General features: G+C 35.6%; 2 protein-coding genes across 3 annotated transcripts; both read left to right on the top strand.

The window, feature by feature from the left end:
- The first annotated feature begins 22,180 nt into the window (after positions 1 to 22,180).
- On the top strand, positions 22,181 to 36,772 carry LOC122006988 (protein FAM32A-like). Of its 2 annotated transcripts, XM_042562709.1 has the most exons (5): positions 22,181 to 22,437; positions 30,110 to 30,155; positions 33,410 to 33,476; positions 35,758 to 35,906; positions 36,090 to 36,772. In XM_042562709.1, exons 2-5 carry the CDS (start codon positions 30,116 to 30,118, stop codon positions 36,347 to 36,349), a joined length of 516 nt encoding a protein of 171 aa, XP_042418643.1. In that variant the 5' UTR covers positions 22,181 to 22,437; positions 30,110 to 30,115; the 3' UTR covers positions 36,350 to 36,772. The 2 variants fall into 2 exon arrangements, with proteins under 2 accessions (XP_042418643.1, XP_042418644.1); XM_042562710.1 differs by lacking the exons at positions 22,181 to 22,437; positions 30,110 to 30,155; positions 33,410 to 33,476 and adding an exon at positions 33,574 to 33,681.
- An 8,303-nt stretch (positions 36,773 to 45,075) lies between these two features.
- On the top strand, positions 45,076 to 64,135 carry LOC122006987 (dicarboxylate transporter 2.1, chloroplastic-like). The gene is made up of 4 exons (XM_042562708.1): positions 45,076 to 46,001; positions 57,272 to 57,585; positions 61,296 to 61,744; positions 63,749 to 64,135. Exons 1-4 carry the CDS (start codon positions 45,207 to 45,209, stop codon positions 63,862 to 63,864), a joined length of 1,674 nt encoding a protein of 557 aa, XP_042418642.1. The 5' UTR covers positions 45,076 to 45,206; the 3' UTR covers positions 63,865 to 64,135.
- Positions 64,136 to 72,089: the final 7,954 nt, after the last annotated feature.

Below are 72,089 nucleotides of genomic sequence, written 5' to 3'. Positions count from 1 at the left end.
AGGGAGAGTAGATCCAGACCCTAGATCAAGATCAGTTCATTGGGATCGGATTTTAGGCGAACTTTCACCGTTGATCAAGCTCTAAATCAATTTCAGTCGTCCGTTCAGATCTGGATCAGATTTAAAACAGAGAAGCTACAGTAGCACTTCTCTTCGTCGATCTCCTCGCGCTGAGCTTCGTCCCGCGACGAGCTTCTCCGGGATTTCCGACCCCATCTCAACTTCTAGACCCATTTTTCGGCTAACTTCATCGGTGACGATGCTCTCAGACGCTTGCAACCAGCTTCCGGTGATCTGACCTCGCTCCAAGGCATTCCTACGGTGAGAATTCTGCTCTGCGATTCTCTGTTCTGTCGCGCCCGATTTGGAGGTGTTCCTCCGATTGTTGGTTCCGCTACCCATGAGTGAGCTTTGGCGGTGTTCCTCCACTACTACTAGACCATTCCCGACGACATTCCATCATTCATCTTCTCCACATCAGATCTGAGGTTGCAGCTCACAGATTGTCAGATTTCTTGAAGTTGGCAGCTCCGATCTTCGTCAGCTTCGCTTGGAGAGGTGTCCGGTGAATCTGGTAAAGGTTGAGCTGAGTGTAGCTACTGAGATTTTCTTCCCCGATTGCTTAAGTGAAGTTTCATGGATGTTTCCTTGTGTGACGGCAAGGAGAAGTTGTCATGTGAAGATTGGTTTGGTGTTGAGATGGTTTAGGGTTTTAATTTTGCATTTTCTTTACTGTTGATAGATTTAGATTTTAGTTACGCTATCTTGATTCAGTAATCATAATTTTTAGCTTAATTGTTTTAATTCAAGTGTTTTGGATAATTAGTTTCAATTGAGTTTGAAATTGTTCTTAATTTTGCTTAGCTTAATTTGTAGCACTGTTGAGAAGTTTAGTTTCTGTAGTTAGGATTTAAATTTTGCTTTAGATCGTATTCATTTATGTCTTGTTGTTCATTCTTAGTTTAAGTGAGTGTTGATGGTTTAATCACAACGTAAGGTGACAATGCGTTATGGTTTGATTATTGGCACCTAGTTAGGTTTTCTTTATGCATTAGAATAATTTCTTAATTGCTGTGCTTTCATTTGTTAGATTTAAATTCAAAGTTAAAACCCCCATTTTCATATTAAAAACCCTAAAAAACGAGAATAACTGACAATCCTAGATTACATCCTACCGTTGGTTCCTCAAGGTTCGATCCTGGGCTCGTTATTACAACATCATTGTGTAGTCAAGGGGTTCAGTGAATATTAATTGTTAATTTGATAAGCCCATTCGTGACACAGTAATTTTTGGCTTTATCAATGCTTTCAGATTTGGTGGTGGCAGTATACCACCAGTGTTGACTTGTTATTGTTGTTGAAGAAACTTCTGCGCTCTGACGTTGATGAGAAACTTCAAATCTTCTTGCATTAAGGTGGCGGTATTGAGTTTTCCAAGCTCTTCCATCGCAAAGCTTCAGATTCAGGCGAAAAATCCCACAGATGACACCAAACTTGATCCTATCTGAAGGCTATGAGATGGTGCGCTGGCTCTGATGGGTGGTGGGTTGAAGGATAATGAGCTTCTCAAGATCTGAAGAAACTCCTCAATAATCCTGTGCTAAATCAGATGGGCCAATAAAGCGCTAGTGACCTAAGACCGAGGTGGAAATCCCTAGCTAGGCCCTTCAACTCTCAAGTCAGTCTCCTCTCTTGAAAGTCGAAGAAGAAAAATAACGAAAGTGCAGGAAAGTAGAACTTCAGATGAAAATGTTTGCGTACCTTGCCAGTGGAGAGGATTCTCCTTTTTATACCACCTCACATAACCTCCACGATCTTAAGGTGGTCCACGGTTTGTTAGAGTTTGTTAGGTGATATAAGAAAGTACAACCTGGATGTTACATGATAGTTTTGAGGAATTTTTTTCTACCCACAGATGTACTTCTTTTGTCGTTTATGCTCCGTATCTTTATTGAAGTTGTTAAAGGAGAATGTTGTTGTAACTAACTTATTAATGGGAAACCAATTAGTTTTCAAAGGAGATTTCAAGGGAATATTCCCCGACAATTATGACAGACTGTCAAAATATTGTCTACTATTTGCCTGCTGAACACATCTTAACCACTCTACTCGGCCACCATCTTACTTGTTATTGTATTAATCTACTCAACCATTCATTAAATACTATAAAAACTTGCTCAGAAACTAATATAAAACCCTTATTATGTCATAAGTTCATAAAGTACGTATGTTAGAATTATATTTTAGGAGTACTACACCTTCAGATAATTTAAACTCGTCCAACCTTTGATAGGTCAGGCATATACAGAGAGTCATATGTTCAATCTATCCTCATCCGAATGCTAGTGTATGTATAAAGAGTTTTATGAGACGAAATGTTATTAAGTTCGTCCGAGCCTTACCCGGCCAGGTGTTCACAGAGAACCTTATATCCGTTCAACCTTTACCCGGCTGAACACATATCGAGAGTTATATATATAAAGTTAAGTACCTCTAGGTCCGCCTGAGCCTTGCCTGGCCAGGTGTTCACATAGAACCTTATATCCGTTCAACCTTTACCTTGTTGAACGCATATGGAGAGCTATATATATAAGGTTAATATCTCTGGGTCCGCTCGGGCCTTGCCCAGGCGGGTGTTCACAGAGAACTTTATGTTCATTCAGCCTTTACCCAGCCGAATGCATATCGAGAGCTATATATATATATATATATATAAGGTTAAGTACCTCTGGTTCGCCCAAGCCTTGTCCGGCTGGGTGTTTACAGAGAACCTTATGTCCGTTCAGCCTTTATCCAGCTGAACGCGTATCAAAAGTTATATATATAAAGTTAAGTATATCTGGGGTCCGCCCGGACCTTGCTTGGCCGGGTGTTCACAGAATCTTATGTCCATTCAACATTTACCTAGCCAAACGTGTATCGAGAGCTATATATAAGATTAAGTATCTCTAGGTCCGTCCGAGCCTTGCCCGACCAGGTGTTCACAGAGAACCTTATGCTCATTCAGCCTTTACTTGGCCTAACATGTATCGAGAGCTATATATATAAGGTTAAGTATCTCTAGGTCCGCCCGGGCCTTACCCGGCTGGGTATTCACAGAGAATCTTATGTTCATTCAGCCTTTACCCGGTTGAACGCATATCAAGAGCTATATATATAAAGTTAAGTACCTCTGGGTCCGCCCAGGCCTTGCCCGACCGGGTGTTCACAGAGAACCTTATGTCTGTTTAGCCTTTACACTACCGAATGCATATCGAGAGCTATATATATAAGGTTAAGTATCTCTGGGTCTGCCCGGGCCTTGCCCGAATGAGTGTTCATAGAGAATCTTATATTCGTTCAGCCTTTATCCGACCGAACGCATATCGAGAGTTATATATATATAAGGTTAAGTACCTCTGGCGCCCAGGCCTTATTCAGCCAGGTGTTTATAGAGAACCTTATGTTCATTTAGCCTTTACCCAGGCGAATGCATATCGAGAGCTATATATATAAGGTTAAGCATCTTTAGGTCCGCTCGGGCCTTGCTCTGTCGGGTGCCCACAGAGAACCTTATGTTTGATCTATCTTTGCCCAGCCGATTATATGTTAAGAGTTTTATAGGGCTAATTACCTTTAGGCCAGCCTGATCACAGAGAATCTTATGTTTGCCTTTACCTGACCGAACGCATATCGAGAACTATATATATATATAAGGTTAAGTACCTCTAGTTCCGCCTGGGCCTTGCCTGGCCTGGTATTCACAGAGGACCTTATGTTTATTCAGCCTTTACCTAGCCGAATGCATATCTAGAGCTATATATATATAAGGTTAAGTATCTTTAGGTTTGTCCAGGCCTTGCTCGGCCGGGTGTCCACAGAGAACCTTATGTTTGATCTGTCTTTGTCCAGTCAATCATATGTTAAGAGTTGTATAGGTTTAATTACCTTTAGGCCAGCCTGGGCTTTGCTTGGTCAAGCGCCCATAGAAAGCCTTGCGTTCGATTGACCTTCGCCTGACCGATCACATGTTAAGAGCTTCATATAAGGTTTAAATACATAGAACCTGAACGACCTTTCGTTCGACCGACCATTAACTGACCCAGTGCCCTATTTCTTATTTTCATCATAGGGCCTTAAAGTTCTTGTATCTTACCAGATTTGAAACCGGTCGGCCCTATATGAGCATTCTGGTTTAGATCTACTCATACAAGATTTAAGGATTCCGAGTCCAAGTAATCAACAGAACCAAATAATGAATACCACCCTATCTCCATTTTGACCGCCACCTCATCTTGATTTGGCCTCCACGTCATCTCCTAAACTCACTCGTCATAACCCGTATTACTAGCCTTCCCTTTAAGTCTAGTCGAAGGAGATGCAGGTGACTAACTAGACCCAAGTCTTATTTTCTTCCGCTCGCCCTCTTACTATGGTTATTCCACCATTCGTACTTAGATTCATAAATACTTAAATTTATTTTATTTTTAATTTTTCTTTTTACTAAATACTATAACCTAATTAGAAAATTTGAACCCTAGAGGTAAAATCTTTAAAAAAAAAATAGCTTACAAATTATAACCCAATTGGGAAGCATGAATCCTAGAAATATTTTTTTTAAAAAAAAATTAATTATTTTTTTAATTCAAAATTTAAAAAAAAAATAAAAAAGAAAAAGAAAGTGCTGATATCCTGCGCGACGCGCACAGTCGCGCACTGTGCGCGTCGCGCAGGATATATAAATATATATATATAAGTAAGCTTTTTGATGAACTTCCGAATGAAATAATAAGCTGGACGAGAATATAACATCGAGCGAAACAACCTATCTGAATATATATATGGGTGAGCTTCTTGATAAACTTTTGGATGAAATAATAAGCTGGGCGAGAATATAACACCGAGCGAAACAACCCGTCTGAATATGCATATAAGTGAGCTTCTTGATGAACTTCCGGACGAAATAATAAGCTGGGGGAGAATATAATGTCTAACGAAACAACTTATCCGAGTATATATATGAGTGAGCTCCTGATGAACTTCTGGACGAAATAATAAGCTAGGCGAGAATATAAAGTCGAGCGAAACAACCCGTACGAGTATATATATGAGTGAGCTTCATAATAAAGTTGGGCGAGAATATTTCCCGATAATTATGATAGACTATCAAAATATTGTCTACTGATTGCCTACTGAACACATCTTAGTCGCTCCACCAGGCCAGCTACCTTGTTATTGTATTAATCTGCTCAACCATTCATTAAATACTACAAAAACTTGTTTAGAAACTAATATAATACCCTTATTATGCCATAACTTCACTTGAGGAGTTTAAGCATGTATGTATTGGACCGATACGCACATGAGAGGGGGGTGAATCACGTGGTTTTTAGAAACTGATCTTCTCATCTTTTTAAAATTTAAAGTATATGAACACAGCAGAAAAGAAACAAACAATACCAAAAAAAAAACATGAGCGATTTATTTGGTTCGAAGCCTTCGGCGACTCCTACTCCAAGACCCAGGTCCCGTGGACCTACTGATGGGTAATTCACTATAAGACTCTTCCGGTACCTCCGGAAGAGGAAATCGAGTACAATAATAGGGACAGTGTAACAACCAACATTTCCCTTTTAAAACAGTAGAATTAAAAAATACAACACTAATAACAGGTTACCAACAAGTTGGAGAGTTTGGTATGTTATTGTTGGTCTACTAGAGATGATCAAACATCCCAAAAGCATAGCTCGAAGGTAGACAGACTTTCTAGAGTTATAGCAGGAAGTAGGAGCAGTTGGAGACCCAATCGAATGCGCAGTAGCTCGTATATGTATTCTGTTTTGAAGCCTTCTCGAGACCCACTTATATAAGGCATGGAAGGCGTCTTCCATAGGTGTGGAAGGCGCCTTCTATGAACAATACAAAGGCGTCTTTACTGCTTGAAGGTGCCTTTGGACACTGTTCATCCGAAGGTAATTTTGTGCCCCTTTTCTTTCTTAAAACAACGTTAGTCCAAACAATCTACAACACAAGTATTAGGACAATAATAATTAATAATAAAGAGTAGTAATTAGTTTCTGTCCTCCCATGACCAGGAACTAGTCAAAGTCTTAGTTTAGGGATCCCAAATGGACCTAAACTAAACCAATGCTTAATGTACCCTCAACCGGGATGTGTCCTCACTTTGTCACTCTCTTCCAGTGACTTACCTTAACTTACCAATTTGTCAGACATCCGGTCAGCCCGTCGACTTGTCTGGACTTCATGCTAGTTATTTGATCGACCCGTTGACCTAGCTAGACTTCTCACTAGATATCCAGTCAGCCCGTCGACCTATCTGGACTTCGTACTTACCGGTCGACCCATTGACCTAGTTTGATTTCCTGCCAGATATCTGGTCAGCCCGTCAACCTATCTGGACTTCTCCTGCACATTTAATTAAGTGGTTAAATCACAACAAAATCTAACTTAACTTACTTGTCATTCATCAAAATCTGAGTTAAACCGTTAGTGTAAACTGCACCAACAATCTCCCTCTTTTTTATGTAATGACAATCTGGGTTAAGTTAGGAAAAAATATGCAAAATAAGCATAAGAAATATGACTAATTTATCTTTGTTGTTTTGATTATCTGTGGGGTTTAAGATTTTCTTATTTTTCTTTTGTTTGCTAACTTAATTCCCCTAACTCTCCCCCTTTGACATTCATCAAAAAGACATGAGTTAATAAGTAAGACACTGAAACTAAGACTTGTTCAAATAAAAATAGTGAAATTTTGGTAACAAAAATAAGGTTCAGAGTTATGGGGAAAGTAATTAGCTCGAAAGACGAAGTTTTGCAAAATACTTGTCTGTTCACTGGAAGAAAATGGATCGAAGGCCCCTTCAAGCCTTTCTCTCCCACGATTTCTCAAATCTTTCGTCTCCAAACTTAAAAAATGCCTCCTAGGTATATCGTAACTCAATTTATCTTGTCAATACTTAGTTTATATGTATTTTATTTGTCAATTTGTACTTATATGCTTGTATAAAATAGGAGAAGATGACATATTTCCCCTAGGCCTAGCAATACTCCATCTACTGATGCCTGATTCCCTATTGAGTAACTTAGGTTGTCCTTTTTACAGCATACATATATTGCCCTGAAATCTAGGTACTTAAGTAGAACCTTTTTTACTCAATATTGCGCCCTTATCACATAGATTATTGAGAACTACCAGTTAGATAAACTGGTTTACTGTAGTCATACAATAAATTTTGATTTGTGTGCTTAATTCTACAATAACTTAGAAAAGATGCATGACCTGAGCTACTCCACCAGAGTTGGTGAAAGGATTTTCACTTTTCCCCACCTTATTATATGATAGCTTAGGATTTAGGAGATCTATATGCACATTTTTGTGCTATCCTGATAGGGATATGTCATTTAGCGAGCCCTACTCCCATATTACATTAGATACTATCTATATGTATTTTTTGGGGGAGGAGAGACTGCCTACAGTGACTCACTTTAGGTCACTCTCCCTTAGGGTCCAGGACTATATCCTATATCGAGTCTTGACCACATACATTTTGCCGATCACATCTCACGACATTGCGATGATACAACCCTCCCACTCTTTCTTTTTGTATGCTCTTTGTCAAGGTCTAGACATTGACATTGCATTACATAAGTTTCATAATGTCATACATGAATTGTTGGTTGGTCCTAGGAAGATCGTACCGGTTCCACTGTATAAAAATTTTGTACAAGTATCGAACCTTTCCTAAACAACCTATTGTGTTCTTTAAAAATTAAATTAGGAATCGCAAATGGAACTTAACATTATTGATTCCAAATTTAACTTATCTGTTCTTAATGGTTTAGACTTGGATCGCAAGCGGAACTTAATACTATTGATCCAAATCCACCTATGTTATAAATTCAATTAAATATTAATTTCCAAAATTGGCTTCCAGGTTAAACATAGCGAGGCACAAGGCTTTCTTGGATATGGGAGCAACCACCACTTCCTAGACAAAGCCTTTTAAGGAAAGCTAATATTTAATTTCCTAAAATAACATTAGGTTTAACCAAAAAGAACAATCGAATCACAAGATCGAAAATAAAACAAAAGAAACACAAATTCAAAACAAATCCGAAAACTCTATAATCATATGCCTCTTGTGTTTGGTATTTCCAAAAATAACTATACAAAGAAAACTAGTATGATACGGAAAACAATTACTAGTTATACCTTTCTTTGTAAGCAAATAACCTCTTGATCTTCTACCGTATTCCTCTTCTTATCCCGGACGTTGTGTGGGCAACGATCTACCGAGATGAGAACCACCCAAGCCTTCACCTTTCTTCCAAGTTTCGGCCAACTTCTTTTCTTCAAGGGATGAAGAACTTAGACCTCCAACCAATCTCCAAGGGATGCTAGGAAACAAAACCTCCTTCTTCTTCTTCTTCCTCAAGTAAAATCCGGCCACCAACCAACCTCCTAGAGAAGTTATCGCCGGCCACAAAAAGAAGAGAAGAGGGAGAAGCTAGAGCCGGCCACCAAAGAGGAAAAGAGAGGAAGAATAGAATAGAGTCGTTACCCATGAAGGCACCTCTACCCCCTCTTTTATAATCCTTGGTCTTGGCAAATAAGGAAATTTAAATAAAAACTTTTTGAATTCTTTTTCCATGAAAAGGAAAATTTTAATTAATTAAAATCAAATTCCTTTTCTCAATTACAATGGCCGACCACCTATTAAGCTATAAACAAGGAGAGTTTTAATTAACACAAGAATTAAAACTTCCTAATTTGTTTTCGAAAATTTATAAAAATTTCTCAAATAATTTTTCCCTTCAGGGTGGTTTGTAAAAAGGAAATTTATAAATTAAAATATTTCTTTTAAACATGTGGATGATTTCCAAAAAGGAAAGTTATCTCTAAAAATTAAAATCTCCTTTCAATCTACAAATAAGGAAAGATATTAAATCTTTTCTTAATCTTTTGTAGAAACTTATAAAAAGAAATATTTAATTTTTAAACTCTCTTTTAAATCATGAACATGGTTAAAAAAGGAAAGTTTTCTTAAAATTAAAATCCTCCTTTCAATCTACAAATAAGGAAAGATATTAAATCTTTTCTTAATCTTTTGTAGAAACTTATAAAAGAAATATTTAATTTTTAAACTCTCTTTTAAATCATGAACATGGTTAAAAAAGGAAAGTTTTCTTAAAATTAAAATCATCCTTTCAATCTACAAATAAGGAAAGATTTGACATCTTTTCTTAATCTTTTGTAGAAAGCTATAAAAGGAAAGATTTAAATTTTAAACTCTCTTTTAAAACCATGATATCCACATAAAAAATAATTTTAATAAAAAAAACTTTTTTATTTTCTAGTGGCCGACCACCTAAGCTTGGGACCCAAGCTTTGGCCGGCCACCTATAATTGACTCCACCATTAGCTTTGGCCGACCCTAGCTTGGGCTCCAAGCTAGCTTGACCGACCACCTTAAGGTGGGTAGAAAGGTGGGTATAAATTTCTATATACAAGAGGCTACGATAGGGACCGAGAGGAGGAATTGGTTTTGGTCTCCCGATGAAATTAAGCTTCCCGTGTTCGCCCCGAACACCCAACTTAATTTCATCAATAATAGCTCATTCCACTAAAGAATTATTACTGAACTACCGCACCAATCCCAAATTATATTTTGGGCTCCTTCTTATTATGAGTGTGTTAGTCTCCTTGTGTTTAAGATAACAAATGTCCACTAATTAGGTAAGTTACTGACAACTCACTTAATTAATATCTAAGTCCAAGAGTAGTACCACTCAACCTTATTTTTATGTCGGACTAAGTCCACCTGCAAGGTTTAACATGACAATCTTTATGAGCTCCTCTTGGGGACATTATCAACCTAGATTACTAGGACACAGTTTCCTTCTATAATCAACAAGACACACTATAAGTAACATTATTTCCCAACTTATCAGGCATTTTGATTTATCGAGCTAAATCTCACCCTTTGATAAGTCAAAGAAATAAATATTAAATATATGTGTCTGTTATTATATTAGGATTAAGAGCACACACTTCTATAATAACTAATGACTTGTTCTTTTATTAAGTCAGTATAAAAAGAACTTTCCTTAAATGGTTCTGCTCAATACACTTAGAGTGTACTAGTATAATTTATTAGTCAAGATAAACTAATACCTAATTACACTATGACTTTTTCGATGGTTTGTTCCTTTCCATCTCAGTCGTGAGCTACTGTTTATAATTTATAAAGAACCGATAACACGATCTTCTGTGTGTGACACCACACACTATGTTATCTACAATATAAATTAATTGAACATCTACATTTGATATATATAAATGTAGATACTTGACCAATGTAATTCTTATAAATGTTTATACAAAAGCTAACCTTTTAGTATACACTCCAACATGAATCTAGTCTCGTCACTAGGCATCAGGTTCATATGCCATATTGTCACATCTTGACATACATATTTTCGACCATAGGAGTAGATATAGCCCAGGGTACGTCTAGTTCCCTTAGTGCATATGACAAGTTTGGTCAGCGTCAGCTAGCTTTAGTGTATATAAACATCACTACTCAAGGGGTTCTAGCCTGAAGAGGCGGGTCACAGCTAGCCATACCAATCGAGATCGAGGATGATTTTCCATCCATTTTTTCAGCCGAGGGAGAGGAGTGGCTAGAGTTTATGGCTGAGGAGCTATTTGGACATCCTCCAACTCTGACCCAACCCTCGACCTCGACCCAACCCTCGACTTCTCTATCCGTTGAGGATCGACTCGCTCGACTTGAGGAGTCCTCCGCACAACTTCGGCAGTCAGTCTCGGATGGATTCAATACACTCCGAGGGGAGATGACCACTGGATTTACTTCTCTCCGAGATGACATGACCACCATATTTGAGCAAATTCTTCAAGCTCTGCGACCACCTGAGCGACCCCTACCACCACTACCACCTGCTAATGATGATCAGACCTGATCATATTATATACACTATTATGCATTGTATATTGTTTGACTTACTATCTTCAGTCAGTTTCCTTGCTTTCAGTTTAGTTGTTAAATTAGGAGTGTGTTTCATAGACTAGGACCACTAATTTCAAAATGATTTTCTAAAATTTGCAAATTCTAGGGTAATTTTTTTTATATTTTTCTCAAAATTCCCTTATTTTTAGAATTTTCAAAATTGATTTTAGCCTTAGTCTAGATCAAATCTATAAAATGCATGTTCCTATAGAGTTAAGACTTGAACATCTCACCAACACATTAGGGTTACCTTGTTTGTGTATTGTCAAACTTAGAAAGGGGTGAGATGTATAGGCAGATTGCTTGAACTTAAGATGCTTATATCAGTATATCAACATAAGTCCGACATTAAATACCAAATTTACAGTGATCAAGTTAAGTAATCCAGGTTAGTCAAACACTAACTAGATAAAAAAACTTAACTTGACTAACCAAGTGAACACTACTATCTTCTGATAGTTAGTTTGTAACTAACGGTTAGACAGTTAAGGACAATTTATAGTTGATTAGATTATTTTGAAATAATGCCAGATTTAGGGGGAGGATATTTAAAAATGACTCTCAAATTTTTTTCTTCTTACATTTACTTTGAATAGATAGTTTAAACATACTTATATTTCCCAAAAATGTTTTTTCAAAATATTTCTAAAAATATATTTTTCGAAAACACACCTATACTTTTCAAAAATATATTTTAAAAATATTTATTTTAAAAAACATTCTTAACGTATTTTGAAATATCACATGTTTTTTAAAATTCTAATTATTTTGAAAACTAACTACTTTAATTTTTGTAAACTGCTTTTAAACAAATTTGAAAAAAAAAATTCTTGAAATTTTTTTGAAAAAGTTTCACTTTTGTAAAAATTAATCTTTTAAAAGCTTCAATCTTGAAAAAGGTTCATCCCTGAAAATTTTTCTGGCAAAACTTATTTCTTTAAAGGTTCTTATTAGCTATTTAAACTTGAAAGTTAGTTTTTCGAATTTAAAGAATTACAAGTATTTTGTAAAACTTCATCTTTCGAGCTAATTACTTCCCCCATAACTCTGAACCTTATTTTCGTTGACAAAATTTCACTATTTTTGTTTGAACAAGTTTTTGTTTCACTATCTTACATATTAACTCATGTATTTTTGATGAATTTCAAAGGGGGAGGGTTAGGGGAAATAAGTTAGCAAACAAAAGAAAAATAAAAAAATCTTAAAGTCCACAAATAATCAAAACAACAAAGCTAAGTTACTCATATTTCTTATGCTTTTTTACAGATTTTTTTAAAATAATTTCTTTTGAATTTTAATTTAATTTTAATTAAATTTTTAATTTTAAGTTTTAAGTTTAGTTTAAGTTAAAGTTTTTTTAAAGTAATTTTAAAAATATTTTTAAGGTAATTTTTTAAAAGCATTTTTAAAGTAATTTTTTTGTTTTTTAAAAATAATTTTAAAAGTAATTTTTAAATAATTTTTTAAATTTAATTCAATTTTGATTTTAGGGTTTAAATAATTTAATAAAATTTAATTTAGTCCTTATTCATCTCACTTGATCTATGTTTTCAATCAGGGAATCTTATAATTTTGTGAGATGAGTTAAGTTTATTTTCAGGGTTTGGTTTAACTTTGTGTTATATTTAAGTTTAGCTTTGGGTTCACCTAATAAGCATTATTTGGGTAAACTTCTGGGCTATGGTGAGTTATCTGGACGTCATTAGAGTAACCATGCCTTCGAGGTTTTCCAAATAGTTCTATCCACTGAACTTAGTACAAAACTTTGGTCTAACTAGTTAGGATGCGTAAGAGGTAGGTTCGATTAGTTTCACTAAGTCAAATGCACCAAGTCGAAGTCATATCTTCCTAGATATGCATAGACAGAATTTTCCTAACCTACTATCATTCAAAACTTCACCAGTACCATTAGTCATGTTAAACTTTTATCCCTAATTAGACTAGTCCTAATTACCCATTGGGGTAAGTTATAAATTTTTGAAGGTGCCAACTAATTTGGAGCCTCTCCCTGAATTGTTAAACATTTGGGGTTTAAGTTTTAGGTTTACGTCGATTTATTTTATAGTTATAGTATACTTGGTTGTAGCTTGTGTTTATGTTGTATTCATTTAGGTTAGGTTTAAGGTTTTCCTTTTGATTTATTTTTGAAGTTTTAATTTTAGAATTTAAGGGAGAGTCATTTGTGTTAGTACCCTAAGGTTGTTTTGATATGATCAAACAAGCTAAGTTAGGTCCTGTTGTGTTTAACCCTGTATCTAAGTGTGCAGAAACTTAGGAGCACAGGATGTCAAGTAAAAGACGTAGTTAGCGAGAAGGACGACACGGTAAAGAGCCGACGGGCTCGTTGCATCTGAGGGACAAGGTGTTGCAGAAGAGTACGCGGGCAGACGAGAAGGAGGCGTGTGACGTTTCCGAGGGACAAGAAGCCAGGAGCGGAAGCTTGCTCGAGAAGGCAAAAGTTGGGTTCAGGTGATCCCTATTCCGGATGACCGAGATCACTCAAGCAAGAGGAACTAGAGTGAAAGATCAGGATCGAGGAAAGTGAAACCAGAGCGAAAGGTCTGGATTGGAAAAAATCAACTTGGTTGACTTTCCTGGTCTAGGCACCCGGAACCCTACCAGGCGAATGTTATCCGCATCGTGTTTGACCGCGATCCATTACGAAGAAGATAAAATTTTATCCCCCTCCAGGTGCCTGGAATCCTTCCAGGCACCCCGAGTAAGGCTAAATAAATAACCCTCTCAGAAGCTAAATAGAACAAGAATTATTCAAGCAACACTTGTACACGCTTCTTTGTCTGTTTTAGCTTCATCTTTCTGTGCTTCATTGCTGTAAAAAGGCTTCTCCACCTGAAGGAGAAATTAGTGCGACTTTATTCCTTGGATTAACAACCTCACCGATTATAACCAAGTAAAATTCTCTGTGTCTCTATCTTTTCAGTTTATTTCTTATTTTGTCTATGTAAGTGTTTTATTCTAAGTTATAAGTCCGAGAAAGGTATTTGTTTTGTTTAATTTGTGCAGGAGCTATTCACCCCCCTCTAGCCGGCCGCCAAGGGTCCTAACAATTTGATTTATTTTGATCTATGTAATAAACTTTATCTTTATGTATATAATATTGATTGAGTCCTACTTGCGTGGTTAGGCATGCTTTTGGAACCCAAGCCTTAATTTAATTTTTATTCTGGTTAACTAAAGAAATAAATATTTTGTTGGTTGAGCTGGACTTGTATCCGAGTTCAGACTTATTATACACAGTTCTTTGTGATCCAAATATCATGTCAAGGTACTTAGATCTAATTGTGAATTTCTCAAGTAATTTTTTTAATTTAATTATTTTATTTTTCAGTCTGAAATTATCCTCCTCAAGTTTTGCATCTTGAGTTGGAATTTCAACTTAAATTGGTTTAATTGTTGAACTTGATTTTATTTATTTTTTAAGTATTTTATTTTCTTGGGTTAGTTCAATTATTTTAGTTCCAGAAGTAGTTAATTTCTTATTTAAACATGAAATTATTTTAAAAAAACCTTTTAGTTAAATCAAAATATACCTCATCGAAACCTTCGGAAACGAGTGCGAACTCATGACTTGACTCGGGTTCAGACTCGTCTTCCGATTCACTCTCCGATTCTGGTCCGTACACCATCAGTGTGAGGTAGTTGTTGTGTCTTGGCTCGTCGTTGTCTGATTCCTCTGAGGATGATTCGTACCAAGTCGCCTTTAGAGCTTTCTTCTTTTTGAGGCTTGGGTAGTCGGTCTTGTAGTGCCCCTTCTTGTTGCATCCAAAGCATGTCACGTTCTTGCTGTTCGAGTTGGAGGTGGAGTTGATCTTCTGCAGATCCTTGTTGGTGAAGTTCTTCTTTCTCCTAGTGAACATTTTCCTTACTAAGTTCACCAGGTATTTTTCATCGTCTGACTTTGGGTTAGACTAAATTTCAGGTTCCAGCTTGGTCCTGGATTTTTCTTTGGACGTTCTTGCAACAAGAGCAATACCTTTCTCAATTTTGGCGTTAGTATGTTCGTATAGCTCTAATTCACAAAAGAGTTCATCTAATTTTAATTTTGAGAAATTCCTCGAAATCTTATAGGCATCCATGATGGATGTCCACAATGTATTTCGAAGAAACGCGTTTAGAGCATACCTGATTAGAACCCAACTTGATTGGTGGTTGCAACAATTCAGAGCAAAACTTGACTCTAATATCATTTGTTGAACCGATACGCATGTGAGAGGGGGGGATGAATCACATGGTTTTTAGAAAGTCTTCTTATCTTTTTAAAATTTAAAGTATATGAATGCAACGGAAAATAAACAAACAATACCAAAAAAAAACATGAGTGGTTTACTTGGTTCAGAGCTTGCAACGACTCCTACTCCAAGACCCAGGTCCCACGGACCTATCGATGGGTAATTCACTATAAGCCTCTTCCGATACCTTCGAAAGAGAGAATCGAGTACAAGAATAGGGACAATGTAACAGCCTACACTTCCCTTTTAAAATAGTAGAATTTAAAAAATGCAACACTAATAACATGTTACTAACAAGTTGGAGAGTTCGATGTGTTGTTGTTGGTCTGCTGGAGATGATCGGACGTCTCGGAAGCATCGCTTGAAGGCAGACAGACTATCTAGAGTCGCAGCAGGAAGCAGAAGCAGTCGGAGGCCCAATCGAATGCGTAGTAGCTCGTATATGTATTCTGTTTTGAAGCCTTCTCGAGACCCACTCATATAAAGCATGGAAGACGTCTTCCATAGGCATGGAAGGCGCTTCCAACCTATGAAACTTGATTCCGAATAGTCTGACACTCATCCGCGGTGAACTAAAAAATTTATCTTGCAGAAGGCGCCTTCACTGCTTGAAGGCGCCTTCGGACACTGTTCATCCGAAGACAATTTTGCTCCCTTTTTTTTTTTCCGTAAAACAACGTTAGTCCAAATAACCTACAGCACAAGTATTTGGATAATAATAATTAATAATAAAGAGTAATAATTAGTTCCTGTCCTCCCAGAACTAGGAACTAGTCAAGGTCTCAGTTTAGGGATCCCAAATGGACCTAAATTGAACTGACACCTAATGCCCCCTCAACCGGGAGGTGTCCTTACTTTATTATTCTCCTCCAATGACTTACCTTAACTTACTAATTTGCCAGACATCCAGTCAGCCCGTCGACCTATATGGACTTCGTACCAGCTATCCGGTCGTCCCGTTACCTAGCTGGATTTCTTGCCAGATATCCGGTTAGTTTTTCGACCTATCTGAACTTCTCATGCACACTTAATCAAGTGGTTAGATCACAACAAAACCTAACTTAACTTGTCATTTATAAAAACTTGAGTTAGACCGTTAGTGCAAACATCACTAATAGTATGTTAAAACTATATTTTTGGAGTACGATACCTTCAGATAATTTAAACTCGTCCAACCTTTGATAGGTCAGGCATATACGGAGAGTCATATGTTTAATCTATCATCATCTGAACGCTAGTGTATATATAAAGAGTTTTATGAAACAAAATGTTATTAAGTCTGTCTGAGCCTTGCCCAGCCGGGTGTTCACAGAGAACCTTATATCCGTTCAACCTTTACCCAATGAGCGTATATCGAGAACTATATATATAAGGTTAAGTATCTCTGAGTTCACCTAGGCCTTGCCCGGCCGGGTGTTGACAGAGAACATTATGTACGTTCAGTCTTTACCCGGTCGAATGAGTATCGAGAGCTATATATAAGGTTAAGTATCTCTGGGTCCACCCTGGCCTTGCCCAGCCGGGTGTTCACAGTGAACCTTATGTTCTTTCAGCCTTTACCCAGTCAAATGCATGTCGAGAGCTATATATATAAGGTTAAGTACCTCTGGGTTCGTCCAAGCCTTGCCTGCCCGGGTGTTCACAGAGACCCTTATATTCGTTCAGCCTTTACCCGATCGAACGCCTATCAAGAGCTATATATAAGGTTAAGTATCTCTGGGTCCACTCGGGCCTTGCCTGGCCGGGTGTTTACAGAGAACCTTATGTCCGTTCAGCCTTTATATGGTCGAACGCATATCTAAAGCTATATATATAAGATTAAGTATCTCTAGGTCCGTCCGTGCCTTGCTCGGTTGGGTGTTCACAGAAAACCTTATGTTCATTCATCTTTTACCCGATCGAAGGTGTATCGAGAGCTATATATATAAGGTTAAGTATCTCCGGGTCCGCCCGGGCCTTGCCCGACCGGATGTTGATAGAGAACCTTATGTTTGTTCAGCCTTTACCAGACCGAACGTATATCCAGAGTTATATATATAAAGTTAAAGTACCTCTGGGTCCGCCTAGGCCTTGCCTGGTCAAGTGTTCACAGAGAACCTTATGTCCATTTAACTTTTACCCTGTCGAACGTGTATCGAAGCTATGTATGTAAGGTTAAGTATCTCTGGGTCCGGTCGGTCCTTGCTCGGCTGGGTATCCATTGAGAACCTTATGTTCGATTGACCTTTGCCCAGCCGATCATATGTTAAGAGTTTTATAGGGTTAATTACCTATAGGCCCGCCCGGGCTTTACCCGGTCGAGCGCTCATAGAAAGTCTTACGTTCGATCGGCCTTTGCCCGGCCGATCGCATGCTAAGAGCTTTATATAGGGCTTAAATACATAGAACCGAAATGACCTTTCGTCATCCGACCATTAACTGACCCAACGACCTATTTCTTATTTTCATCATAGGGCCTTAAAGTTCTTATATCTTTCTAGGCTTGCAACCAGTTGGCCTTATACGAGTGTTTTGCTTTAGAACTACGTGTACAAGATTCAAAGATTTCAAGGCCAAGTGATCAATAAAACCAAATAATGAATATCATTCTATCTCTACGTTTACCGTCACCTTTTCTTGATTTGACCTCCACATCATCTCCTAAACCCACTCGCCATTACCTGTATCACTATTCTTTAAAACTAACTTGGATATTATTCTTTGTATAAAACATGGTTTTAAAGTGCCTAGGAACAAGGATGGTGAAGAAATGGAGGAACAACTATGAACCAAAAAGCAATGAGACGAGTTCACTGCTAATGGTAAGGCTGAGTTTCACTTGCTAATCATACTACTAGCACAAGAATTCAACGGATTGACGCCTATGACTCTTCCAATGATCTTTAGGAGAAGTTCCTGGATCTCCATGAAAGAGTCTCGGAAGCAAACTTGGCAAGGTGAGATATGTTTAGAAATCAACTCAGCAACTTCCAGCTGGAAAAAGGGTGAAAAAGTAGCACAATTACATACGAAGTTGAAAGAGATCCTCACCAACCTTAACAACCTCAAAGAAGTAATCACAAATTGAGATATGCTAGATCTGCACTCAATGTGTTTCCAAGAACTCAATAATGAGTATCAATAGTAGATTCCTACTATATTTCAAAAAATTTCGATGAAATTAACTTAGAAGAATTCTTTTCTACTATGGAATTACACGAATCTAGATATGTAGGTATGAAAGAAACAGGAACAACGAACCACAATAACTCTCTGAAAGCAAAGAAGAGCAAATCGAAATCAGACACATCTTTGGACGGAGATGAAGAAACACATCTGGTAAGAAAAATGAATAAATTATTTAATTCTAACAAGTTTGATAAAAAACAAGCTTCAAGGCTGCTAAGAAGAAAGGAGAAAAGGAAAGTAAGGTACTTCAATTGTGATGAGGAAGGTCACATCAGGATAATTGCCCCAAACTCAAGAAAAAAGAAAAGGGCAAGGACAAGAAGCTTACATAAGACAAATATAAAAATCTAAAAGTAATGTGAGATGACTCCTAAGAAGATTCAGAGTCAGAACAAATAGTGGGCCTTGCAATGATGGTGGCTCATCATGATGAATGGTATAGCTCATCCGGAGAAAGTAATAGTAAAGGAGAGCTTTATATCGATGAATCTTAAACGGTAAGTGAGGTGCGTAATCTGTTGAGTTTTAATTCAAACTATTCCTTTTGTTTCTTTTTGGTAATGCATATGTGTATGCATTTAGTCCCACATTGCTAAGCTAAGAAGGTTGGAAGGCCTTATATATGAAGTCCTTCCATCCTTGCTTAGCAAAGTTAAGGGGACCTACACGCATGCGCAGACTGAGCCCAAATCAGGTGGTTTCGGGGGGTTCGAGTCGGAAATCCATAAATCGGGTGCGACGCACGCCATCATCTCGCGCGCGCGCGCTCGCGGAGGGGGGGGTGCAAATCCCCAGCTCGTGGGCCTCGCGCTTGCAGGCGGCCACACCAAAAACAAAGCAGTCTGCTTTCTCCTCTTTCTCTATCTGTCTGTACTTTCTCCTCCCCACTGAGAGTTTAGTTTTTCCCTGTTCTGAGGCTTGGTGTTCCGCGATCTGAGGTTGAATCTGAGTGCGACGTTCGTCTTGGAGTGCACCTACGGACGACGCGAGTGGTTGTCGGATCTTGGAAGAATTTTGTCGGAGAACCTCTGCACCGTGGGCGGCAATAAATTCTCTAAAGACAGTCAGATACCAATTTCTTAACCTTAGTCATCTATTTACCTGTGTTAGTGCTCTCCTTAAACAACATAATCTACCCTCAGATCAATTTTACAATGTAATAAAAATGTTTTCTAGTTTTTATTAAAAAATAAATTAGACTTACAAAATAAATTGGACAATTATTGTGCAAAAGAAGATTTTGAAATCTTAATAATGAAAATGCAAAATTAAGGGAATAAATACAAACCTTTAAAATAAATTTAAAAAAGAACTGAAGAACAAAATTTAGAAGAGAATGACTAAACTATAATTTTTGGAATTATAAGGTTCAATTAGAAAAGCATCAAAATATTAAAAAAATCTAATAGGTATAAATTTATTTTGGATGCCAAAATTTATTTTAATCATTTAAAAAATATGTGAATTAAGGAAAAAGATTTTTTTTGTATCCATGATCAAATTCAATTTCTTTTTATATATTATGTATAAAATTTTTATAATAATTTTTTTTTACTAAACTATTATATGTTTTTTTATCTTTATCTGAATTTTCAAAATTTTTTGATAGTGTTAATATTTTTTTTTTAAATTATTCAAAGAAAATCTTTATATTTTTAATATGAACAACAATAATAACTAATAACTAAGTTTTATTCTACGAGATGAGATCGACATTAAAAATATAAAAATTAATTAAAAAAATTTGTACCGAAAAGTAATTGTTTGTAGTAGAAAATATTATGAGCTACATCCGTTAAATATTTTAGATTTTTTGATAATTAAATATTTTTTTAAAATTATTTTTAAATGATCAATAGCGAAGAATAAACCGTTAAAAGCAAAACAAATTTTTCCCATGAGAAATCGTGTTTTTAAGTTGGTTTTCTTCCTTAGATATCTCCGATGAATTTATGTCTGGGCTGGTTTCTTGTTGCCCTTTTGTTTATGTAATTTCCTTGACTCGGTGATCATGTAATTTTGATTTAATTAAGTTCTGTTTAGTTCTTGCTAGCTTGCTTCATACTTTGAAATAACTTTGATTTAGTTAGGTTCTGTTTAGTTCTTGCTAATTTGACATTTTCCTACCAACTATCTCTTTATTCAGGGATAATGCTAAATCTTTCTACTTGTAGTTGAACCTATAAATTCTGTTTCAACTGATCCTTAGGCAATTCAGTTCCAAGTTCAGAAATTGCTAATTCCATTCCTGTATTTCCTGATTTCAGCAACCCCTAGTCAGATGCCTTTATACCATCCTCATTAGCAGTAATATGGATTTATGCAATTCTAGTATTCCTCGTACCTGTCTTGGAATACCTCAGGCTCAATATGTAGGTCTTTGAGTCATGAAAGGGTGAGCTTCATGGGAAAGAGGGAACATCAAATGATGATGAAAAGATAAGAACTTCACTTGAAACTGATATGTATTCAGGGAACTACAATGGACTTGGCACACACATGTAATAGTTGATACCTCAATTGCAATCCTCCTTTCCTAATCCTCCTCCTTTCTTATGTAACATCCCAAATTTCATGATTTAGAGATCTAAAAGACCTTATTAAAATCTAGAAATATTTTAGAAAAATTCTAGAGATTTTTAGGAATTTATAGAGTATTTTTATGTAATTTTTAGAGTTCGTTTGATATTTTTACCAAGAGGAAGAAGTAAAAAAATAATAATATATTTTGAAGCCCTTTTGTTTATGTAATTTCCTTGACTCGGTGATCATGTAATTTTGATTTAATTAAGTTCTGTTTAGTTCTTGCTAGCTTGCTTCATACTTTGAAATAACTTTGATTTAGTTAGGTTCTGTTTAGTTCTTGCTAATTTGACATTTTCCTACCAACTATCTCTTTATTCAGGGATAATGCTAAATCTTTCTACTTGTAAGTTGAACCTACAAATTATGTTTCAACTGATCCTTAGGCAATTCAGTTCCAAGTTCAGAAATTGCTAATTCCATTCCTGTATTTCCTGATTTCAGCAACCCCTAGTCAGATGCCTTTATACCATCCTCATTAGCAGTAATATGGATTTCTACAATTCTAGTATTCCTCGTACCTGTCTTGGAATACCTCAGGCTCAATATGCAGGTCTTTGAGTCATGAAAGGATGAGCTTCATGGGAAAGAGGGAACATCAAATGATGATGAAAAGATAAGAACTTCACTTGAAACTGATATGTATTCATGTATTCAGGGAACTACAATGGACTTGGCACACACATGTAATAGTTGATACCTCAATTGCAATCCTCCTTTCCTAATCCTCCTCCTTTCTTATGTAACATCCCAAATTTCATAATTTAGAGTTCTAAAAGACCTTATTAAATCTAGAAATGTTTTAGAAAGATTCTAGAGATTTTTAGGAATTTATAGAGTATTTTTATGTAATTTTTGGAGTTCGTTTGGTATTTTTACAAAGAGGAAGAAGGAAAAAAAAATAATATATTGAAGTTGGGTTTTGAACCGTGATCCGAACCCGAGTATGTATTTAAATAGTAGCTAGGAACAGTAAAATAAATTGGAAATAAAAGTACGTGGCTGAGAAATCGAAGCAGAGATCTCTGACTTGATTAAAACCTGGTTAACCAATTGTGCTACGGGCAGTTTTGCTTAAGAGTAGATAGTAAAATTATTTAAGGTATAGTTGATAATGAAACCCTAGTTTTAAAAAGGAATTGTTTTATTTTCCCGAACCCTAAAAGTCTTTTCCTCCTCTCTCGCTCCCGACGCCGCGATTTCTTCTTCTCGCGGCGGAAACGAAGAAGCAGGTCTAGGTCTTCACTCCGGCGGTCGGCGAGGGACTCTTTCCGAAAGAGCTTCACGGAATCGGGATCACCTCGGCAAGGAGCGCCGTGAGCACGAGGGAGAAGCTGAGATCTCCATCGCTCCGGAACCCTAGAGTCTTTCTCTTTCTAGGTTGTAAGTCCAAGAAAACGAAGGTAAGTTGCTCACTCACCTGCGGTAAGAGTAGTTCCGAGGTTTTCTGCCTTGTTGCTGTGAATTTGAGGTTTCGGATCTTTGTGTTCATGAATTCCGAAGCTTGCTACTGTGTTGATTTTTGTAGCTTGCTGCTAGGGATTTTAATTTCTGTTGTTGATTCTTTCTTGGTTTTGTTTGCTGCCGTGAGCCCTAAAGAAAGAAGAGAAGGATTGATTTAGTTTAAGCATGAAGAACAGGAGAATTAGTTTCGAGTTTTAGTTTCCTTCTTTGTTTCGGATTGTGTTGCACAGAAATTATGGTTAGGGATTTAGCCTCCCTTTCATGCTTTCGGAACATGTAGAATTTAGGTTTGTGTTCCTTTGTTTGCTGCTGTATTGAACCTGAATTTGCCTTCATAAGATTCAGATTGGAGTTCCTTTGTATGAAGTAGCCTTTTAGCAGGATGGTTGTTAGGCTTCTTTGATTTCGGAACATGCTATAGTTCTCCTTCTTTGATTCGGATTAAGCTGTACATTCCTTCTTTGTTTTCGGTTCATGCTGTACAAGAATTTTGGTTGCTAGGCATTCGGTTGTTTTCAGAATATGCTGTACAAGAATTTCGGATTTGTTAGGGATTTAGATTTCCTGTTTGATTCCGGAACATGTACAAGATGGTTCCTAGGGCTTTGGTAATTTAGATTGGTTGCCTAGGTAGATTTAGTGAAGATCAAGGAATCTGGATATAGAGTAATGGAAAGAGAAGCAACTTCAGATGGAAATTTTGTTATTTAGATAGAGTTTTATCTCAAGATCTACTTGATTATCTTTAGGTTTACTATGTTGCTTTCATTGCTTGGTATAGCTTTACTGAAGACTTTACTAGAATGTGAGTGCATGGAAGCTGTCACGGTTAGAAGTTTCACTCATTAGCATAGCCACCTAGGGATATTTGGATCAGGACATTGTGATCTATTGCAACTGTAGCATTGACTTCAAGCGTAGTTCATTTGAATTTCACTGTCATTGAGCTTAAGTTCATTCTGAGGTAAAAAGTGAAAACTTGAATTATGATTTAAGTATAAGATTTCAGTTTCAGATTTAGTTTCTGATGCTTTCTTAATTAGTTGGAACAGCCTTGCCTTAAGCTTGCTGGTTAGATCTTTTTATGCTATGCATTGGGCAAGAACAGTCCTCATTTTTAAAGTATGCAGTATAGATTTTTGGTTAAGCTAGTATGCAGATTTTTATTAAGTAGATTAGTGCAGACTTTTATTAAGAAGAGCAGTGCAGATTTTTATTAAGTAGATCAGTGCAGACCTTTATTAAGAAGAGCAGTGCAGATTTTATTAAGTATTAGAGTGCAAATTTTATTAAGCAATAGTACAGTTTAGATTCCTGTGTTGTGCAGATTTGCTTTAAATATTTAGTTTCTTTAGCAGTGCAGATTTGCGTTAAGTATTTAGTTTCTTTAGCAGTGCAATTTGCTAACAGATAGTTTATGGAAAGCATTGTAGTACAAGGCTTTAGATTTCCCTTAAATATGCATGATTGTGTGTTACCTAGTTAGTTTCACTTATAGATGCATATGGAAAAAATACCCTAGCAGTATTTTGAGTTTAAGAAAAGTATAAGAAAGATAAAGAAAAGAAAAAGGCCAAGGCCTTAAGTAGATCTCAAAGTCAAGACTTTGGGGATTTTGGCACACAAGGTGCTAAAAAAAATGTCGAGGCATTATATAGAAGTATTAAAAGATAACAAGTATTTTACTTTTATCAGTGGCACTGTGTTGGACTCTCAGTTGTCCTTGGGTTGGGCTCCCATAGTCGTCCCTAGGTTTAGATAACCTAGTAGTAACGGCACGGCCGACGGTCGACTGTCGACGACCCGAGGGTCGCCAAATGGACCGCCAAATGGGCCGCCAAATGGGTCGGGTCGTTACAAAAGTAAAAGCAAGCACAGTTGCCGGGCCCAAGAGAAGTTGATTACTATTTTGAAGTATTATAAGTATAAGTTTTTGAACAAGTAAAACGAGTTTTACATAAACATAAAGTATTAAAGATTAAGTTTAGAACAAATGAAATAAGGTTCATATAGTTCTAAAAATTAATAAGTTTAGTTCTTTATTCTACCATGTTTATCTAGTAGATGAGTAGTTTTATTCCGCATTGTTAGTTTGGTTATTTTCCACTGTTGGAGATTTATTCATTTGTTATTGTTAGAATAGTTTATCTTTTTAGTTGTTGTGTCTTATAACTGCGTGGTTGTTTGCTAAATGTTCCAGCCGCCTGTGGCTGTGTATATTATGTTATGTATTAATGATTATGGTCACCGGTTTAGGGGAGATTTTGTCGAAATTTTTCGGTAGGGATTCCTCGTGGTTTCGATCACACCGGTTAAGTAGAGTTAGTAGTTAAGTAACGGTCACTCTTAGAGAGTAATAATATAGTTAAGAAGAGTGGTCGTTACATCCTAATCCTTCAATGTTAAGAGACCTACACCAAGAAATTCAATAGATAAAAAATCAAACTGAATCCTACAGAAACCCAGCAAATCATTCCTTTAAGCTTCTCTGTCTTTTTTATTGTCAGTTCACTCTGATTTTTTTTTTCAATCTAGAGATTTATGAAACAACTCTCTTGTTTGCAAATGCTATTTTTTTCCAACTCATCTTCTCAAACTTCTAGAAATCATGCAAGAGGAAAATGATTAATGCCCTTATCTAATCACTTAAGAAAACTTGCAAATTTAGGGGGCGTTTGGTTTATGGTAATAAGAGTGGGGAATGGGAATGAGAATCATTGATTCCCATTGTTAATGTTTGGATTATAGGAATAGGAATGCAAATAAGGGAATGAATCCTTGAAATTGGATAATAACTCATTCCCATGTACCTTCCCTTCAATGAGTCATTATCCTATTTTCATCAATCAAAATATTCCATTATTCCAAAAATACCCTTGACTTAAAACTAAAATTTTCTCCATTAATATCAAATATCAAAATATATTTATTTATTTTTCTTTCATATCACTTATCTCTCCTTATTCTCTCTCATTATATTTTCTCTCTCATCATAGTTTCTTTCTCATCATTTTATCACACACTTTCTCTCTCCTTAATCTCTCCTATCACACTCTCTTTCCTCTTTTTTCTCATTACACTTTCTCTCTCCTCAATCTCTTCCATCGCACTCTCTTCCTACTTTTTTTCCTCATCACAATTTCTCTCTCATCACATTTTCTCTCTCCTCAATCTCTCCCATCACACTCTCTTTTCTCTTTTTTTCTCATCACACTTTCTCTCTCATCATACTTTCTCTCTCCTCAATCTCTCTTATCACACTTCCTCCTTTTTTCCTCAACACACTTTCTCTTTCATCATACTTTCTCTCCCCTCAATTTCTCTTATCACACTTACTCCTTTTTTCCTCAACACACTTTCTCTCTCATCATACTTTCTCTCTCCTCAATCTCTCTCATCATATTCACTGTTCTCTTTTTCTCTCACCATACTTTCTCTCTCCTCAATCTCTCTCATGACTCTATCTCTCTCTCTCCATTTTTTCTCGTTATATTTTCTCTCTCTTCATCCTCTCCTATCATACTTTCTCTCACATCATATTTTCTCTCATCATGCTCTCTCCAATCACTCTTTTTTTTCATTTTCTCTCATCACACTTTCTCTCTCTTCATTCTTTCTTATCACACTTTCTCTCTCATAATACTTTCTCTCTCATAATTTTCTTTCATCATATTTTTCTCTCACATTCATCTTTCTCTCACATCTAATTTTTTCTCTTATTTTCCTTTAAGGGTAAAAAAGGAAACTTTGATTTATTCCGATAGAAGATATACAACTAACCAAACATTGTTTTTAAGAGTGATATTCATGCTCATACCCATTCCCATTCCCATTCCATAATACAATGATTCCCATTCCGATTCCTATTCCTAAGAAAGAACCAAACGTCCCCTTAGTGTTTAGTTCAACTTGCAAAAATGATTAATGTCCTATTGTAAGTCCAACTTGCAAACAGAATTCTTATTTGAAACAGAATTTGTAGATTTCTATTCAGTATTATCGTTGCCCTATTTACATGATAGGCTGATATGACTCGGTTAACAGTGAGGTAGGAGATGAAGATGATTTATGTGCTCATTATGCGCATGAAGATGATGGAAAGTAAGTTATTTATGTTTTTATGGTTGACAATTGTCTTAGCTATCAAGAGGAGTGCTAGATTGAGAAGGAGCATATCATATGCTTATTAGGCATTGTCTAGATATAATTTCTGCACTCATAATATTAGGTGACAATTGTCCTTTACACTGATGTGCTTATGTTTGTTTGGTGAAAAGTGCAAAGCGAAGCTTTTGTGATGCAAGAGAGTTGCCTACCAGTTGGATAGGGGGCCTATATATTTTTACATATGTTTTCTTGTTCCTTTGTTATTCAGAAATATAAAAGTTCACATCTTTTGACTGATGGAAAAAAGATGGAGTTACATTGTCGATGTGAGCTTGGCCTCCCACTTCTACATCATGTATTCTAATCATTATGGTATTTATTAAAAATTACTATTGTTGTTGTTGTTGTTTTTTATAAAAGGTATTAACCATCAACTGATGGAAAAAGGTTTTTTTTAAACAAATTATTGTCGTTGCCTCTAGTGAAGGAAAGGTGATTGATTATGTGACGTCCTATTATGTAGTTTTAAAATTTATAAATTAATTTTATTTATTTATTAAATATATCATCAATCTATTAATAATATTATTATTAATATTAATATTTTATTTTATTTTATTTAAAAAAATAACTAAATATCAAATTGATTTAGTTGTAAAAATGTTTAGGGTTGAACCAGGGGTAATATAATAAATGTAAAACTAGGTTATACACTAAAACATCTGAATAAACAAGCTTTTGTTACATTATCTAGGATTAAATCAAACGACATAAGTTATATTTTATTCCTCATAAGCTTGTTATGTGATTATCTGGTAATTACATAACCAAGGTTATGAAAGATAACTTCAACCAAATGCAAGGAGTTTTTAATATTTATTGCTTTGCTGCTTTGAAATATTTCATGCATTCTTTTTATTTTATCTCTAACTTAGTCTGTGTTGATTCACATTAATGTGGGACTTTGATTTATTCCCAACAATCCTCCTCTCAAAAGAAGGACCACCATCACTCTCATGGTTCGGACCTTCCCACAAGCATCCGACGCTCTTGACCTGTTCCGGACCTCCCGGCAAGCATTCGATCACTCTTGATCTACTTTGGGCCTCTCGCAAGTATTCAATCACTCTTGACTTGGTTTGTGCCTCCCCACAAGCATTCAATCACTTTTGACCTGCTCCAAGTCTCCCCTCAACTTTGTTTACCCCCCACATGGCATCCGGTTTGATCATGGCTTTGATACCATTTGTTAGTGCAACACAAATTAAGTTAGATCTGGCCATTTCTTGATCCCTTTTTTGTTAATGCACAATCGACGATTAGTCTTTCAGGCAGTCCGAGCTCTAATATTAATTATAGGACCAAAACAATTTATATATTTCCACAATGGTATGATATTATCTGCTTTGGGCTTAAGCCTTAAGGGATTTATTTTTGAGCTTTATACAAAATGCCTCATCCTAATCGAGATATTTTCATCTTTTAAACTCATGATTTTTTTTACATGTATTTTTAATATGGGACTATAATTGTATTCCCAACAATCTTCCTCTCAAACAAGGGACTACCATTACTCTCATGGTCTGGGCCTCCCCTTAAACATCTGGTCACTCTTGACATGCTCCGGACCTCCCCGCAAGTATCTGGTCATTCTTCACCTGCTCCGGGTCTCCTCACAAGCATCCGATCATTTTTCACCTGCTCCGGGTCTCCCCACAACCAACCGATCACTCTTGACCTGCTTTGGGAAGCATTCGGTCACTCTTGACCTGTTCTGGGCCTCCCCAATTTTGTTTAAGGTCGCCCCACATGATATTTGGTCTAGACCATGATTATGATACCAATTGTTAGTATAGTGGAAGCGTTTCGAACCTGCAAATAAAACAATTCTATTTCTCTTGCTATCAAACTAGCAAGGACACACACATTAATTAGAGAATAACGAAAACATAAAAGGAAGAGGCTGAATTTACTTGGTTTGCAACTAGGATGTTACTAGTCCAAGACTATAAAGAGCACTATGAAGATCTCCTTTTTCGAACATGAGTCAGAGGCAGAGAAGCTCTTTACAATGGTTAAGCATGAAAGCAATGAAAACATGACTGAACAGAAATGAATATGAGTGTGTTATTTTGAACTTTGAGCATCGGTCCTCCTTTTATAGTTTTCATCTTTGATCTGATCGTTTGTTAACGTGGCACCTTCCGAACGCCGGAAGCAATTGGGATGCCTGTATTTGATGAACTCGATCCACCAGGCAACAGTCCGTTCAATGACTCTAGATGACTTCAGGCATATTGGGCGCTTGGAAGTGATACGGAGGCATGGAGTCTGCCGACGTGGACACTATCCTTATCCGATTCCACAATGGTTCCTGCTAATGTGGCCACGAAACCTGAGCACATGGAATGGATCCAGGTGCATGGAGTCTAGGCGCTTGGGAAAGCGCTTGGGATGGTCAACTTGTAGAGTTGATCATTTTCTTCTCCAGGCGTCTGGGTGATTGCGTCCCGGAATTGAGCTCACCCCTAACTCAATTCCATTCTTCTCGAGTAGTCTTCCTCCCCGCTTCTCGTTTCTCAGATGCATCCTTCACGCTCCACCAGTACTCTTTCCCTCATACCCCAAATGCGCTCAATCCGTCGACTCTTTTCCCGTGCAATCTTTCTCGCTTACCAGATCTTTTATCATCTTGGGTACTTATATATTCTCCTAAAATCCTGCACACTTAGACATATAAATTAGATCTTCAAAATCAAACTTAATCTGTGTTGAACTCACATCAGAATTGTTGCTCAACCACTTGGATACTTACAGAAGATATGATAAAAAATCTCTTATATTTTTTTTAATTTTTATTCATCTTTCTTAAATTCTTTATTGCTTATTGTTTTATAATAAAAAACTTAATTTTTAGAAAATATAAACGCAAACAAAATTTCCCCTCGACGGGACATTATTCTCCTAATTCCTAGAAGATAACGCCAACCTATTCTAACCCGCTGCCCCCCACCATTGATCTTCTGCGTTTGTTCTCCATCCTCACTCCGCAACAAGATCTCGATTCGCCGTTGTCTTCTCTTAAAGGCGGCATCAACTCGATCTGTACTCGAGTCTGTCTTTCCCCCCTTCATCCACCACCGCGGGGTTAGGTTTTTTTCTCTGTCTCTCTTTCTGCTCCTTAATTTACAATTTTCCGTGCATTTTTTTTCTTTATTTTATGTGTATGTTCATATTCACTCTTATTTATAATCAGAAAATTTAGATCTATCTTCGACCGTAAGACAAAAAAAAGGATCGCCTCTTGCTTTGTTGGTTTGGTTCCTAATTTTCCCACTGTTTCTGCGAGAAAGGGTGAGACATTCAGTCAGAAAGAAATTAATTGTACAATTTCATCAGAGTTAATAAGCTTGTGTCGCGGATGATAACTTTATCTATTTACAGGAAGATTATGTACCATTTTATTTGACATTTTTGTATCAGTTTAACTTGTTCTTTCTGCAGTAGAATATGCCTCATCCCTGGCTCGTGTTACAAGTGGATTTGTTGGGTAAGTAAGCTTTTCATGCCTTTCATCCATCAAAATTTGGTCACATGTATGTTTTTGTTGGGGATCGGATGACCTAGCTAGGTTGAATAATAATCATTCAACTTGCAAGTACGGTTATATGAACTTTTTTTCTTGGTAGCAAATTTGCAAAGTTAAATGCAACAAAAACATAGAAGAAAAAACGCTCACAGAATTGCTAAGACTCTGGCATTTATGTGCTAGTTCCTAGTCCACAACCTATGACTCATTAAACAAGTTAGTCCTCGAAAGCCTTCATACTTTCTCCTTCTCAATCTTCTAATAGAGGTGGAGAAATCTCTTACAATGGAAGGATTAAAAAAGAGTACAAAGAGAAAGATTACTAGGAGAATAAGGCTTCTGATAGTGTTTGATCAACACTGTTTCATCTTCAAACTTCAGTGGATGAATGCTTGAGTCGACAATCTTCTTATCGTGCTTGGTAAGGAAGGTGGAGAAACTTCTTACAAATGCAAATGCACTTCATGGAAGTTAAGTAGACAATAAAGTGAGAACACAAGAAGACGACACTCAAGCACAAGTACATAAATATTTAGGGTATTTTTGTAGCTACTTTAAGCTACTTAGTGCCCAAATTTATAGCCTTCGGCTCCATCTTTGATTCCGACTTCGAAATCGCTTTTTTTTCGTCAAGCAGTCAATTTCTAGGATCTGATCACTTGATTGATCAATCAATTGCTTACTTGATTTGACAACAGACACGTCAAGCTAGCCTTTTAATAGTAGCAATTAAGTTTATCATTGGGATCTCTAGTGGGCTGGGACTGGTGTCCAATAGTTGACTAGGACAGTCAACTCAAAAAGCTTATGTTGTTTTTGTTTGGTTCCAAGTCGACTCAGCATTTGACTACTATAGACCAATCAATTGATATACTGATACTTTGACTGCGACCTTTTCTAAGATCGAGTCCATCATAGATATGATTCTACCTTTGCCCATGCGTACAAATTCTCACTCTCATCTCACACGAAGTCTTCTATTCTCCTTGGTGTATCATCACTTCAATGCTCTTCGTCCATGGTCCCTCGGATATCCACGCCATCCTTTTCTAATCTTCATGAACCTTGAGTCGTTGAATCACCACACTCTGATCACGCTAAGTGTCCATATGCATCAACATTAAATCATGCACGATTTCATACACATATCAGATTCAAGATGATCCTAACTTAAACTTTTTGCCTAAACTATGAAAGCCATGATTAATCATGATCACAAGGGTATGATTGCACCAACACGTTTAACATAAGCAGTATATTTCTTGTTTGTTTATTTGGTTGATTCTGGCATAATCAAATTGGAGTTAAGTTGGACATGATACCAATATTAATGAGCTAGGCATCACTGCATAAGTCTACATGGTTGCATTGATGAACAATATCAACCTTCAGGATGTTAAATATTCAATTGTCGACCTGGTATTAATGAGAAAATTGTTTCCTCTGTGAATGAAAAAAGAAAATAAATGAAAGAATTCCTTTGTATTGTAATGTCAACATGCTGATCTTCGACACTAATTCCACTAATTAGCTTTTAACTATGAGTATTTAAAATCATCAATAAAATTAATGTACTCAAGGATTGAATTTCTATTAATAAGAGATGATTTGAGTCATTTGACTGTAACCCAAAACTCTACACATACTTCACAAACATTTGTCAATTTGTGCCCCACCCTCACAATTTATCTTCATAAATTGTCTATCAGACTTTCTACAAAAAATGGTAAGCTCAAGGTGACATCTTGTCAATATTGAAATTACAGGGGAATCTCTAGTGGATAGGGTACGGACATACATTCTGTGGCAAACTGAATGTTACACTTTGTTGCATGTAGTAAGAACTAAAATGTATTAGATTAGCATGCCATTGACTATTCCAAGTTTTGAAAAGATTACATGTGTATGAATGTGTATACCTGTATATAAGTTAATTCTATTAGTTGCTTGAAATTAATTGATTCTTCCAGAGACTACTTGTATTTTAGTTTTTAAATTTATTTCTAAAGGGATTGTAGTTTCTATTGGGTTGCATACTTACTTTTGTTCTTTAATTGAGAGAAATAAAGGAATGTTTTTTGACAGAAATAATTATGATACCCTATATATATTATACCCCAATGGTTTCCTGATGGCTAAATAAGCCAGGACCAAACTATTTATTATGATGCTTGCCCTCGAAAATATTTGGAAAAATAAGTCTCATTGAAATGTTTGATGAAGATATCAAACAACTCATGTTATGTTTGGAGAACATACAACATTCATCTTTCAGTTGAGAGCATTGGCAGTGAAAATGTTGACGTCGATGACTGACTTTTTAAAGAATTCAATTGTCTTCTTAAAGCTCTCAAATTGATGATATCAGATAACTTGACTAAATATAGCACTATGAAAAATACATTAGGGGTTCAGTATTCATTCCTAAAATATATGAAAGAGGAGAAAATGTAGAAGAGCGAATCAATAAGTTTTAGGATTGGCTCTGAAAGAATGTTAGCAAAGAGAATGAGTAAAGCTATGATATCTACTCCAAAGAAATAGAAATGAAAATATTGGAAGAGAGACAATAGGTAATCTAACATTTCTCTGTAGTTCATGGATGATGGAGCATTGCAGAATTAAAAAGAGAGATTATGATTCAAATATTTTTGTCAAGAGAGTTAAAGGAGAAGTGTGAAGAGACAAGTAATAAGTAGAACTATTATATCTGCTCTGAAAAAGTATAAAGCGAAAATATTGAGAGACAATAACTAATCCACCTTTTCTTTTGAAATCAATGGATGATGGAGCAGGATTAATAAGAGAGATTACGATTCAAGTTTTTTGAGAGAGTTAAAAGGAGAAATTCTGAGAGATGAGCATAAAATTTTGGTTTTTCATTCTTATTAAGAAAGAGAAGGCAGAAGGAAAGCTAAAGTGAATTCTTACATTGATGCTAGAGAAAATTGAGATGATAGTAGAATGAAGAGACTAATCCCAAAAATTTGAAGTGGATAAAGAAAAAATATATATATTAATTTTAGGAAAGAGGATAAAAGGATTAAGATTTTAGCTTTGATGTCCTGCATATATGTTTCTATGAAAATAGAAAAAAAAACTAATGCTACCTTCTTTCATCTACTATTACTTTCACTCTTTTTTGTTTTAGTTGATGTTTTTTTTTTCAAAAAAACTTATCAGTCTCACTTCTCTTTCTTTTATCCATATACTAGGCCTCATTCTACACAATTCACAAGCATTACATTTGCCATTGGGCTCATCTTGGTTTTGCACCATCAGGTGAGACATTTACCCTTTGCGTCATTGGTGGGAGCTTCATGCACCGGGCTGTCTTTTATTGAACTTCCAGCTTAAATTCTTGATTGTTGTTGAGTAGGGTGGATAACTTGTGGGTGACTTGCCTCTGAAGCCTTAATGTTTATATGGAGCCGAGTTAGGTGAAGATGTTGGCACTATGGTGGAATGGAAAACAACTGTTACTAAGGTTGTCAAGCGTATTTGTATATTTAACCTCTACTTTCTATTATCTTGATGGTTTAGAAATGCGCTGTGAAGACCTGAGAAGTTCAAGGTCAATGTTCAGAAGTGATGCGGAAGAATGGAAGGGCCAGAAAGGAAGGCCTGTAGGATGCACCAATGACATCAAATTCCTGAATCCCTTTTCGAGGGATTTACAAATGAAAAAATTATAGAGATAAAGTTTGTCATAGCATTACCAACTCTAATACCATGTTAAGAATGATAACCGATGATTTTTAATAAAAAACAAGAACCCTGTACCAGTCAAAGTATTATACCCCAGTACTATACCTAATGGCAAACTTGGCATGTGGAACTAAGAGCATCCACATCAGTTTCTTTATTACTATATTTAAAATTTAGGGTAAATGACCCACTTTATTAAATTTAAATAATCACTTTTCACTACACACTACATCAAATACCCTAAAATTTTCATCATCCTTAATTTTTTTATTATTTTATTCTCTTTCTTCTATTTTTTATTATTATATTTATGGAATGAGTGGAAGGAGAGAGATTGAAAAGATTGAGTGGAAGGAGAGAGATTAAAAAGAAATATTATTTTATTTGTAGGATAAAAGTTTCATTCTCTAAATTTAGAGAATCACTATTCATCAAATCTAAATTTAGGGAATGGATAGGGTAACTGATGCAAAGGGTTTTTAGTTATTCTATCCAAAATTTAGGGTAAAATCTTTGGATAGGGTAGTTGATGTGGATGCTCTAAGAAACATCTATGATCTTAAATTGTGTGCCATTATCAACCAAATTGAAATACTATGCAATGGGAAATTGAAAAACAAATACTTGAGAGAAAGGGATGCTGGAATCTCTTGCTGTATCAATGTCGACAATTAAAAAACAAGATATTATATTCTTGATTTATTATGTTCACCATATTGAAACTTTTTGTTGGGAGAACACGAGCAAATATTTGTGACATTATCAACCATCTTCGTTGATTGCAATATATTTTCATCGGGTATATAACTTTGTTAAATAATGACTTCAGTACTTTAAGCGCATCATTATTTCTTTCTTAGTGATCCGGTGATGAAAAGGGGCCCCTACTAAAGATGGGTCAAAGCAGGGAAGACCGGATGATGTGAAGGTCAAAGTCAAGGAAGGTCAAGAGACGTTCACAAAGCAGGTGAAGTCGGTCGAACGGCTCAATTATGGCCGAACAGATTGCATTCCCGGACGGTCGAGCAAGGCCAAGCGGACAACATAAGGTTACGAGATAAACAAATAGTACATCCCCCAGTCACCGTTCCTGTCGGGCGGGCGACATGTCCAGTCGAGGGAGGAGCCCTCCGGTTATGGGAAAGCTAAGTCAGCACAACAGAGCGGGTGCATCCTGGTCGAGCGGCTATCGATCGGCTTGCAGTGGGACCCACTTACGTATCTCCTCGTACTCTTTTGGAGGTTTGTGTCACTGCCAACAGAGCATATTTTGTAAGCAAATCGTATGATGAAAACTTCTAGCCTGTCACATCAAGGATTTGCATGCTTGCTTAAGGAAAGGTGTCAAGGACACTTTTGGACTTGTCTTTTCCTAGGATGTCTAGGAAAACGTGTGCCTGCTTTGAGATGTGTGCGCAGACATTACAGTGACACTATAAAAGGGGGTTCCCATCTACAGGCGGAGATAGGTGCAACTTCGTTATTTAACAAGCTCTTTGTTACAACATTCTTATCATTCTCCACTTCGCCGGAAACTGACTTGAGCGTCGGAGGATCAACGCCAAGAACCCCTTCCCGGCCCGACACTAATGCTTCTTGTGTTGCAAGATCGCGTGGAGTCTTTGCTTCATCCACCTTCAAGTCACATCCCCAGTTTATCATTTTCTTCGCTTTCGGACAAGAACACTTATATAGTCTGTTCCTGAGGATATATTTTCATTAGCATCTAGTTGTGTAAGGTGATGTTTAGAATTTGAATTGCATCAGTATTCTTTAAGGTCACATCTCTTTTAGTAAAATATGCTATGTCCATTTGTATGTTTATAAGCTGCAACCTAGTTTTTCTCTTCGGCAGGAACATGTCTGGATATGAGAACATTGTTGGTGGGAAGCTTAAACTGAAAGGAAAAGCATTGGACGTGAAGGGAGGTGGCGTGAAAAAGAAGAAGAAGAAGCATAACTATGAAATAGATTCCAAGACTGAAAACCAGGAACTTACAGAAGGTTGATTCTTACTAATTTTTTTTCTCTAGAAAAATATTTTATAATCATACCAAGCAATTTCAAGATTATTCTGTCCTACCTTGGCCTTTCATGAGATGTTCTTGTTTTCTGATGCTTATTAAAATCCACTTTATTTGAGAAGGGATGTAACAATTTTTTAAGATTACTTATAGTATCATACAGGTGGGAGTTCTGGATTATCAACTGATCCAACTGAAGTCCTCACTGAAGCCGAGAAGGTTGGGTCTGAAGGACAAGCCCCATCAGTCGATGATCACTTGACTCCAGCAGAAAGGCGATATATTGAACAGAGGGAGAGGATTAATGCGATAAAGCTGGCGAAGACATCAAACAAGTCTCACCGTGATCGCATCCAGGATTTCAATCAGTATCTGGCAAATCTCAGTGAGCATTATGACATTCCAAAGGTGGGTCCGGGTTAACTATATGGTACTACCTTGAACGAACTACTGATTGCGCATGGTTATTGGGAATATAAGTACCGTAATATAATATCACAATCTGCATGCAGATCATGTTACAATTGTTTCAGTATGATCTGTAATACATAACTTGTGATTTGCACCTCCAGTTTCAATCATCTAATGCTGCTGTTCTGAAACATAATGTACTGTGTTTACCGGAATAGTGGTAGTGATCATCTGAACGGAGCATTAGTTAGATATCTTTATTGCAAGGTTAAACATTTCTAGTTTTATCGTATGAGGACAGGAACTAATGCCATCAGATTCAGTGTGATGCTGCATGTTTTGGAAATACTGGAGTTAGTAAGTTGTGATGATATTTGCTGCTGTGAGATACCCTTTTTATTGATCATCTTTCTTGGTGGATGGACCCATTCTTAATTTGTACAGTTTGTTGATTAGAAATTCTGAGTATTGTTATAATAATGCCTCATTTTTTTTATAAATTAAATCAAATCAAATTAGCACACGGTGAAATTTTTTGATTTGGTTCAATTTGAATAAAATTATGGGTAATCTTGATCCAATGCAAGTACTTAGTCAATCAGGACCTATTTGATAAGATATTTTTAGCATATTTAATTTACAAGGCACAAATTTGCAATCATAGGGTTAAGAGTTTTATATTCTATCATTTGAGCTGGATAACATATTGCTAAAATATAGTTATGTTGGAGATCCAACAGTCGAGCTAAAGAGGATGAATAACAATTTAAATTTATTTATTGTTAGTAGGGTTGTAAATGAATTCAATATTCATGAACAAACTCTATTTGATAAAGATTATTTATATTTTTTTCAATAGTAAAAGAATATATAAAATAAATAGGATTGAACATTAATATTTGATTTAGGATTTAAGGTTTGTTAATGTTTATAAATAAAATTTATAATCAATTTATAGATAAATTTATTTATTAAATTATATAAAATTTAATTATATATATAGTTTATAATTTTTTAAATTATAAATTATTTATAATATGTTAAGGTTTATGTATTAAATAAGTATGTAATTTAATTTATAAGGACAATAATACTTTTAAATAAGCTCCATAAAAAATTTGAGTTCAGCTCAAGCTTAAACAAACTTGAATAAGTTCCATAAGTAAATAAATAAGTTTGAACATAGCTAAGTTCTACTCATTAACACCCTTACCTACAAATATGATTTTAATACTGTTGCTGTTGATAGCAAAGTCACACACATAATTTAGTACAATGGAAATGAAATAAACATACAAGTTTTTTTTTTTCAACTGTCATTATGTTTGTTTAACGTGGTAAACATAAGCAATTTAGTACAATGGATCACTCTCAAAGCACCACTAACTTAAGTCCAATATTAATCAAGAAACAACTCAGTACCCAATTCTCCGATTATGACTCGTAGCTCCCTCTTTAGTGGCAGTAGAGGTGATTTGTGGGGGCAAACAGACGACATTGTCTATTGCCTTACAGAGATCAGCTTCAATCTCCAACGACCCTCAATGGAGGAGAGGATTGGCGTTGATCGAAAAATAAGTGCTCGCGGTGGTGGGGATGACTGTGTTGCTCTGAGGGATGGGGACGGAGGTGATCAAGGCCTAAGTTTTTTATCAACTAATATTTTATATATTTATTTATCTATTTTCATTATATAATAATTGGTGTTGTCTTAGAGTGATCAAAGGTGTTTATCTCTAGATGTGATACCATGCAAAAAGAAGAAAACTGAATTTTTTGAATAAAATTTTCAGATTGATAGTGTCATAAGTGAAGAGTTTGTGTGCATAATAAGATTCAAGAGAGTGAAAAAATTGATTGGATTAAGGCTGCGTTTGGTAGGGTGTAATATGTTTTAAAATGTAATTCAGATTACATTACATTACAAGTTAAAAATGAAACCAAACACATTGTAATCTGTCTTGTAATGTAATCTGGATTACAAAATGTAATGAAGTTTTGTAATCTGGATTACAAAACAAACACATTGTAATCTGATTACATTACGAGGTCACATTTTAACAAAAATTTCAATATCAAATATACCCCTAATCTGTCGCCGCCCATCTTCGCCCGCCGCCACTGCCACCGCCCGCCACTGCCACCGCCGGCCAGGACCGGCGACCGCCGGCCAGGACCGGCGACCGCCGGCCAGGACCGGCGACCGCCAGCGATCGGCGGTGACCGGCGACCGGCAACCGGTGATGGCGACGGTCGTCGACGGCCGATGACTAGCAGCGGCCAGCGACCGGTGGCAGCGGCCACCACAAGCTCGTCGGTAGAAGTCGTAGGATATTTTTGTCATTTTATAATAATACGAATTATATTCCTTATAAAAATAATGGACACCAAACAAAAAATGTAATCACCTTTGTAATCAAAGATTACATACATTTCATTATCAAACGTAGTAATGTAATCAAGATTACATTACATTACAAATTTAATTATATTACAAACTCAATTACATTACGCCCAACCAAACGTAACCTAAATCTATTGATATGTCATCTTCATAGCACCAAGGTGGTAGTGCTTTGACTAAAGCAGCACAAAGATGGTGTGTGGTTAACCAAGTCGAACTCAGGTGGTTTGCTTTAACCAAACCAATAGCAAGGTAATTTTTTATTTTAATTTTTTATTTTCTCTTGTAATTAGTTATATAGATACACACACTTTTATTAACATTCTTTTATAATTTTATTTATTTTTATTTTTTATTAAAATTTCAAAATTAGAATTCAAAATATAGATAAATTTAAATAAGATTGAGGTCTTTAGAGTCGCTTTTGATCAAAACTATGAATTTAAAAAACTCAATATTTTTAAAAAAATATGTAAATAAATTAAGAAAAATATTTAGAGTAAACAATATTAATTTAACATAAATTTTAATGAAAGTTATGCTGAAATAACTAATTTTTTATTTTGTATTTTCTTTTATTTTGTTTCATATAATTAGATATTAAAAATAGAAAAATAAATATTTTATTTTTTTATTAATTTTTTTATATTTTTAAAATTTATTTTATTAAATTTTAAAAAAAATATAGATAAATTTAGGGACCATGAATAATTTTTTAAAAAATTAGGCTCTTTAAATCATCAATGCCTTTTATATGAAAGTTTTTAATTAAATAATTAAGTTTTAAGTTTAATTTTTATTTAATTTGTGTTGCGTAAAGAGGGGGCAACACCTCTCAACCATTAATGCAGAAGAAGAGGAAGAAAGAAAGAGATCGCGTGGAGCAACAAGACAAAGACGCACAAAAAGGAGCAAATATGAGGAAGGAGAAGAAGAAGAAGAAGAAGAGTTACCGTGGTTTGATGACGTGCCTACTTCACAAAAAATGGTTGAATCTTTATTAGAATTCTCTCTACACAAGAGAATCATATTCCATGATTCTTGTGATTGTACAATAGGTTTATAATGATCCTTATAAATAGTGCATAAATTCAGACCCGGTAAAATCATAATAGAATTTTGTTATGAAAAATCGTAAAAGAATTCTATTATGAAAAATCGTAATAAAATTCTGTTATATAAAATCATAACAGAATTTTATTATGAAAAATCTTAACAGATTTTTCATCTATGACATCCATCACATTGACCTTCATCCAAATATAAGTCACCCATCAACAATTTCCACCTTGGTGAATATTCACCCCTTCGAAGAACGCGAGTATCTGAACAAAACTCCACCTGGATCTCTGGGTCTGAATTTCCTTCCCCTAACATCTAGAGATATGGATCAAGTTCAAGCAATGCTTGAACTTCTCTATAGTCACTGGCTTTGTTAGTATGTCTGTAGTATTTTTTACAGTGTGAATCTTCTCAAGTTAAATTTCCCCGGAAACAATTAGCTTTCTGATCTTGTGAAATCTCACATCAATGTGCTTGGTTCTCACATGATACACCTGTTTCTTCACCAAATAAATAGTATTCATACTATCACATAATAACTTAACTCCACTTTACTGAACGTCCAGTTCTCTGACCAACCTTGTAAGCTATAAAGTTTCCTTCGCTGCTTCAGCTGCTACCATGTACTCTAACTTTGTAGTAGACAATGCAACAATAGATTATACTATAGATTTCCAATAGATAGGTTCTTCTGCCACAGTTAACACGTATCCTGTAGTAGACCTCCTGTCATCTAAATCTCCTACATAGTCTGCATCTATATACCCAGCAACTGAAGGATCTTTCGATTATCTACTGAATATGATATCATAATCAGTTGTACTTCTCAAGTATCTGAAAATTTACTTCACTGCATCTCAATGTGGTCGACCAGAATTTGAGAGAAACTTACTCGCTATACTAACTCCTTGCGCCAAATATGGTCTCGTGTAAACTATGGTATACATCAGACAACCAATTGCACTGACATAAGAAACCTTTGACATCTCTTGGATCTCGTCATCAGTTTTTGGACACTGTGTATTGAATAACTTAAAGTGATGTGTCGGGGTGTGCTCATCGACTTTGCATTCTTCATGTTGAACCTATCTAAGACCTTCTCCCCATAGCTATGTTGAGACAACCATAATCTCCCAATAACTCTATCCCTGTGAATCTCCATCCTAAGAATCTTCTTGACTTCTCCCAAATCTTTCATGTTAAATTCCTTGCTCAGTAGCCTCTTCAATTTATCGACCTCTTTCATCTTCTTTGCAACAATGAGCATATCATCTACGTATAGTAGTAAGAAATCCAGTGATTTATCTTCAAGACTCTTCACATATATGCAACAATTATATTCACATCTCCTATATCCGTTTTAAATCATATATAAATCAAAACGTTTGTACTATTGCCTAAGAGATTGTTTCAATCAATAGAGTGATTTCTTCAACTTACAAACCAACCACTTTTATCCCGGTTGACTAAATCCCTCATGTTGTGACATAAAAATCTGTTCCTCTAAATTTTCATGAAGAAATGTCATCTTCACATCCATTTGCTTCAACTATAAATCATGATGTGCCACCAAAGCTACCAGCACTCTAATTGAGGTATGTTTTACAACTGAAGAGAAAATTTTTTCATAGTTAATCTCCTTTCTCTATGAATACCCCTTTGCTACCAACCGAGCCTTGTACTTTACTTCTTCTCCCTCTGGCATTACTTCTTTTTTCTTGAATATCCACTTGCACCCTATAGCTTTCTTTCCTTCAAGAAGTTCCACTAGATCCCACATTGGATTCTTATGCAACGACTCCATCTCCTCTGCCATAACACCCGTCCACTTGTTCTTTTTAGAGCTGTGTATCGCCTCTTGAAAAGATGTAAGGTCTTCGCTACTAATAATGAGTACATAAGATACCGTCTTAAAATTCGTATATGGTGGGTGGTTTTACAACTCGTCTCGTTCTACCACCAACTATAGTGCGATGCACCGTGTGCTTTGAGTTAGAATCATGGGAGCCATTAGTCTCATAACATCTTTCTCCATGTTACTCTATGACATTTTTTCCCTTCTTCTTGAGTATATTGTAGCATGTCCTTCTCATCAAACACCATATCTCTACTAATCACCACCTTGCTTGTCTTAGGATCCTAAAGCTTGAAGCCTTTTACTCCTTTCTGATACCTCAGAAAAATGCACTGCTTATGCTAGTCATCCAAAAACTCGAAGATGAGAATAATCGACTTTATTCCCTGACCATACTTCCTCTGATACTTTGCCTTCTAGCGCTGTCTTAGGTGATCTATTAATGAGATAACATATCATGTTAATTGCTTCTATCCAAAAATTCTTTATTAGCCTTGCATTCTGCCTGAGACATCTTGTATTCTCAATGATTGTCCTGTTCAACCTTTTCGCTATCCCGTTCTGCTGAGGTATTCTGCAAATCGAAAAATACCTCATTATCCCATGCTGCTCACAAAATTCCTGAAATTTTAAATCTGTGTACTCAGTCCCATTGTCTAACATAAGGCATTTGATCTTCCTTCCGGTCTGGTTCTCTAATTCGGTTTTTCATAGTTTAAACTTTGCAAAAGTTTTTGACTTGTGACACATAAAGTATACCCAGACATTTAGTGAGTAATCATCAGTAAAACTTACAAAATACAAGTGCCCTCCACATTATGCTACACTGGCTGGTCCCCAGAGATCCATATGTATGTAGTCTAGAATCTCTTCCGTTTTGTTTGTTGTCGTTTTTGAATTGCACTTTGCTCTATTTCCCCAAAACACAGAATTTGAAAAATTCAAGCTTTCACATCTTGACACCCTTCAACAAATCTCTCTTGCGCAGTTCTAGCATCCCACATTCACCCATATGCCCTAGCCGCATATACCATAAGACAGTACTGTCTGATTCAGACTCCACTGAGGCGACTCCACCTACAACTGTAGTCCCTATCAACTTATAGATGTTCTCTGCTAACTTTTGTCCTTTCATTATCATTAGAGCTCTCTTGCAGACTTTTATCATCCCGCTCACTGATTTGTAAATACAACTAATACCATCTAGTGTGTCTAGTGAGATCAAGTTCTTCCTTAGCTCTGGTATATATCTGACATCACATAGATTTCTGATCATACCATCAAACATCTTGATTCTGATGTTCCCTATGATAATAACTTTGCATGACACATCATTTCCCATCAACACCGAACCAGAATTCACTGTCCTATAAGTGTCAAACTAATTCTTATTTAGAGTCATGTGATATGAACATGCAGAGTCTAAAATCCATGCATCTGTCAACTGCTTTAAACTCGACATAATTGATAGCATATCTCCATCACCACTCTCTAAATTTTCCTCTTCAACTATGTTTGCAGACTTTGCTAAACTACCTTTGTTCTCTGCAACATGTTTCTTTATCTCTGGACAATATCTCTTGATAAGATCTTTGCCTCCACATTTATAGCACGTGATCACCTTCTTCCTTCTCAACTTAGAATGAGCCTTGTTGTTGTTACCTGATCCATGTAGAGATTTGCTCCTATCACACTATTCGTTACTATTTAGCACAAGCCATTCTCCTTGAGAAACTTCATCGTTTGTTTTCTTCCTTTGGTAATAATGTAGCAATGCATCTATGATCTCCTCCAATTTGAGAGTTTCCCTGCCCCACATTAAAGTAGTAAGCAAATTTTCGTACATAGGAGATGAAGGTAGAGAATTTAAAAACATCAACACCTTGTCTTCATCTTCGATCTTCACATCAACCCACTTCAGATTTCTCATAATCTGGTTGAATATGTTGATGTGCTAGCTTAGATCGGTTTCTTCTGTCATTTTTAGCTTGAATAATTTTTACTTAAGATACAGTTTGTTTGTCAATGACTTTGACATATACCAATTTTCTAGCTTTTACCAAACTACCTCCGGTGACTCCTCGTCCATGACATGGTACATCACATCATCTGTCAGACAAAGTCTGATTGTTGTCATTATCTTTGCTTGAAGTTTTTTCCAATCTGATTTTTCCATGCTTTCCTATTTTCTTTCTCCTAGTGCCTTCACCATGCCTTGTTGCACCAACAAGTCCTTGACTCTTCTCTGTCATAATCCAAAGTTTCCGGTTCCATCAAACTTCACCATATCAAACTTCATAAAAGTCATCCCTGACATGTTAAAGGAATCTGTCAAAACCTGTAACTCTGATACCAATTGTTAAGCAAAGAGAGGGCAACACCTCTTAACCTCTAATGCAGAAGAAGAGGAATAGAAACAGAGATCGCGCGGAACAATAAGGCAAAGACACACAAAAAAGGAACAAACACGAGGAAGGAGAAGATAAAGAAGAGGAAAAAGAAGAGTTGCCGTGATTTGGTGGCGTGCCTACTCACAAAAACGACCAAAATTTTATTAGAATTCTCTCTATATAAGAGAATCATATTCCATATTTCTTGTGATTGTACAATAGATTTATAATGATCCATATAAATAGTGCATAAACCCTAAACCTAGTAAAATCATAACAGAATTTTGTTATGAAAAATCGCAATAGAATTATGTTATAAAAAAATCATAATAGAATTTTATTACGAAAACTCTTAATAGATTTATCTTCCATGACATTCATTACATTGACATTCATCTAAATATGAGTTATCCGTCAACAGTTTGGTTCGGTTTAAATAAAAAAAATAGTTTTTATTTTAATTTAAAATTGAAATAGATAAGAAAAATATTTATTGATAGAAAAGATTAAACCGTCATCTAGAAGGCCCTTCTAGGATGACTCTCTACCGTCTTGAAGGGAAATATCATGAGAATTTTATCCAGCAATAGTAACACATGTAATGAGGGGTTGAGACGACTAATAGATATTTAACATCCATTGAGAATTGATCTCATACCTATTGATTGTAACACTCTTATATGAATCAACAGTGTTGGACATAGAAAAATATTTAGACATCGTTTGGTTTGTAAATTTTTTATTTTTATTTTTTGAAAAAATAAAAAATATTATTTAGTTGACAATTTTTATATTTATTTTCTAGAAGAAAAAAAGATACCATTTTATAAAAAAATAAAGAATATCTAAAATCATTTTATAAAAAAAAACACACGTTTTTTAGGAAAATAGAAATAGAAACCAAACGTTCTTTGATAAAAACGAATATAGGGTACACTTTTTCGTAAAATGCCGATAATTTTTGTTTATAAAATAACGTAAAGTGTGGATTTGAATTTGAAAACTCCTCCCATTCAAATACGAGGTGGCCCAGGCAAATGGACAGCAGTGGCTAACCTTAATCAGCATGTAGCTGTAACTAGTGTTGTTGGTGTTCTCAAATCGCTCACCGCCAGTTACGCCTTACCTCTCTGCGGCTCTCTGCTCCCAGCCGAGCCTATGGAAGCCATCGCCTGGCGGCTCTCCACCCACCCCTTCGCACTCCCCGTCTTCCCTTATCGTTGCCTCCTCTCGGTCGCCCTCAGTCGCCCTCCTCCACAGTCTCCGATCGCATCCGCCCTCTTCCTCCGGCGACGCCGTCGCCGTAGAAAACCACCCGTTCTTTCCCCCGCTTGCTCCTCCTCCCCCCAATCTGATTCTCTAGATCCTCCCTCCGCTCCTCCTCCTCCTCCTCCCCCTTCCCTGACGCCTCATATTGGCGCAAGGCCCGTTCCCCTTGCAATTTCTATTGTCGTCGGCCTCGCCGTCTGCTTCATCATTCCGAGGCCAGCCGAGATAACCCCCCAGGCGTGGCAGCTCCTCTCCATCTTCATCTCCACCATTACCGGTCTCATGCTCAGTCCGCTTCCCATCGGCGCATGGGCTTTCCTCTGCCTCACTACCTCCGTCGTCACAAAGACGCTCACCTTCACAGAGGCGTTTGATGCGTTCGAGAACGAGGTAATCTGGTTGATCGTGATATCTTTCTTCTTCGCGAGGGGCTTCGTCAAGACTGGGCTCGGGGATAGGATCGCCGCCTATTTCGTCAAGTGGCTTGGCAAGAGTACTCTAGGGCTTTCTTACGGGCTAACCGTAAGTGAGGCTTTCATCGCCCCCGCTATGCCCAGCACCACCGCGAGGGCCGGTGGGGTCTTCCTCCCCATCATACAATCGCTGTCGCTATCTGCCGGAAGTAAGCCCAGGGATAGTTCGGCCAGCAGGCTCGGATCCTATCTAGTTATGTCCCAATTCCAGGTTAAACCTTCCTCTTCTTTGTCGCCTGGTTTAATTCTCTAAAATTAATATCATTGTTCTTATTTCGGTAGCAAAAGACAATAATCTTTTCATTACCTTTGTTGCGACCATTTTAATTCTTCAGAGTTCAGAACATGGTTTAAATTCTCAAACAATACCTGAGCCTAATGCTTGGAACCATAGTTTGTAGAATCGCGATCCTACGTAGAATCGATTTAGGGTCAGGATCGGATCGGTCAGGATCGGATCGTAGAATCGTACGATCCTACCAAAACCCCTTAAAATCTTATCATACATGATTAATAATTAGAAAAAATACTTAAAAAACTCATTTACATATAAATAGATAACTAATTTTACATATATATGCAATCATTTACACTCAACACCTTAGATTACATTACTACATGTACAAATTTAAATTAATTAGTAATTTAACTACTATTCTCACATAGTAATAATATTTATATTTTCATATCATAAAATGAAAGAATATAAAATTTCTATTAACACAATAATAATAACACATTCAACGTCAAAAATATTTCCTTGGTTTATAAGATGATTCAATTTAAAGGCCAATAAAGCACCTAACGTACATAACAAAAGTTATTAGATCCTTTGATTCAAATATGAACGTCGAAAATAATCTTCTAAAGATTGGTTGATGTCACACAATACTAGACAATAGACATCCGAAAATTCATCATTTTGGGGGAAAAATGACAGAATATTATTGATAAAAAACTAACTCAAAAATAATTAAATATATGTTTAAATAATTTAAAACCCTAACAAGATGAAAAAATATAATAATAAAAAATAAAATCTTCTAGGCATCCGAAAAGGATTTAAATAATATTTTTTGGGTTTGAAATAGGGTGGTTAAGGATAAACTTTGAAATTTATTAAAGATCTCTGAACGAGCTTTGATTTGATATATTATAGGCCCCGTGGTTCAATCCGAGTCAAAAGTTATGACCTCTCAAAGCTTCCACCGATCCTGCTCCGATTCTGCTCCGATTCTGTTACGATCCTACCGATCCTGTTCCGATCCTACCGATCCTACCGATCCTGCTGCGATCCTGCTGCAAAACTCGATTCTGCACGATCCTGGATCGATTTTGGGTCTTAGGATCGTAGGATCGTACGATCCTACGATCCGGATCGCGATTTTGCAAACTATGCTTGGAACTATGCCGTTTTATACCATGTCATGCCAATATAGTTTTAATATTTTTTAAATATAAAATATATTAATTAAAAATAAAATATTTAACATAAACATTTAAAAAATTTTAAAAATAAATTTTAAAAAGAGAAAAAAAATGGAATGCAATACTATCAGATAAATAAATAAATAAAAATTTTATTATATATTTTTTTAAAATAAATTAAATAAAATATATAGTTAATAAGAGAATTTTATTAGAGTTTAAATAATTCTATTTAAAATATCCCTATCATAGTTAAGAGTTGATTAAGTTTATTAACATAAGTTTTAATTAAAAAAATTGAGCCATCGTGTCTTGCGACGCCTTACACCGTATGGTCACTCTGTTGGTGCAATTTTCCTAGGTCAAAGTTGACCATTTTGACTAAACTTGAGTTAAGCTTGAGTCTTGATGTTTTTAGTTTTAATGTTTGACAATATATGGAGATTGCAGTTGCAATTGTCTGTGTGGGGAGATTGTTGGTGTAATTCCCCTCTGGTCAAAGTTTAACCAGTTTGATGAGAAGAAGAGTCAAGTAGGCCAAGGTTGACCGGATACTTAATTGGGAAAGTCCTAACTGGAAGTTAAGCAAGGGCGAGTCCAACTGGAAGGTTGACAGAAGAAGAAAATCCAAGTGGGTCAGTGTCATTTGGTATGGAAAGCCCTGGTGAGTGAAGCCAGGTGAAAACCCTAGTGAGTGAAACTAGGCAGAAGAAAAATCATGATGAGTGAAGCTAGGTGAAAGTCCTAGTGAGTAAAGTTAGGCAGTGAGAAAGTCTTGATGAGTGAAGCCAGACATGCATGTGGAAATCCAAGTAGATCAAGGTTGACCGGACACTTGGTGATTGGAAGTCCAAGTAGGTCAAAGGATTGACTGGATACTTGGCACAAGGAGAAAAATCCAAGTGGATCAAAGGATTGACCGGACACTTAGTGAAGAAGTCCCAGCAAGTCAAGGTTGACCAGATGCTAGGCATTCTGAAGTCCCAACAGGTCACGGTTGACCAGATGGTGGACGAGGAACCCGAGACTTAGTTTTGGAAGTTAGGGTTCAGTAATCGATTACATCGTGTATTAAGCGATTAAGCATTTTGCTTAATTACTTAAGGAACTTTTTGTTTGAAATAGAAAAGGTCGTAATCGATTATGACATTGTTAATCGATTATGGCAATCGATTAAGGTGTTTGTCGTGGGAAACAGAAAGGACCGTAATCGATTAAGGTAATCGATTATGGCTTTCTTAAGCGATTAGAGTGATCGCTTAAGCTGGTTTTCACGAAGACATAGAATGGTTGGTAAGCGATTAAGTAAGGAGGTTTAATCGCTTACAGGCCCTTCTCGTGCAAACAGAAGCATGGTTAATCGATTAGGCTAGTCGATTATGCATGAGTAATTGATTAGGGTAATCGATTACGCTTGAAAAACTAGTCGTTGTGCAGGTAGAAATGGCGTTCGCGTGCACTGTTCTCACTAATAGCTCTCCGATCTTCTTCACCGAGCTCACGCAGACATCACCGCCGGTTCTTGAGGCTCTTTGGAGACAAGTGCTGCTGCACTTCCAAGGTCAAGAGGCGTTGCCAAACAAGAAGAAGAAGCAAGCTAGGGTTTTATGTTTGTAAATCTTGTAAGATTTATTATTGTATTAGCCTCTTTTGTTCTTCTTCTTGTATTTTTGTATTGAGAGCTTGTACGAGACTTCTCCGCTTTCGGATTGTTTTCGAGAAGGAGTGTTTCATAGTGGAGAGTGTGCATGAGGGTCGGATCCTTGGATTAGTCACCTCTTCTTGAGGTGGATACCAAGTCAATCCATCTTGTTAGCATTGGGGAGCCTTGCGTCGAGTTTATCCGCTACACATCATCTTTGACAAAGCGCGAGAAGCTATTCACCCCCCCCCTCTAGTTCCGAAGTGTCCCAACACGCTCGACCCCCTCCATAGCTGCCAATGAGGTTGCGCGACCCCTCTGTCCCTGCTGAAGGTTTGCACGACCTCTCCGTCACCACCAACGAAGCGTGCGATCCCTTCGTCGTGGCTGACAGGGTCACATAACCCCTCCGTCGCGATCACGAACCTCGTGCCGAGTGTGCCAGTGTCGGTTAATGGGCATGAAATGTTTAGTTCATTTCGTCTGGTACCCATGTTTCAAAACACAACAATAGGTATATTTATTATTTTTATATTTACATTTTTAAACAACAAGTTAAAATCACCAATGTCGATCCAAGATCCAGATGAAAAAAGCTTAAGATTATCGGTCAGCATCAAACACATTCTATGATTGAATCCATTAAACTATTGTGTTAATGCTAGATTGATCCCCGGAAGGAACGTGTTATAGGGTATGACTCCTATATCTTCATGAAAATTTAGGTGTAATGTTAACTATACAAGAGTTCTCATACTATGTGTTGGATAGAATAATGTTATAGGAATATTGATTGTCTTAGATTTGGAACATAGAATATAAGAATACTTACTGGTAAAGCAACGCAGGTAATATATATAATGATTAGAAAAAATAATATTTTATATTTACAAGAGACAAAATGGGTAGGAGAGAAGACAGATGATAGAGAATTTATGTTTTCAAGTTATGATATACAAGACAGAGTAAAACAAGAAATGGAATAGGGATTGTCGTAGATAGTTCATTAAAGGATGAAATAGTAGAAATAGTTAGGAAGAGGGATATGATTATAACTCTTAAGATAGTGGTGACAAAAAAAACTATAATGCAATTATATATATGCACCTCAAGTAGGATTAGATGAAGATATCAAATATAAGTTTTGAGAAGACCTAGATGGGGTAGTACAAAAAATTCAGCTAAACAAGATGATTTTAATAGGAGATCTAAATGGGCATGTAAGAGTAAGAAATGTGAAATATGATAGGGTACATGGGGTTATAGTTTTGGAACAAGAAATGAAGAAAGAAAAGCTATATTGGATTTTGCGATAGCATATGAATTTATAATAGCTAATATACTTTTCAAGAAAAGAGAATAATACTTGGTTACATTCAAAAGTGGGAATAATAAGTTGTAAATTGATTTTCTTATGATTAGAAATAATGATAGATTTGTAAATATTACAAGGTCATGTCTAGAGAAAACTTAACTACCCAACATGGGTTATTAGTGTTAGATATGCGCCTCAAGTATAATATCAATAAAAGAAACATGTGCACGACGCCTAGAATCAAGTGGTGGAAGTTAAAGGATGAAAAACAAAGTATATTTAAGGAGAGGGTATAAGCACAAGTATTAAGAGAAATACACGACGACTCAAATATGGCATGAGATAAGATGACATTAAATTTAAAAATGGTGGCCAAGAGTGTACTTAGTGGGCGTGTATTATTAAGTAAAGAATCTTGGTGGTGGAACAAGAAAATATAGGAGAAAGTGACGAAAAATGAACAACCTATAAATTATTGTACACTTGTAAAACAAGAAGAAAACTTAAAAAAAAAAGATGCAGTAGCTAAGAAATAGACTAAGAAAGTGGTCAGTGAAGTAAAGAATGAAACTTTCAAACACTTATATCGACAATTGGATATAAAAGAATGGAAAAGGACATTTGTAGAATAGCTAAAGCGATAAAGAGAAAGACAATATTTTACCTAAATAAGATGCATTAAAGATGAATCCAATAGGATACTAGTGAATGAGGAAAAAATAAAAGAGCAATAAAAGATGTGTTTTCATCGACTTTTAAATAAAGATTTAAATTACCAACTTAACTTAGATAATTTAAATAGATCATAGGAGTATAAAAAGTTAATTTTTTATTGGAGACTTCACACTTTAGAAGTAGAATAGGTTAGAAAAGTGGTTGGATCATATGATATTTTAATAAAGGTATTGAAGTGCTTAAGGAAGAGGGTGTTGAATAACTTTTAAAGTTATTCAACTAGTTATTGATAATGAAAAAAAATATCTGATCAATAGAGGGTAACTACTCTGGTCTCCTATATAAAAATAAAGGAGACATACAAAATTGTGCGAATTATAGGGACATTAAGCTAATGAGTCATACGATGAAACTTGAGAAAAAAGTGATAAAAAATATACATTTTGATTATAAAAATGTACATTTTCTTAAACAACTAATTAAAAAGTATCAAGAACATAAACAAGGCTTACATATGATATTTTTATCGACCTAGAAAAAGCTTATGATAAAGTTTCGAGGGAATTATGTGGAGAATTATAGAAAAGAAAGTTATTAGCGTAATGTATATTGAAACAATTAATGATCTGTATGATGATGCAAGGACAAGAGTAAAGACTCCAAATGGATTATTTGAAACTCTTCCTATAAAGATAGGGTTATATCAAGAATTAACTCTAAGTCTCTATCTTTTTATACTGATCATGGATGAATTTTATTATGGTGTATACGTTGTTTGTAGATGATATTATTTTGGTTGATAAAACACGTGGACTAATTGCTAATCTTGAATCTTAGTGGGAAACTGTAAGTGAAAGTTTTAGGTTTAGTAGAGTGAAGACACAATATATAAATTATAAGTTTAGTAATATTAAATGTAGTAAGACAATTATTAAGATAGGAGCTGACGTGTTACCTGTAACGGAGAGCTTTAAGTATTTAGAATTATTTTTATAAAAGGATAGAGGGTTGAGAAATGTCTTACATAGAATATAAGTAGAATCGTTGAAATGAAGGAGATTGTTAGGTGTTCTTTGTGATCATAAGGTGCCTTTAAAATTTAAAGAAAAATTCTATAAAATGATGGATAGACATATTATATTATATGAAACTGAATGTTCAGACATAACTCGAGCACATGAGTAGAAGATAAGAGTCACAAAGATAAGGATGTTAAGGTGGACGTGCGGACATACAAGGATGAGTAAGATAAAAAATGAGAAAATTAGAAAGAAACTTAGGGTTGTGCCTATTGAGAGAAAACTTTGAGTGTACAGACATGTATTATTACAATGAATATGTTAGTTAGGTGATGTAAAATGATGACAAATATATACATTAAATAAGGAAGAGGAATACCAAAGATCACTTAGTTAGCAATGATAAAATAAAATAAAATTTATTTAAATATAGGATGATATTGTACAAGATAAAGCCCAATGATGTAAGAGAATCTATATAGTCGACCCCACTTAATAGAGTAATGCTTGGTTGTTGTTGTAGTAGTATTTTTAACTAACAGGTCCTTGGTTTTCATTCTTTGTTGAACCAGGAGATTCAGTCCAAAATTAAAATTTCTATGTTGGATTGCAACAAGTTGTTCCAAGTTCTACATTGTTTTTGAAAGGAAGATATATTAGGTATGGAAATCAGTTTGGTGATATTAGTATTACTACCCATTTCTACAACCTATAGACTCCAAAATGCATTGCCTACGTTTTCCATAAAAAAAAATTCACTAATGGCGAGCACTATTTTTATGAGTCTTTGGAATTTAAATGCAATTAAAAACATTTTGCAATGAAGCAATCTTTATTCAATATTAAGGCATCATTAAGGTTGAAGTTGCCTTTTAAACGTCTTGATTAGTTGTAACATTACTCCAATTGTTCCATTTGACCTTCTCTATATTTTTTCAATATTGCTCGTCTACTTTGGGCAAGGTGTTCACCTTGCCCACATACTGGTTAACCTAATTATACTCACAATTTGTAATGACAAGTCATATCAGTCGGTGGGGGTGAAATTTATCGCTCCACTTATCGACCGACATGTGAAATGCTTTGCATCTATAGGATGAGAGGAAGAAGTTATCGAAGATGGCACAGTCATGGCTACGAGTGTGGTGGCGCAACAAGTGCTCTGAGTGACAGCTATTGCAGATAGCCACGTAACAAATACATTGGGTGGTGGTTGAGGGGACAACATGAACAATGAGTGACCGCTCGCGGTGGGTAATTATGGGATGACCATTGCGAGTTGGGAAGTGAAGATGAGGGATAAGGAAGGAAGAAGTGTGTAAAAGGGAAACTTTAAATAGGAAATCTTAATTAAATCCTAATTAAATAGCCTAATCCATTTCTAATCATATAAAAATACAACAATTCTAATTAAATATGATTAAACTATAGTTATCCTATATATAAACTTGATTGAGTTTTAAATAGAACAAAGTAAATTCGAATCTAACTCAGGTTTGGCCCCATTTAATCTTAATCATGATATCTACTTGATGAACTTTATTTAACTCTAAGACAACTTCACCTCAAATACAAAAATATTAATTTTATTTATAGTTTTTTACCGAACCACGTAGGTAAATTTCTAAAATTACCAAATCGCGTAGGTTAGTTTCAAAATTACCAAATCACATATCCACTTCCCGTTTTACTCTTAATTAGACGGTTGATAAAAAAAAAGTCGATTTGATTTCTGTTTGAAAATCAGTCGGTTGGTTTTTAACACCAATCAAATTGATTTCTCTCTGTGTCGAAGTTTCGAGCAAATTAGTCAACTGATAATTAAAATCAGTCGAATTGATTTGCTTCTATATCAAAGTCGATTTTGGGCAAACTGGTTGATGGACCAAACGACCTTATATTGACATGAAACTAATTTCTATATGTTCGGCTAGTTCTCTTGATTATATTCATATCCTCAAACATCAATTTGACCTATTATATTGAGAGTAATGAATTTTTGAACATGAATGTATTCGAAAAATTTACTTTATGTTCAAAAAATTACTGCTCTCAATATATTGAATCAAATTAATGTTTGAGGGCATGAATATAATCAGGAGAAAGTAGATAAACACATAGGAGCTAGTTTCATGTCAATCCGAGATCGTTTGATTCATCTGCCGATTTTGCCCTCTTTTGTGTTCATCTAGTTCTTCTGATTATATTCATGCTCTCAAATATCAATTTGACTCAATATATTGATGTTTGAGGGCATGAATATAATCAAGAGAACTAGCCAAACACATAAGAACTAGTTTCATATCAATCTGAGGTCGTTTAGTCCATCAGCCGGTTTTGTCCAAAATCGGCTAATAAACCAAATGACCTCAGATCGATATGAAAGTAGCTCCTATGTGTTCATCTACTTCTCCTGATTATATTAATGCCCTCAAATATCAATTTGATCAAATATATTGAGAGCAGTGATTTTTTGAACATGAATTGAATTTTTTGAACACATTCGTGTTCAAAAAATCACTGCACTCAATATATTGGGTCAAATGAATTGAATTTTTTGAACACATTCGTGTTCAAAAAATCACTGCACTCAATATATTGGGTCAAATTGACATTTGAGCGTATGGATATAATCAGGAGAAGTAGACGAACACATAGGAGCTAGTTTCATGTCAATCCGAGGTCATTTGGTCCAAAACCGATAGATATACCAAATGTCCTCAGATTGATATGAAACTATTTTCTCTGTGTTCGTGTAGTTTTCCTGATTATATATATGGCCTCAAACATCAATTTGACTCAATATATTGAGAACAGTGATTTTTTAACACGAATGTGCTCTAAAAATTCAATTTGTGTTAAAGAAATCACTATTCTCAATATATTGGGTCAAATTGATGTTTAATGGACCTAGACAACTCAAAATGACATGAAACTAGTTCCTAGTGTTCGTTTAGTTCTCTTGATTATATCCATGCCCTCAAATGTCAATTTGACCCAATATATTTAGAACAGTGATTTTTTTAATACAAATGTGTTCGAAAAATTCAATTTATGTTTAAAAAATACTGCTTTCAATATATTGAATCAAATTGATGTTTGAGAGCATGAATATAATAAGGAGAACTAAACGAATATATAGGAACTAGTTTCATGTCAATCCGAGGTTGTTTGGTCCATCAATCGATTTTGGGTATGGATATAATCAGGAGCACTAGTCGAACACATAGTTGCTAATTTCATGTCAATCTGAGGTTGTTTGGTTATCAACTGGACTTTAATACATAAGCAAATCGATTCGACTGGTTTTCATTATCAGTCGACTGATTTGCTCAAAATTTTGGTACAGAGAGAAATCGATTCGACTAGTGTTAAAAATCAGTCGACTAGTGTTGAAATTGATTCAACTAATTTTTTTTATCAGTCGACCGATTAGGGGTAAAAAGGAAAGTGAGTACGTGATTTGGTAATTTTGGAACTAACTTATGTGATTTGATAATTTCCAAAACTTACCTACATGGTTCGGTAAAAAACTATTTTATTTATCTTAATTAGTTTTTTAAAAAGTAATTTTAAAAATAAAAACTTAAATAGGATAAACTTTGATATTTAGCTTCTTGTCCTTAATATCTTTTCTCAATTTTTTTCAAGCATTAACAATTAGGTATAGTTTACCGTCATTTGATTAAAAAATATTTTAATAGTTTATTTATATTATTTTTAATTAATTTTATTGGAATATTTAATTATTGAAATAAAAGAGAACTAATTAGACAAAATTATTTTTTTTAATATAGTTTTTTCAAATTTAAATATGATTTTATTAAAAAATATTAAATCTAAAAATTTCATATTTAATTGAGTCGAGTCCAAATTGAATTCCATTTTTTTTTTTTGAATTTCATAATTATAAAATTAAGTAAATTTAATTATAAAATTAAGTAAATTTAATTATAAAATTTAAATTATATTTTAACTTAAAATATAATATCTTAGGTCTTAAAATTTAAAAAATTTAAATCTCTTTATTTTTTGTTCACTCTAATAATTATAATTATACATAGAACAAATAAAACCAAATTACAATTAAAGGTAAAATTTTAAATTATTTGACAACATTCGATATTTTTTTATTTAAGGTTTTATCATACCAAATATTAAAAAAAATTACATTTAATACTCAAAGTTCTTATAAATGTTGCATTGCCCTATGTTGCATTGCCATACAAAGATATCTATCTTATAATGTTTCAAATATGTACTTATTAATTTGTCGATACTTTTGATTTTTTTATTATACCTTAAGCATAGGACAGATGCCTATCCCACAATTAGCAACACCAAAATTTGAATCTTGAATCACATAGAAACTTCGACAAAATTGATGAAGCAAAGGACTAATTATCTCATGAAAAGTAACCTCACATATAAATTGAAATGGTGAAATATACCATTAATCAAGTTGAATATTACATAGACAAGACATAACTTTTATAGACTCAATCTTAAATGATGTAGGAAATAAATAGTAAATAGGAAAATACATGGTACCAGAGTTGGGAATACAATTTCTCTAATTATTTATCAAAAGAGAAAAATATGACAACCCTAAATTACCATTCAATTTGACAATTTACCAAACAATAAAATTTATTTAAAATTAAATTAAAGTTACACCAATCTCATAATATTTATAAATATAAGTAGTCAGTATGGCAACATGTAAATTTGTTAGGTCAACATATCAATTTTGTTTGGATTGTGCTATCTAGAAGGGTAACTAGTCTAGTCTAGAAGGGGAGCTTGGTGCAACTATAAAGTTGCTACCGTGTGACCTCTTGGTCATGGATTTGTGTCGTGGAAACAACCCCTTGCAATGTAAGGTATGGTGTAGAATAGACCCAATGTGGTCCAACTCTTTCTCGGAATCCCACATCTGCCCTTTATTATGCTATTTGGTTAATATGGATGTTTGTATTTTGGATGCCAAATACTTAGGTTCACATGAAAATATTTTACATGAAATTGTCGTTTGCTTGGGTGACTATTACTTGATAGATGTAAACTTATGTATTCGCATGATATTATCAATTACATCACTGTGAATAAAACTGATTTTTTATTTTTTACATATCTGCCACATTATTACATATCATCTGCATATACAATTGAGAAACTTGACTTTTTACCATATAACTTTTTTTTGGTTCATTTCCTCATCCATTTTTTATAGATACATGAAAACTCTTCCTATCTTGGGTTTAGACTTAGAGGACTATTCAGGATTTGTAGAAACACATTCTTTAATGAAATACTTCTGCCCTAATTAATTTAATACCAAATATACTTTTAGATCCTCATACTAAGATGGAAATGAAGAATTTTTTCTTTATTGATTACAGTGTTCCAGTAATTCAAGTGCACTTTTCCTAACTGCTGCAGCTCAAAATCTGTTATGCCTTAAATTAGCTGAAGAACTTGGAGTCGATATTGCAAGTCCATGGGTGTTATGGTTCAAAGCTGCAAGTTTGCCTGCCTTAGTTTCTCTTCTAGTTGGCCCATATATCTTATACAAGATCTTCCCTCCAGAAATTAAGGATACACCAGAAGCACCTGCTCTGGCAACAGTGAAACTGGAGCAAATGGGACCCTTAACAAAGAATGAGCAAGTGATGATCTGTGCAATGATTCTTGCAATTTCCTTGTGGATCTTTGGGTAAGAATCAGATTTTTTTTATTAATTATGTCCATTGAAAATGTGCAGTCTAGCACATTATAACTACTTTTCAAGAGAAGTGAGTAATTATTGGTTTCTCCAAGAAAGTTTTTGATAGAGTAACCATATGGGTGCATCTTTTTGTTATGTTTCCACACATTTTACTGAAGGTTTTCTGTACCAGAATGATTCACTTGTTGCTGAACTGTGTTATTAATCTGTCATAGGGAGAACTATTGGCAAGAGAAGAAGTTTCTTATTACATTAGGTAGAGTTTTCTAGGTTTTATAGTTTAATTATTATAATTAAGATAGATTGAATTGCTACATTATAATTTATCATTATCCCTTTTACCTTAGGTAGAAAAGCTTAGATTTATATTTCCTTGATTTTAGATTTTGTATACTGTAATAAAGAAGATTGACTCCATTAGGTCAGCTGACAAGTTAATATTTTATTATTTTCATTAGTATTTATTATTATTATTATTTTTGCATAAAGAGAAGTCAATACAGGGACATAATCATAATGTATTCAATATGTTATGAAATATGCTTTTGTTTTACTTTTAGTTATCCCCTTGAGGTACTCCACTTCCCCTCTTTTGTTGTAAGATTGCTGATTAAGGCATACGAGGTTATGCTGCATCAAATGATATCCAACCCATACTCATGTTCTTGCTTGATGCTGCAGGAGGAAGCATAGTTTAAAATTTTGACTAGTGCCAAAGTTTTGATCCTGGATCAGAATTATACGGTTTCGGTACCGTATAGTGCCATACCGATACAATTTTGGTACTTTTTTAATTTTTAAATATAAGTGTATATTAATTTTATTAATATTTGATTATTAAATATGTTCATTGATGTTATATTTTGAAGTGTTGTTCATATTTTAATATTTTCTTATAAGATAATTCCTATTATTTTTTATGAAAATAGTTTTAAAAAATAAATAATTCTCAAAATTCAAAACTAAATCTAAAATTATAAAAGTTTTTGAAAGGCTTAAAGATAGTTATCAAATTATTTGAAGGTCTTAAATTATTTTATGAATGTATTTGTAAATTTTAAATTTTTAAAAATTTATTTGAAATGTTTAGGGATTATATTTTAATTTTTTATAGATTATTTTAAATTGACATATAATTTTCAAAATATATTAAAATTTTAAATTTTTTATAAAATATTTTATTAATTTTTTAAATTATTTAAAATAATTCTTAATATTTTATAACTATTATTAATAATATATTATATTTATAATTAGTATATATAATTAACAATTATATGATAATTAATATCTATTAAAAAACTTTAAAAAATAAATCGTGATAGTAGCCTCGATCCCGCAAAGACGGTTGCGGGATCGTGGCACCCTCCACAACCTCATAGTGACTAGCAATTCTGGTAGGGACTAGGAACCAGTACTCGTTCTATGTTAGAAGAGTAAATACCGTTCGTTTTGAGTGGCATAGCTCAACATTTCAAACCATGGCACATGCTCGAACAAGACAACTAAATTCCTTAGGAATAACTTTTAAAATTTTCAAGAATGTTATGTGATTGAATAAAAATGAATGCAACTTTTTATTACATTTGCACGTTCTTTTTACTGGAGGTTTGTCTTCTAGAATGATTTACCTATTGTTGAACTGAGCTATTAATTTGTCTTAAGGAGAACATGATGTAGAGTTTTCTAGGTTTTATATTTTGGTTATTCTAATTAAGATAGAATGAATTGATTAAAGTCTATATTTTAATAATATTCCTTTAACCTTAAATGGAAAAGCTTATATTTAGATTCCTTTGATTTGGCATTTCGTTTGCTGTAATAAAGGAGGAGAGTCCAGTTGCCAATCGGCCAAGTTATTATTTTATTATTGTTAATGCTATTATTTATTGTTTCAAGTAAGAAAAAAGGTCTATATAAAAGCATAATTATAACGTATTCAACATGTCAACATGTCATGAATAAATTTAAATATATTTTTATCTTCTTAAGGTACTCCCCTTCCCCTGTTGTTTTGTATGAGATTGATGATTAAGGCACACAATATTGTGTTGTATTAAATGGTATCAGGTGCATACTCTATTTTTTTTAGTTGACACCAGATATTCAAGCCTTTGCCTCGACTAATCCTGGGGTGATCGGTCCGGTCTCAAGAAAGTTTCCCATATTTCACCTGGGTAAATCGGGAAAATGTACATGGAGCCCATCCTAACAGCTAGCGTTCTCAAGTCTGCTATCCATTAGGAAGAAAATCCTCCATAATACGTCGTTTTTCAAACTCCAGATGCTTTCTATCACAGGGTCTAACCAAAACACCTTACCCTTGGGGTATCAGTTGCGTACTCATGTTTATTTAGGAGGTGGAAGGCACAAGATTTATTAGGAGAGGCATGAGCCCATTGTGTGATTAGTTGGCTAAGACAACTCACAACTATACACATTTCAACATGAGATTACAAGAGTTTTTCTTGTCCTACCATCATCCACACCTTATCGATTATATTTATCTCACCTCATCTCCACTTCTATTGTCATTGCTCCAACCTTGTCACAACAAGACACTTTATCCATTCTAACACCTTCATTGATTACCTAATTCATTTTGTTGACAATACTTAGTAACAAAACAAAGACATCGGAACAATTCAATTCCCCAAAGTCATGTTTTCATCAGAGAATTAGAATTTTCTAAATTTAGTATTTTATTATGGTAATAAAGATAACTAACTCAATACTTATTATATTTCCTTTGTCTTTTAATGAAAAACTTAAATTAGTTTTTTACTTGATTTAATATTTTAGTTAATATAATAAACATAAAATGAGCCTATTAGCTAACTCAGTATGTTTATCATTCCTTTTATCTTTGTAACAAAAACTTAGATTATATTTTTCTTAATCTAATGTTTTATTTATTGGAATAAAGATATAATGAGTGAAGAGCACAACTGTGTATATAATAGACATACTTCTAAGATATTCAACACATCATGAATTATGAATTTAAATATTATTTGGCTTGACATCTCCCTTACTTATTCCCTTCCACTCCTCTCTCTCTCTCTCTTGTTGTGAGATCAATGATCCAAGCATGCCACCTTGCATTGCTAACGTATGACCTGTGAAAACATAAATACTATCTGAAGATTTTAGTTTACATACCATTTTTAAATTTTTGCATTTTTGAAGATGCATGGCTTGAATGCACATACTAGATGATACTTTGCATGTTAGAACATCCCCTTCAAACAATTAAACAGTAATTGGTGGGTAAGATAGGACAATGACTGAGGAATCTTTTCAGATACAGTTCTTGACTTTGCATCAGTACTCTCCTTATTAAACATGACTGCTGCCTAGCATGTTCTTCATTGTTTTTACCCGTCAACTAAAAGTTCCTCCGAAAACAATTTGCCTGAATATGTTAGACTTTCTCTTGTACTTGTATGCTTCTCTCTTTATTTTGTCCAAGGGCATGCTTGAGTCATAGGTGCATCAGTTAGCCAGTAAACCTCAATTCCATGTGATTTGTTGCCTAAGCAAGAAATCCAACACTTACAAGTAATTGTTTGTTTGATCCTGATATCCTTTTTAACCAACTCTCCTTGAGGCTTGTATTCAGGTCATGAAGTAGACCTCAATTATATATAATTTGTTCTACTAATAACTCACTGTTTATAAATCCCTTGATTGTACAGAGATGTTTTCGGTATACCAAGTGTGGTTTCTGCAATGCTTGGCCTATCCATCCTCCTACTGTTTGGTGTTCTGGAATGGGATGATTGCCTAGGTGAGAAATCTGCATGGGATACCTTGTCTTGGTTTGCAATTGTTGTCGGAATGGCTGAACAACTTTCAAAATTTGGAATTGTGACATGGATGTCAGAACATGTCGCCGAATCTCTCCAGCATTTCTCACTGAGCTGGCCTGCAGCATTCTGCCTTCTTCAAGCATCCTACTTCTTTGTTCACTACCTTTTTGCAAGTCAGACTGGACATGTTGGAGCTTTGTATTCAGCATTTCTTGCTATGCACTTGGCAGCTGGTGTTCCTCATGTCTTAGCAACATTTGCTCTGGCATATAATACAAGTCTATTTGGTTCCTTGACACATTATAGCAGTGGTCAAGCTGCCGTGTACTTTGGAGGTATTTTCACATTCTTATATAGCTTTCACAATGGATTTAGTAAACAATCTCATCAACATTATTAAACTGTGGTTGTTCAACTAATTAGGGTCGGCTATCCTTCCATTGAACATTATATAAAGTTATATCTAATAATCAAAATAATTTAATTATATTTATTCATTTCACAATATATGATCTTCCTCTATACCTTCCACTCTAATAAATTTCTTGCAACCTTGACCCTTTAATATGATTAAAATTGTAATTTTTTTTGGGAAAATGGAAATATTATATTTATCTTATTACGACTGTTACATATATATAGAATCATGATAAAACCTTAAACATAGAACTACTATGTCAAACTAAGTCCACTACATAACCCAACTAACCTAATCCCTCCGACACTTCTCAAGCTAAAGTGTGGAACTAGAGAAACTGCTGTAGATAAAACATATACTAGACATGAAAATATTGAAATAAACATAATTCTTGTGAGCAAGCAAAATAAAACATGAAGAGTAAACAAAGTAGACAACCTAGGATCCCTTTAATGTAAAGCTTTGTAAATAATTAATGGAGCACACAAGTTGGATTGCGAGCAAATGCTAGTAATGGCGATGCTTGCATCTGCATAAGGTGTGATGTGGATATGTTGTTAAATCGAGTCATAGGAAGAGGCTGATAGTGGTAGTATTCAAGCCTGTGCGCGGTTTGATTATGATAAACAGTTGGTTAGCGAGCACAAGATGGTAGTGGTGGTGCTCGTGCTTTTGTGAAGTCCCAGTCCCTACAACCTCCAGAGCAAGTGGGCACATTGAAAGAAAAGTCTGGTAGTTATATTCCTCTTGTTCATCAATTTTTGGTGTTTCTATTGTTTGATGGTAGGCATGGGCTAGCGATGATGTTTATTTCAATCAGAAGTTCTTACAACAAGCGGAGGTAGGTGGTTTGAATTGAGAACAAATGTCGGTAGTGTCGTTGCTCCCCTCTACTTAGATTGTATATATATATATATTTTGTAAGATCTAGTTTCTTCCCACCCTCAGTTACGAGCCTAGAATAATGGCATGGAGATGCTAAAGATTAAGTTGCTAGTGAGTGTAGGAAGAATAAAACAATGGTATATAGCTTTTTTTATTGTTCCTAATGATATGATGCATTTATGAAATGAGTAATATGACTGTCACCCCTAATCCAATAGCAAAAATACATCGTGCTATGGTTTTGACATAAAATCGATGGTCACTCTTGGCATTAATACAACTAGCGACTTTAATAATGATATGTGAATGTCTTTGTATCATTTCACATTCTTATGGATTTATACATCAATACAATAAAACCATTTAAACTTTATTACAATAATTAGTTTGAACAAAAAAGATTATTTAAATAAATGTGTAATCATAAAATACCTATACGATTACTTTTAAGCCACCCTCATTAACAGAACGACCTTGGCATTGAACAAAAAAAATACTCACCTTTCCCTCAAGGGAATGCCACTTTTGAAAAATCTTACCTTATGAAATGGGCTTTGATATCACATACCATGAAAATGTTTTATAAAAAAAATATATTATGTTACATCTTACTATGTGAAATTTGTTTTGTTTTTCTCCCATTTAAGGATTACAAGCCATTGGTGGTAGTGCAAGCATCTTGAGCATAGTAAAACTCTCCGTCTATGTACCTTTCGTTCTCATATACTCTGTTCAATGATTTTGAGATATTCTCCTATATTTCATAGAAAAGATTGATGATTTTCTAGTCCTCAAACTGTGACATAAAAGAACCTTAGAAATTGATACAATGTACATCGATCTATGAAACATGCTGAATTTCAGCAAGCCTATCAATCGTTGGCTTAATGGTGGGTGAGAATGGAAGCATGTTCACCCTAGTTGCGTTGTTTCAAATGCCCACCTGCATTTTACATGTCTTACTATTAAGTAATATATACTTGCATAAAATATCATAGAAATATAAATGTCTGATGCTTCTCACCTTTTGCGGCAGCGGGTTACTTGGATCTTCCTGATGTATTTAAAATGGGCTTTATAACAGCTTTAGTGAATGGTTTAATATGGTCATCTGTTGGTTTTTTCTGGTGGAAATTTTTAGGGCTATACTGAGGAATGATGGTAAGTTGAAACAAAATACTCCTTTTTAGTGCAAAAGCTGTATAGTTGAAGCATTCTATTATTTCAAGTATTTAATAATGGTGGAACACCTAAAAGTAGTTGATGTATATGTAACACTCACTTTCAATTTGTATACGGTCCAAACAATTTGGCGATGTATAAATCAATCAACTGTCTCCAGTTGATACACATTCTTACAATGTACACCAAATGGTACCAGATGGACGAACTATCGGGTAGCTGTTTTGTCTTGTCTTTATAAGCCATTGTATGTGGATGCAAACCTGTTTTCTTTAGGTTGAAGGATCTAGGTTCTCTTAGATGCCGGACACTAATAACATAGGTTGTATTGTCCAAATTTTTCTGATACTCTTATTGTTAGATTGTTGATGTTTTGATGCGTAAGCTATCATTGTTATTGACATTTTCAAGAGCATCACATAATTGCTAGATTGCATTGGTAATCCATGTGGCAGCAAGATCTTTAAGATGCAGATTCAAGTGTTAGAAATTTATCTATTAGCACTTCTTAGACATAAGCAAGCGTCGGCGACTGGCCGCCACTTATCAAAATGGTAATGATACTTGATTAGTGACCAATATTACATTGGGAAAAAATGGTAGCCAAATGTTGTTGATTAATTTGATTGTGTTTATAATTTTGATTCTCGACGCTTTAGCAATAGGGAAAAAATCTCAATGTTTGATTGTGGGTGCATTTCAAACCCTTCTATTAATCATTTATAATAATGAGAAAAATATTCAATTTATTTAAGAAAATAACATCACACCATTTGGTGCTTGGCAAATTATGGAGAGTAAGGTACATATAGTGCAAAGATTATGAATAAAGATTAGTTTTGAAATATTTTTTGGAAATGTTAGTGCTATCTATCTGTTGATAGAAGTAACTACTTAATAATTTTGATGCAAAATTTGAGTGTAATATTGAAGGTTTTAATAGTTTTTAATTTTATGCAATTCTTTGAAAATAAAGTATATTTTTAATATAATTTATTTTTTGTGATAATTATGTGAATAAAGGGGGCGAATAGAATACTTAGGTATTAGGATGCATTAACACCATTTAAAAAAATTTCTTCTCTTGATTTTCCTTTTATTGTGTAAAATATTAAAATTAATTTATATCATATTTACAAATACTAGTTTAAAATATGGATAAGAGTCCATCGGGCTAGGTGCATCGACAACGACGCTCTAACCGTTCCTAAACATCCATCGTTCGAGTGTTAGCTATAGTGCATTGCAAGGGTAATTTCCTCTAGCCCACACCATATAAGACAAATCTCCAAAATAGATAGAAATGGTTTAGTTAAAAACTTACCTAAATTATGATACACTAAGGTGAAGATCTACAATGCATGCTAAAATGGCAAGTAGATCAGCATATAAAACAACTAACAAAATTCTTTTATTTAACAGTCAGTGAATCAAGCCTGATAGTTGATACGGGTTATGGTGAGTGAATTAAGCCTTTAAGTAATAATTGATACGGGTTATGACGAGTAAGTTTAGGAAATAATGTGAAGGTCAAATCAAGATGAGGGGCGGTCAAAATGGAGATAAAGGGGTATTCGATATTTAACTCTGTTAATCGCTTGACCTCAGAATTCTTAAATCTCGTCCGAGTGGTTCTGAAGCAGAATGTTCATATAGGGCCGACCGGTTATGAGCTTGGTAGAATGTAAGAGTTCTAAGATTTTATGATGAAAAAGAGAAATAGGGTGTTTGGTCAGTTAATGATCGATCAGACTTAGAAGAATTCGGTCAGGCGAATCTCGGTTGAATGTAAGGCTTTCTATAATCGTTCGACCGGGCAAAGCCCGGGTAGGCCTAAAGGCAATTAGCCCTATAAAATTCTTAACATGCATTCAGCCGGATAAAAACTGAACGAATATTAGGTTTTCTGTGAACACCCGGTTGGGTAAAGCCCGGACGGACCCAAAGATACTTGATCTTATATAGTCCTCAATACGCGTTCGACCGGATAAAGGCTGAACGGATATAAGATTCTTTGTGAACATCCGGCTAGGCAAAGCCCAAATGGACCCAGAGATACTTGACCTTATATAGTTCTCAATACACATTCGGTCGGATAAAAGATGAACAGATATAAGATTCTCTGGGAACACCTGGTCGAGCAAAGCCCGAACGGACCGAGAGATATTTGACCTTATATAGTTCTTAATACGCATTCGACAGGATAAAGGCTGAACGGATATAAGATTCTCTGTGAACACCCGACTGGTTATGATCTTGGTAGAATGTAAGAGTTCTAAGATTTTATGATGAAAAAGAGAAATAGGGTGTTTGGTCAGTTAATGATCGATCAGACTTAGAAGAATTCGATCGGGAGAAGCTCGGTTGAACGTAAGACTTTCTATGAGCGTTCGACCGGGCAAAGCTCGGGTGGGCCTAAAGGAAATTAACCCTATAAAATTCTTAACATGCATTCGGCCGGATAAAAGCTGAACGGATATAAGGTTTTCTGTGAACACCCGACTGGGTAAAGCTCGGACGGACCCATAGATACTTGATCTTACATAGTTCTCAATACGCGTTCAACCGGATAAACACTGAATAGATATAAGGTTCTCTGTGAACATCCGGCTGGGCAAAGCCCAAATGGACCCAGAGATACTTGACCTTATATAGTTCTCAATACGCGTTCGGCCGGATAAAGGCTGAACAAATATAAGCCTCTCTGTGAATACCCGGCCGGGCAAAGCCTAGACGAACCTAGAGATATTTGACCTTATATAGTTCTCAATACGCATTCAGCATAATAAAGGCTGAACGGATATAAGATTCTCTGTGAACACCCGGTCGGGCAAAGCCCGGACGGACCCAGAAATACTTGACCTTATATAGTTCTCAATATGTGTTCGGCCGGATAAAGGATGAACAGATGTAAGGTTCTCTGTGAACACCCGGCCGGGCAAAATCCTAACAGACCCAGAGATACTTGACCTTATATAGTTCTCGATATGTGTTTGGCTAGGTAAAGGATTAACGGATATAAGATTCTCTGTGAACACCCGGCTGGACAAAGTTCGAATGGACCCAGAGATACTTGACCTTATATAGTTCTCAATATACGTTCAGCCGGATAAACATTGAACGAATATAAAGTTCTCTGTGAATACCCGGCCGGGTAAAGCCCAGACGGACCCAAAGATACTTGACCTTATATAGTTCTCAATATGCGTTCGACCGAATAAAAGCTGAACCAATATAAGGTTCTCTATGAACACCCAGCCGAGCAAAGCCCGGACGAACCCAGAAATATTTGACCTTATATAGTTCTCAATAGCGTTTGGTCGGATAAAGGCTGAACGGATATAAGGTTCTCTGTGAATACCCGGCCGGGCAAAATTCGGACGGACCCAGAGATACTTGACCTTATATAGTTCTCGATATGTGTTCGGTCAAGTAAAGGTTGAACGAATATAAGATTCTCTGTGAACACCCGGCCGGACAAAGCCCAGACGGACCTGAGATACTTGACCTTATATAGTTCTAGATATGTATTCGGTCAGGTAAAGGTTGAACGAATATAATGTTCTCTGTAAACACCTGGCCGAGCAAAGCCCGGGCAGACTCAGAGATATTTGACCTTATATAGTTCTCGATGCATGTTTGGCCGGGTAAAGACTGAACGAACATAAGGTTCCCTATGAACACCTAGTTGAGCAAAGCTCGGGCGGACTTAATGATATTTTGTCCCATAAAACTCTTCATACATACTTTATCGTTCGGATAAGGATAGATTGAACATATGTCTCTATATATGCCCGACTTGTTAAAGGTCGGACGGGTTTGAATTATCTGAAGGTATAGTACCCCTAAAATATAATTTTAATATACATGCTTATGACATAATAAGAGTATCATATTAGTTTTTGAACAAGTTCTTACAGTATTTAATGTATGATTGAGCAGATTAATACAATAATAAGTAAAGCGGTCGGCTTAGTGGAGCGGCTAAGATGTATTCAGCAGACAACATTTTTGACAATCTATTGTAACTTTTGAAGAATATTCCCTTGAAAGCTCCTGTGAAAACTAATTGGTTTCCCATTATAAGTCAGTTATAACAACATTCTCCTTTAACAATTTTAGTAATGGTGCGAAGCATAAACGACAAAAGAGGTACATCTGTGGGTAGAAAAAAGATTCCTCGAAACTATTATGAAACACCCAGATTGCACTTTCTTCCATCACCCAACAAACTCTAACAAACCGGGGACCACCTCACGATCACGAAGGTTATGTGAGGTGGTATAAAAAGGAGAATCCTCTCCGCTGACAAGGTACGCAAATATTTGTATCTGAAGCTCTACTTTCTTGCATTCCCTTTACCGTTCTTCTTCTACTTTCGAGAAAGGAAATTGACTTGAGCATCAGAAGGCCTAGCTAGGAATTTCTATCCCGATTTTAGGTCACTAATGTTTTGTTGGCTCATCTGACTATACACAAGATCGTTGAGAAGTTTCCTTCAGCTCTCAAGAAGTTTATTGTTCGTCGATCAACCACCCATCAAAGCCAGCACACCATCTCGTGTCGGCTTAGATAAAGGAAGGAGGCCAATTGAGGAAGAAGTTTGATTAAGTTGACGTTCCTTCAATAAATCTTCTCCTAACTTAGTCAAAACCGTTCTCGTTAATTGAGTATTTCTATACAAAAAAGCTGAGAGAATAGCCTCAGCTATGAAAACAAGTAAGGGTTAAAAACTTATATAATAAACGATCAGGAAATGATAAACAATTATTCATATGGAGAATAAACTCACTAAAGGAAGCACTTAGTTCTATGTCGACCGGAGTAAGTTCAAAAGAAAATAATAAGCCTTTATGGTCAATGCAAGCAAGTTAAACTTAGCACCTTTTAGTTTCTTCATAGAGGGACGGAAGGTGGAATCTGCGGGGATATTGTCCAAGTTCTGGATAGGAGGGAGACTCTGTTGCTAGGTTACAGGATATGGTGGAGGAAAGGGAAGGCGTATGAAGAAATATTTATCTCTCCATTCTCCCTGTGGTGGAACTTTATTGAATAAAATTACCTTAGGATGCGCTTGGAACTTGAACAAACCATTTTCTATTTAACGGGGACAGAAAAAATGATGGAACAGACGTGGGGATAAGGGGACATTGAGCAAGCGAAAAATAATAACAACACCACTTAGGATGTTGAGGGATTGAGAAATAAGTTGGTGTAGGGGAAGGTTGAAATATCGACTAACATCAACAAAGAAAGGATGTAGAGGAAATCGGAGACCCGATAGGACTTGTTCCCTGAAGACCGCAATGCTTTTTGGCGGAAGACAGTGAGGACAGTCTTCTAGAGTATGAATGACTATATAGGAAGGAAACCCGTAGTTTAGTTGGAGTTCGTAAGCCTCATGGAGGGTGAAACTGGAAGAATACTGAACATACCACTCGTTATTCTCCGACATCTTTGAGAGAAAGGATCACTAAGGTCAAAGAGGAGAAGAACAGAGAGTCAGAGAAGAAATGATGAAGTCTTAAGGTTTTGGCCAAATTTTTTAAAGGATTCTTCAAAAAGGTTAATTGAGAGGGACCGTCGGATCCTAGCAGTACAAAAGGCGAGATTAACTGAGAACCATTTGATGATTGGATGAGGCGGTGGGTGTAGAAAAGCAAGTGCACTTATGACATCAGGCTCGCATGTGTCACTAATAGGAGGCCTATATCAGTAATCGAGGTAATGGGGCATCATCCCGAAGCATCAGGGTGAGTACTAAGAATGGGTGTAAAATTCGAAGTCAAGTTAGAATTAGAAAAAAGGGAGCTGTGACGTTTCTATTTAGGTCGACAATATAAGTTGCAATCCGGTTGGTTATGAGTATTGAATAAGTTTAAGCTCGAGCAAGAACAAGCTCGAATGAAAGCAAACTCGACTGGCCGATTAGAGACCGGACGGATGGTGAATGTATCTAATCTCGAACGGAGGAAAACTCGGGCATAGGTTAACTTGGCTAGTTGTCGAGGGTTGAATGAGTGTTAGGATAAACAAAGTCTAAGTAAAAATTGATTATCTTATTCTCTTGCTTATATGCCAACTCATCCATAAAAACATAAATTATCAGCAGATATAGAAATACTAACACTTAGATTGTTAAAATACTCTTCAAAATGCATAGTCAGAACATAGAAATGTAGCAAATTACATCAATTTAGGAAAAAGATCGGAGGGGTGATTTTTCAGTAATCTCCTGCAATGAAGAAAATTAGCAGGGGGTTGGGATGTTAAGTAACCTCTTTCTTTTAACTATTCTATGGCCCCTTCAGCTCCATGCTTGAAGGCTTTGGTGATGGATATGGCAATAGGATTATTAAACTCAAGAGATTTAAGGAGCGGCTCCTTCCTTTTTTCAAATCGTTCATCTTCTCTCGCCTTGTAGGTTCCATTTCGCCTTAGTGTTTGTCAACTCAGTCTCTTTAGTGGATAGCATAGTCTGGGTCTTTAACAAGCTAAAACGTAAGGAATCTTGTTCGGTGTCTTTAGCTGCTAGCTCGGAAATTTTGGTGGATAACTCAGAAGCATGCATAGCTTTTAGTGTATACAACTTAGTAGATAATTATTGACTTTCTGCAATCTGTTTGTCTAACTTGGTTTTCAAATCTAATCGGAGATGAGCCTCTGATTAAAGTTGAGATTCCATGCTCAACTTTCCTGTATTTCCGTTACTATTCTTCTTCCACTTTCGAGAGAGGAAACTGACTTAAGTATCGAATGACCTAACTAGGAATTTCCACTCTGGTCTTAGGTCACTAACGCTTTGTTAGCTCGTCTGACTATACGCAGGATCGTTGAGGAGTTTTCTTTAAATCTTGAGAAGCTCATTGTTTGTCAATTAATCACTCATCAATATTGTCAAGTCATAATTGACAATTTTTTCATTCACATGGATATAATTTATGAAATATAAGGATGAGAAAAAAATAAAATTAAGAAAATAAGAAGTGACCATAGGGTGTAGATTTATTAAATTTTACTAAAAATGAGTACAAATATGAATTTTTCTATCCTAGAATTTTACAGAAAAATAGTTATAGGAAGGAGAAATCAAGCTCTACGAGAGGTAGTTAAAAATCATGTTAAAAAATATTCGCTTCTTGATTATTCCTAGATCATGGTAGTAAATGCAACATGTTACAAAACTATATCTACATAAATAAATTTCAACAGAATACACCTTATAAAATTTATTACAATAATTTACCATCTATTAAACACTTAAGAGCTCTATACTCCTGCATGCTCCTGACATTAGTTCCTCCTTTACCTCTAGTGGTGTCATCCGAATTTTACGAGTATGATACTTATGTTTCTAGTATCCTCTCTCCATATACTTGCAGCAAATAATATGAAATTTAAAAACCGTAATTGAAATTATACCTTTTCCCTCAATCTGTAGTGATCCTGTCCGAAAGCTGAATCAACGGACGCTGGGCACGTGGCGCTCTCCGAGTTGCTAACGTAGATCTCCGGCCGGTCGCACGACGCTCCGACGAACCTGCAAAGAAGTCGGGCCGGGAGGGGATTCCCGGCGACAACCCTCCGACGCTCAAGTCAAGCAAGCAGACAACAAAGAAGTGGCTCCAAAAATCGTAGCACGCGTACCTCCGGTGAAGGGTGAGACCCTTTATATAGGGCTGAAAGGGACTCATGCATACATATCGAGGCGAATACGTGTCCTCAGCCCATACCTCAATATGGGCTTGTCAGAAAAGCTTACCTGACCCCTTACTGCTACAGTCCGAGCACGTTTTTGATGGGACAGCGGACCCTTGTCATAAGATCCTGCGTATGACCTGCTCCTCGGACATATCCGCTGTCAGAGGATGTTTCCTTGTCCTGTTCTCCTTACTATATGGCGAGTGTCCGGCCGGTCGGCAGTCCCTTTGCGTCCGGTCGGTCATACGTGCTGGTCCACTTAGGATATTCCCGGTAGTGTGCTCTATGGAGACTGATCGCAGTATTGCTACCTTATGCCTTCGGGCGAGTGGGTCACACGCTCGGCCGTACAATCCTGTTCAACGAGCGTCGGAACCCTGACTCCTCGCCGGGTGCCTTTGACTCCGATGGGACCCCGTTTGGCCGACCGGTCTCCTCTTCTCCGGTCGGCCGTTCGACCCTTTGACTTCCACGTGGCGTTGACTTCCCTCAGA

The sequence above is a fragment of the Zingiber officinale genome, chromosome 7B, assembly GCF_018446385.1.
Source record: "Zingiber officinale cultivar Zhangliang chromosome 7B, Zo_v1.1, whole genome shotgun sequence".
Lineage (NCBI taxonomy): Eukaryota > Viridiplantae > Streptophyta > Magnoliopsida > Zingiberales > Zingiberaceae > Zingiber > Zingiber officinale.
Note: the sequence above shows the minus strand (reverse complement) of the source record. Positions and strands in the feature narration are given on the sequence as shown.

What these genes read in the sequence shown, in the direction of transcription:
- LOC122006988 (XM_042562709.1), top strand. Translation starts at nt 30,116, where the DNA reads ATGCCTCATCCCTGGCTCGTGTTACAAGTGGATTTGTTGG. An exon ending in TCTTGGTTTTGCACCATCAG is followed by an intron (nt 33,477 to 35,757) that starts GTGAGACATTTA and finishes TCTCTTCGGCAG; the next exon opens with GAACATGTCTGGATATGAGA. An exon ending in AAACCAGGAACTTACAGAAG is followed by an intron (nt 35,907 to 36,089) that starts GTTGATTCTTAC and finishes AGTATCATACAG; the next exon opens with GTGGGAGTTCTGGATTATCA.
- LOC122006987 (XM_042562708.1), top strand. Translation starts at nt 45,207, where the DNA reads ATGGAAGCCATCGCCTGGCGGCTCTCCACCCACCCCTTCGCACTCCCC. An exon ending in TAGTTATGTCCCAATTCCAG is followed by an intron (nt 46,002 to 57,271) that starts GTTAAACCTTCC and finishes TATTGATTACAG; the next exon opens with TGTTCCAGTAATTCAAGTGC. An exon ending in ATTTCCTTGTGGATCTTTGG is followed by an intron (nt 57,586 to 61,295) that starts GTAAGAATCAGA and finishes TTGATTGTACAG; the next exon opens with AGATGTTTTCGGTATACCAA.